Genomic DNA, 72,089 nt, shown 5'->3' with positions numbered 1-72,089 from the left:
TGATGTGGGAGTATACAGGATTCTCATAGATATTATGAATCTAGTCTCCCTACAGGGCCGGAATATGCAGTGGCTGACCCAATGCCACTGAGACAGTATTTGTCGTATCAGCAACTTGCTGTTGATGTAACCGCTCCTGTATGACCCAGCCTGATCTGTTTCCATATGGCTCCTCCATCAGATATGTCGGATTCTTTATTTCATTTAACCACCCAAGTAAAATTGCTGTGGTATAACACTATTATAATCTGCGTTAATGTAAGTCAGTTTAATGGCAATAATAACCCTTTATGCACATGACATGTACGTTAAGTCCTGGCAGCTATATTTTTAATTTGTAGTTTTACTGTGTCTCTTTAGATTACTTTAAGGGGCTCCGGAACGCCCTATACTTGCAATGTTAAAATAACGCTTATAAATTACATCTTTCCTCACAAAGTATTTGAGGTAGAAAGTTGAACTTTTGACAGATTATTTATTGGAATATGGGCTACAACTTAACACAGGGATTTTACAAAATTTTAGTTCAGTTATTAAAGATGATTTTTTTTCAATTGTAATGAAAATTCACAACATTTTATTGCAATTTTTTATTTATATATTCAAAAATATACAGTTTTTTGGAAATAGGCTGTGTTAAATTATGCAGAAGGTACTGTGTAACATTTACTGAAAGTTTGAAACAAATATGTTTGGAAGATCCTTAGAAAACATGTAATTAGTATGAGAAAATAAAAGTTTTGGGAACCGAGCGACAAAGATTGGATTAACTTTTTAGTGCATTCCAGGTCCATAGGATGGATTATCTTCATCCTCTGCAAACTCCTCCTCCAGCTTCCTCTTGTTCCTCCTCCTGTTTACTCTTGCTTGTATTTCTAGACTCTTTACAGCCCTGTCTGCAGCCCGAAGGCGTTCCTTGTCTAAAGCAAGCATCGCTCGTTGTTGTGTTCGTAGATTTTGCTACCATTTTCTTCAGTTGCAGTTACTGCAACACTGTTCCAAAAGGTGAACATGTATGAACACTTATCACATTTCAGTTGTATTTCACTAGCAAGTCCTACGTGCTTTATTATGGAGAATTCCAGACCAACTTCACTATAATGAATACATCTTACACAGTTTGAAAAAATTCCTTTGAGAACCGACATATCAAATATTTCATTCACATCCGATTCGCCCATAAAACATTCATAGTTTTCACTCATTGAATCAAGCTTCTTCTGTGAAGTATTTTCTTTCCCACTTTGACTGCTATGGGCAGGTGTACTTGAGAGGTTAGGTTCACTCACTTGGTTATCGTCTTTATTGTTTACAGTAATAACACATACCTTTGGCTTTCCAACATTTCTCCTTTTCTTAAAAGCCTTCAGAGGATTTCTAATAACTTTACTTTTACTCATTATTATACATCAACAAAACAGAGACTCAAGAAACAGAATTAATTACGAATATTTTCGAGATAACGACAGAGTAAATAAACATGAAACAATCGACAATCACACCAGCGATTATATTGAACCATCACAGGTTAGCCACAACACATACTTTATCTCACATCACTAAAATGTACCTGATGAACACGGACGTTAATAATAACACCATTTGACAGCAGTTTAACAGCGTCACAGTGGGTCACGCCCACGTAGAACACATTTCAAAAAATATTTAAAAATAGTTGTAGTCTTCGGGAATTGAATAAATTATATATCTATTAAAAGGTAATAGTCTGCAGATTCAGAAAACGCAAAAAAGTAAAAATTGAACTTTTCATGAATTTGAGCCTTTCCGGAGCCCCTTAATAAGTGTTTATCTGTCAACGGCAGCAAAGTGTCTGATATTTGTCATAGTCTAATGGTGTTAGTATTTTTTTGCACCACACAATAAGAGCACGTATCGATAGTGGCGGCTCTACAATTTTAATTTCTAACGGTCGTTGTTCGCCTGCAGGCAAATGATTCCGCTCGCCAATATCAATTTAGTTTTCCCCAATTCGATTAATTTTCTTTCATTTTTTATTCATTACTTATTAGATTTACTCGATTAATCTGTAGCAGTCTTCTGTAGCGCTACATTTCTAGTTTGGACTGGTTAACGTTCATCAAAGGCTACACGCAAAATAAATACCTTCAGAAGTTACATCCTAGTGCTTAAATTTTGTATTAGAAGTTAACATACTCCTCGTTGTCAGAAATGCATTTTGTGCTCTGGCCGATTTGCGTTTTATACCCTCCCTATTTCGTCCATCTTTAGTTACTTTGCTGCCGAAATAGCTAAACTCATTTACTGCTTCAAGCGTCTAATTTGCAAATCTAACTGTCCCACTGTAACTTGATTTAATTCGACTATGTTTCACTACGCTTGTGTTACTTTCGTTGATGATCAGTTTATAAACTCATTTCAAGGCATCATCCATCCAGCGCAACAGGTCTTGCAAGTTCTTTGTCGTCTCGGAAGGAATAACGATGTCACTGGCAAACTTCAAAGTCTTGTATCTTCTCTCTGAACTTTAATCTCATTCCCTAATTTCTGCTTACTGCCCTTTACTGCTTTTCGATGTAGAGATTATTATATAGAGGAGAGGCAACAACTTTATGGCATTCCCTTCTCAACACTGCTCCTCCATCACGTCTTTCGATTCATGTAAAGGCAGCCCGTTTTTGTCCAAGCAGTAAATAACAATTCTCTTCCTTTATTTTATCCCTCCCACCTCAAAAAGTTCATCCAAGTTAACACTGTCAAAACGGTTTCCCTAAATCTACAAATGATGTAAATGTAGTTTTGCCGTTTTTCTATGTTCAGGAGTTTGGGTCAATAAAGCTTCGCGTTTATCTATCTCTCTCCGAGACTGATCTAGCCCGAGGTCGGATTCAGCCATTTATTTAGTTATTCTGTGAATAGTCCGTTTCAGTACAGATGAGAATTTGGTCATGTATCTCAAATTTAATGACAATTACAATAAAGTGTGACCTTTTGTTTAACAAATCAGTTTTTAATTCGGTGCTAAAAATTTTCCCTAACTACTTCTTCCGAAATTGTGCACGACAGAGGGGCGGGAGGTGGGTATGAATGTGCTTTGAAAGTGTTACTCTTGTTATAGTACTGCTTATTTTATAATTTTTATTCCTCACCAGGTAGCAGTGACCAGTAGTTAGGTCCCCTTCTATGAACGAAAACAGTAGGAGCTCAAGGATAGCTATGTTGGGATGTTGTTGGCGCTTAATACCAACCACGCAGTGACAGCCTGAAAAGTTTAGTCAGAACGAGTTTTATAAATTTACATTTAGTACGAATTTACATATAATATATTTTCTTGATTTTATCGCGACTGAGCTTAATGTTTTAGACTCATAAAAGGAATGTACAGTGAAGATGTTTTCTTGCTTGGATTGATGGAGCTGGGGGATATTTTAGCTTCATTAGAGAACCTACTTTTAGGGTGTTACGTTGGTTTTTGTCGTTAGGATGGACGACACAGCAGGATCTTTTAGTCTCATTTTTGTCAGTTTTCTGGAGCAGCTGCCTGCAGTCACTGTCAACCGGCATGGAGCTAATCCTAGACGGCATGTCGGTGAATGATTTGTGCTGACAAATTACACATGCGGATGATTGCGAAGGCCACTAAAATAGATCGTGAAGCGTAAGTCACCTTCGCTAAAAATATAGTCGGAAGATGAACCGCAGGGTGAAATTGCACAGGTAATCGTCAAATTGTTTTTGCATGCAGACCAGGTAACATGCTGTAATTTTCGCGGCCATTTCTCAAGTCGCGACTGTCTCCGTTTCACCCATGCATCACTCATTTATTGCATTTCTAAATGTAAGATGAAATTCATTTTTTATATTTTTCTTTAAAGTATGTTTTAGGCCGTCCGGAGTGGCCGTGTGGTTCTAGGCGCTACAGTCTGGAACCGAGCGACCGCTACGGTCGCAGGTTCGAATCTTGCCTCGGGCATGGATGTGTGTGATGTCCTTAGGTTGGTTAGGTTTAATTAGTTCTAAGTTCTAGGCTACTGATGACCTCAGAAGTTAAGTCGCATAGTGCTCAGATCCATTTCAACCATTTTTTATGTTTTTGTTAATTAGCGCAAACCAGATCTGTGGCTCAGCAAGTACCTTCTAACCGCTCAGCAGCTATTTACCTAGCTGGGGTGTAGTACAGCAGTTGTTCACTCTAGAAAGACGGGCGCGAGAGGGTGTGCGCTGAGTCGTGCTTGGGTAGCTCAGTTGGCAGAGCACTTGCACGCGAATGGCAAAGTTTCCGAGTTCGAGTCTCGGTCCGGCACACCGTCTGCCAGGAATTTCATATCAGCGCACCCTCCGCTGCAGAGTGAAAATTTCATTCTGGAAACATCCCCCACGCTGTAGCAAAACGATTTCTCCGCAGTATCCATTCTTCCAGGAGTGCTAGTTCTACTAGTTTCGCCGGAGAGCTTCTGTTAAGTTTGGAAGGTAGGAGACGAGGTACTGGTGTAAGTACAGCTGTCAAGACGGGGTGAGAGTCATGCTTGGGTAGCTTAGATAATGGAGCACTTGGCCGCGAAAGGCAAAGGTCCCGAGTTGGAGTCTCGGTCCCCGCACACAGTTTTAATCTGCCAAAAAGTTTCAGTTGGACATATAGTTTTACTTAATACCTCGAAAAATCAAGACGCCATCATGAAGCTTAGTGGCTGTGTTCGTCCTTGTGTCGACTATCACCCTTTCTGGTGTTCCATTAAGTTTCGGGTGTGCAGCCGCAAGAAATCTCATTCTTCTTCTTATATTTCGGCTATATAACGTTCAGCCATCTTCAGAGTGAGCCACAAGACTGCCGTTCCAGTGCTCGCTTCGTCCCTTTATACTGTTGTACCGCGCGACTACTCATGCCGCCACAGATACAAATGCGCCAGACACGTTGGTCGGCGGCAGAGACGTGCATAATGCGCGAGCTGTATCTATGACTCCGCAGTTGATCTGTGTTGGCATATCGATATATCATTGTGAGCTGCACTGTGACGGCCTCTTTGCGAGTTTATTAGAGCAAGTGCCAGATTCCATGAGTTATCAAGACTGAAACCACTATCTTTGGTGCATTTGCATCTGTGGCAGCATGCGCAGTCGCGCGGTACAACAGTATAAAGGGACGAACAGCAGTCTTGTGGCTCACTCTGAAGATGGCTCAACGTTATACAGCCGAAATATTAGAAGAAGAAGGAGATTTCTTGCGGCTGCACACCCGAAACTTAATGGAACAGTCTTTCCGCCGCCAAAATCTGAAGATTCACCCTTTCAGGTGTCGCACGTACATGAACAACGGACGCTTGATAGAGGGCTTACTTCTAGAAGATGGCAGTTTGGCTGTTTATTGGACGTTACACCCGGTAAATAATCTCGTCATCGTTCTGGAAGTGGATTTTACGCGGAGTTTTCTACTTCAGAGCATGGAGGAAGAATTCATGGGAGCCGACTCCATAGAATACCTTGTGTGAAGCTCAGATTTATATTTCTAATAAGCACGACGTATGGAAGTCAACTAGGCAGAATGATATTGGGCGTTGTCGTGGAGTTCGAAGTCCATCTCGTACAATATCTGCGACGCTTCATCATGACAGCCGGCCTGAGAGCACCAGAGTTTCTTTTGGGGCTCCTGTTTTTTTCACACAGTGATGGTCTGTTACTCCATTTTTCGTCATCAGCACTTATTTGACCACACTGAAACATTTGCACCACCTCACCTGTGTGTCATATGATGGTTTAATGCTGCGTGCATTGTTGCCGTACACTTCTACCGCCTGAGAATTGATTGTTCCATTACTCTTCTGTTTCAAATGTCCACACCTTGTGGTCTAGTAGCTTGCATCGCTGCCCCTAAGTTAATGGGTCCCGAGTTGGATACCTGCCTAGGTCTGAGATTTCCTTCGATCTGTGATTGGGTCTTTGCGTTGTGCAAATCATTTCATATCATCGTCATCACGGAGATGCTCAACTTTCCGGAGTGGCGTCAGACATGATTCCTCTCCAGATAGGACCATCCGAAAAACAATACCATAGCATCAATTTTTTCTACTTCAAATGCTGAAAACGATCATCGTTTTGTCATTTCACTATAATAATGGGTTGCACCTTTTTATTTTGAACCTGCCGCGGGTATATAATGGTGTTTTCAACATGAGCCACGTCAGCAGAAATATGCGATGTCACAAACTAAAATTTATTTATCTTCTTTATTTTCTTAAAGTGATAATTAAAACAGCGATTATTCCTCAGTTACCTTTATTTTTTTGAGGTGATAATTTAAACTGCGATTACACCTCATATACTTTGAGGTATATAATTTTTATTTTTATTTTTTACGTAGCTCTGTTTCATCCATATTCGTTTAAGTCACATTCCTTGCTCTGTACCACACGCTGCACTCCACAGGCATGTGGCATATCCGTGTACACCATACTCCAAACTAGCTCATCGAAAACTTATCTGTTTGAGGTGCTTGCATTTTGGCCAACATCCAGCCCCTCAGTCAATATTGAGGTCTCTTCGTTCTTCGTAACTCTCCGTATCCGTTCCGAAATTTAGCTCAGATTAGGATGAGGGCGTTAACTACGGTATTTAATTGTACACTGTTTTCGGTAAATTCTCTTAATCTCGCCATACTGATGTGATACCAGGTCCAGAGGAACAAAGCGTGACTACACATTGCTATAGCAGTATATTAGTTCTGACCAATACGTCTTTCATGGAATATAGGTGTTCCAAAAGAGAGCCCATCCATTGTTGCCGAACTGTTGTGCGATGGTTTATAATGTCACCATCTAGCAGCAACATGCAGCTTACGTAGCATAACAAACACAGCGAAAATCTTTTCCCTTTTCTCACTTCACCTTTTCCCTTCCCTTGCCGAGTACAAAGAAACAAAGACCGACCGCTAGGAATCACATCATTCGTTCAGCTCTCGTCGTTGTTTTACAGTTTACGAGGATATCATTCCTCACAGAGGTTTTGTTTCACTCTAAGAAAAGAAACAGTTTCTCTAAACTTATTTTCTTTGCCTTAACATGCTATCGAAACTTCTAACACACACTTAGTCGCATTAAAAACGTTATGAAAATTTAAATGTGGAAAGGGAATTTTGTGTTTTGTGTTTAGCTAACAAGTGGAGTTCGTATAGTCATACAATCGTAAATATGTTACAGATTATTGAGTTAAAATGAATTCCAGTAAACCTATAACATGAAATGAATGTTGTAGAAGGTATCAATTTTTACTTGTACACTCAGCATATCAATTGCACTTCAAATCGCTGCTGCTCCCACGTTTCATGTGCGGGGACGCAGCACGACGTTGGATGACAAAGCAAGGGATCTTGCGCAGGACGGCGAGCTGTTTACCCTGCACCAGCCATGTGTCTGTGTCACGGATCAGCTTAACATGCAGGAGGCGGACGTACACGTGACAGGGACACACGGCACAACCCACAGTGGCGCTGAGGGCACGAGATCGGCAAATTCTCGTAGGTTACTGGCCTGCGTTCAGAGAACTTTGCGGCCACATCTTACTCTTGGTCTCCCTGTTTCAGTTACCATTTTGATTCTTAATGTCACTGGTTTTTTGCTTCAAACCATCACGCCCCAAAGATGCACTTACACCCGACGTCATCACTTACTTGTTCGACATATTCAAAGCTCCGTCCCGCCCATATAATTTTCAAAACTGTATTCTCTCTAGCTCTTCCGCACTTCATTCTTTGTGGTACATACTGCAAATTAGGCGCCTTTCTAATGCTTTCAAACCTGTTGTTCCCGCTAATGTCTAAAGGTTCTCCGAGCGACACCTAACAAGAAATTCCGAATATTTCAGACACATTGGTGATATTCTCGTCAGGTCTACAGCGGGATTATATGATCATCTTAACACAATATTTCCGCAGTCCATTTGATTGCCGTCTTCAAGAGATACTCACTTTCCTAATTCTCTCCGGAACTGATTCATACTGTGCTTTTTTCCTTTCTCATTCCCTACACGCAAGGGTTCAGAGGCCTGTTCGAGTACTACCATTCCACACCCGGAGCTTCCTCCACCAAACGGCAGGCGCAGTGTTTGGGAGCTAAACGGAATCGCAATCAAAAGCGTTTCAGACAGCACTTCGAGTCGCGATCTTTTTTTAGAACTAGTAGAAACACCAACAAATCTGAGACCTGAGGAACACAATTAACACTTCTCAGAAAATTGGAACAATTGTCCTAAAAACTAATCAGGGAATATGTATACGTGTACAATATTCACATGTATCCGAACACAGAAAACTGAATCCCAGTATACCATATCCTTTTGACGGAGAACAAAACGCATCTCCGTGGGAGATCGTCGCTGCTACCTCATAACAAAAAAATGGTTCAAATGGCTCTGAGCACTACGGGACTTAACTGCTGTGATCATCAGTCCCCTAGAACTCAGAACTACTTAAACCTAACTAACCTAAGGACATCATACACATCCATGCGCGAGGTAGGATTCGAACGTGCGACCGTAGCGGTCACGCGGTTCCAGACTGTCGCGCCTAGAGCCTCACGGCCACTGCGGCCGGCACCTCATATCACCAAGATATGATAAAGCACAAACAGGTGACTGCTGGCAGAAGAGATGTATTGCCGGCCAAGTGTAAAACCGTTTTTTAATGTCACATCAAACGGATTTCACATTTGTAGTGAGTTTCGGTGAGGTTTAGCAAACAATGTTAACACCTACACGTGGTGGCCTGGTGGACCGCTGATATATTGCGTCAACATTATTATCTTCCACTTTATCTTGTATCAGTCGATGAAAAATGTGCTATATCTTGACTGAATGTGCATGGGAGACAATAAAATATCTGAATAAGTTATAAATTCTATTTAATAAAAATACTTCCGTGTTTCAATATTTTCAACCGACCTTCGGATGAAACCAGGCATAGAACTGTATGAAAGATACAAGAACATTTTCTGTCTCTTACTGGTGTGCATCCATGTATGAGTAATTTATCTTCCTGAAAAATAGCGGTAAGTTCACAAAACGATGAGGGTCATGGCTGGCAATCATCCACACTTCTCTCCAAAGTAGGCCACAGAAGTTCATCAACATTGGGATCAGGTGACTGGTGGCAGGGCAGATGCGACAGTTCATCCTCGTGGTCTCAAAACCAGTCTTATATTATGTGAGCTTTGCGAACATAGACCGGGTTGGAATACAGCATCACCACTGGGGAACAAATACTGACCCATGGGATGAACCTGATCAGGCAGAACAGTCACATAAGACTTGACAGTAATGCGACCTTGTGGAGATGGGGCAGATGAAATACCACTATATGGCTGCCCAAATCATCAGCAAACGCCCCTCTCCCCGCCACCCCCCCCCCCACCCCCGCCTATGTTTCACTCTTTGGACGTAAACGTGGCATGAAGTTGGAAACGGTGTGAACATGCTCGCCGCGTCGACTGGCCAGGCAGTTTTGAGGCGCTATGTCACGGATTGCGCGGCCCTCCCGCCGGAGGTTCGAGTCCTCACTGGGGCTTGAATGTGTGTGTTGTTCTTGGCATAAGTTAGTTTAAGTTGTGTGTAAGTCTAGGGACTGATGACCTCTGCAGTTTGTTCCCTTAGTAATTCACACATATTTCAACATTTGAAACAAGATGCTCGCTCCTAGGCACTGGGCCACAGCAGTGTGGCTTTTGTCAGTCTCAGTCAAATCGGCGGCTTTCTGCATTTGCGCCATTTGTCGTCGCTAGAATGATACCCCATTGGTCTCATCTCCGGTCATATACTTTTCTTACAGCGTCACGTGCCCTCCGCGCCACCAGGCCGTATACAAATGGTTCAAATGGCTCTGAGCACTATGGGACTTAACGACTGAGGTCATTAGTCCCCTAGAACTTAGAACTACTTAAACCTAACTAACCTAAGGACATCACACACATCCATGTCCGAGGCAGGATTCGAACCAGCGACAGTAGCGGTCACGCGGTTCCAAACTGACGCGCTTAGAACTGCACGGCCACACCGGTCGGCTAGGCCGTATACAACTTCGTGATGGGCAGTGGATATAATGTTTTGGCTCATCAGAGTACATACAATAGTATAGAATCCAGTATGCAGACAAGTGATATTAAACGTTATCGGTTCTAATATCAGTATTAGAGAATATAACAAGACATCGATTCATGTTGTAGAGGGTGGAACTCGGTATAAAGGCCGTCAGTTATGTGCGGTGTTAGTGTGTGCGAACGGACCTTTACTGGAGACGGAAGACAGATACCGTTAGTAACAGTGCATGCTGTGTACATGAACCACGACTGTAACAATATCACGCGGAAACAGTTACCACGTGACGATAAAGCAACTATCAACACGTACAAGAAAATGACTCAGTAATCATCAAACTGCCAAGAAGTTGGTCAAGTGCAGTAATCTATAATTTCGTTGTCTTCTAAGGACGATATGGACAAAACGGAAAATAGCAGCAAAATAGAGACTGAGGAGTAGAAATATTTACTTCTGCGCAGATCAAGGGCCACAAACCGTTATTATTCTCACCTTTGTGCTCATTTAGAGTTGCTAGTAACTGCCAGACGTGTACGGTAAATCTTGCATCCAAGAAACGACTGCAAAAACCCGCTCAAACACTCAAACGTAAACAGGCTAGATCCTAGTTTGCTGGAAAACCTATCACATGGACTTCATCTATATTTTCTTGTAATTGTTGGAAATGAGTAATGCTTATTGGACATTGCGTTTTTTTTTAAGGTCACATAAGTTTGCAAAAGAAATAATTTGAATTGCAGAAGTCAACTTGTAGTCGCAGTTATGAAGAATAAAAAATTTAATTTGTGAAAAAAAGAAGGTAAATATCGTTTACGAACCTTTATTCGTTGCTGGATACTCAGACCTTCACGAAAACTATTAGTGTGTTTAGCAATACAGAGCATAGTGATTTCCCCGTGAATTAACAATACTGGGCGAATTTGCTACTATCTCGGTCCGAACGACGCGCAATTTTCGCCGTCAGCTTATACGTTCAAGACGTTTCCTAAGCGACCAGTTTGTTAGTCAGAAGATATCACGCTGCCACTGTTGTTCAACCTTATCATTCTGAAAGTGTCTCCGGAAAAGAAAATCTTACGGCGACTGTAAATATTGTAGCAGTTTTTCCGACTTTGCCTGTCGTTCTCTGAGAACCGAATAAGCAGAAACCTCCGGTCGCCAACTCATCCTGTACCTAACCCGTTCTCTCCTTACAGCATCCACGGAAAAAAGGCATTCATCTATAGTCAAATGTTTTCACAGGTCATTTGTATTAGACACGTAAAAATTTTCATAATGTATGCATCTAGGCAAAAAGTGCAAAAGAGAGTTTTTTAATGCAGTACTTGTCTTATCTTTGTCAATGGCAAAAGTCAAAGAGCAAGTTAATTAATTAATAATTTTTCTTGACGACGTAAGCGGCTCATTTTAGAGTGACGACAAATTGGCAGGACTGCTTGCAAAGTTAGGGAACTTGATAGGATATTGTATCATTTCCATGTATGTATGCTGTTGATGAGAAGTGTACTATAGCGTGTGTTTCTGTGTTGCATACCCTGTACTTGTTCGAAACCATAACGGGGACAGAGGGGCCAGCAGACTAATGCTGCATGGTTCACTTTAATAGATCACCTAAATGTCCAGGCTGCAGCCAAGCAAGAGCAAGTTTACCCCTATGCAATCTAATATTGTCCTTCTCTGTAGAGTCTTCCTATTTCTATTAGCTATAGATGTATATTTTAAAAAAAATCATGTTCCGATTTGTACTGATTTTATGTGTATATTTGGAAACTACGTGGGTCGGGCGAAGACTTTTTGTTTAGTAATCGATGGTTAGGACACGTGCCCAGTCGAGAATGGAACAGGACCAGAATACAATGAACAATATTCAGTCAGCTGAGGATGTCCCTTCCACTGATAGTTCAGTACCCGTAACGACCACAGAAAGGACTGAGGAGTTTTAACATTGAAGATCTTTAACCTAGTATACCCCAAGCGGTGCAGACGTTAACTGCAAATCAATAATCGATGTCTGCTAAAGGACAATCATAGCAACTGAACAGTCTGGGATAGCTTCCACACAAGAATGAATGGCGGCAGCACAAGTCAACATTTCTTCTATACTTCATACTGTAGCAGTAGGACAGGCAAGTCTCTCTGCTAAATGATCACTTTAAGCAGCAGGAGGCACTGGCTACTGAAGAAGCAAATATCAGGCTAACTATGCAAGAGTATATTGCTATGAATGAGTCATTACCAACCAAACAAGATTTAGAGAGGTTTTTAGATGCAAAGTGGATCATTTAAGCATTCAACAAAAGCATCTTGCTACGGAAATGAAACATTTTAAGCTGTCACAGGAGAAAGTTCCTGAGGAATACTCCAAAATCGAAACCGAAGCAAGAAATGTTATCACAACCGTAGATTATCTTGTGTCCAAATTGGTACTTGTTAAACCAGACTGTGATGCAGTTGTAGAACAGAGTGTGACACAATGTGTTAATGAACAACTGCAACAAGCTTTGCAATACGTTCAGCTTGCTAATGTACCAGAGTCAACAACGATCCAGATTGATAGTGATGTGATGAGCGAACAATTTGGTGAAGGATTCTCGAAGTGGAAAGACAATATAACCCAATCGGCTGAAGAATGTTCCAAGTCACTAAGGGAAATAAGAGCGAATAGTTCTGATACACATGTCACATTTTCCAGCGAACCGAAGCAAAATGTGATGAATTCGGAGTCATTGACGAGTAGGCCAATGCCTACGACAAGAAAGTGCGCATTTGGTATCTGACTCTATATATGGCAATATACCACCCAACATTTTATACACCCAAATGTTAATGGAGGAGAAGCACCTAAATAACGAAGAAAATAATGATTGAGAGCAAACATTTCTGAAGACACCCCGATATAGGATCTCATGGGAAGAAAAAATTCGTAATGCTTACATCAATATGAAAGACATAGTTCTTATGAGAAAGTAGAGACACGACGAGGAATTAAAGACATGACAATAATATAATGTTGGAGATTTGCTACTATTGAGATCTCATTCAAGCTCTTCACTTCTGGAGAAGACGACCAAGAATTGGCAAAGAATATACCACGGACCGTATGTGATTATAAAACTGCCACATCCAGATGCATATCTGTTGGCATATCCAAAGACATTTAAAAAAAAGGTGTGTACCCTCATAAAGATTTCTAAATGTTCTTTAAATATTTCTGTGTATCTATTTGTGTATGTCATGATTTGTGTAACTATATGATCTGTAAATAGTAGTTACTTAGGTCATGTAAATTGTTTCCTATGATATGTGTTGATAAAATGGCACCACTGTGAGCTGGTGTTCTAAAATGAGTGAACATTCAATTCAGATGTGGGGATATAACTGTGTGGTTTATTTATGGTTACTTACACCATGCTTGATTTTCTTGTCGGTTGTTAGTACTTGAGGGATAATCTGCATATTTTTTTCTTGATTCTGTAGGTTATGCCATTTTCTGCAAGTTTCTGATTTTGCTTCTTAGCGTTAAGTGAGTTTCGTGGACTCCTTCGTCTCAATAGGATATCCTATCCCTTTTCTTGTTCTTTTGTCCTTTATTAGTCTATTGTTCTAGTGTTTTTTGAACCTTCAGATCATTATTTTTTTTACGTGCCGCTCATGTTATGAACATAAATATATTAGATCACATTGTTGCTGCTTGACTGCAAAGGTAAAACTTGAAAATATAATTTTATTCATAACTGTACTGTAACATTGTGTGTTGTGCTTTGTCGCAATTACTGTGTCTCATACTAACTAGTGAGTGTTCTGTACAGTACCGGTATTCCTCGGTAGTGTGAGAAATAGAAACAGTGAACTTTGTTCCTGTGAGTTCTTTTAGAGCTGTGTTCTGTCTGACAATGAAACTTCAATAGAAGTGTTGTCGATGGCAGTGATGTTGTGGTTGTTGTGTTGTTGAACAACCTCGTGTTACTATGCACAGTGATCCATCCCGCTCAATCGCTAGTACACACGTGGCTGTTTGCATCAATCTTCTCTGAAGATTTCTAGTGTCATTTTTTAACATAACTTTGGATACTGTGGACAAAAAATTGAAAAGGGTTTTTTAGTGCAGTACCTGTTCTATCATTGTCAAAGACAAAAGTCAAGGAGCAAGTTAATTAATTAATAATTTTTCAGTACGATGTAGCGGTTCATTTTAACAAATAGTCTCCCAGATAGGTTTATTTGCGATTCGGTTAAATACATGCTAAAAACGTATGTAAGAGAGATGGAGGAATTTCGCCGACTATCTTTAATATGAAATTTTGATAATTATATTACGTGTGTAGCTAAGTTAGTCTCTGTTTTGCACGCAAATTATGCTTAGTACACGCTCATTATACATTACAATAAGTTAAACAGTGATCTTGTTGTAACCCATTTTTCATTGTTCAGAATATTACTCCGTATTAGTTATTTGAATGAACAGGCACAGTATTCGTATTTACATCTAATTTGCCAAGTGTTAGCCTGTGGGTAGGGTTCTATAACACAAAGAGCAAGACTAAAGTTTGCAAACCAGTTGTATTTTCTCTAAAGTCACATAAATCCACCTGTATGGGATATTGATTTTACTGTTATTGGATTGTCCATCAACTTCCCCAGGAGTGTAATACATTTCTGTAAACTCTTTACCACCTACAGATCACTTGCAAAGCACTGACTTGACTCCAGAAAACATACCCTTCAACTCGTAAAGAATCTGCTGGTAGCCGAAATGCTGGTTGACTACTTCATATACACTGAAACGCCACGGAAACTAGTGTAGGCCCACGTATTCAATACAGAGTTATGTAAACAGGCAGCCTGCCGGCACGGTAGCTCAGCGTGTTCGCTCAGAGGGTTAGCTACTCTCTGTAATAAAAAACTGAGTGAACGGATCAAGGAAGAACCTAAACGACTGACATCGGACGTCCGCCCCGTAAAAATTCTACGAACAATATAGAACAAATGAGATCAACCAAAAAAAAAACAAGTGGTCAGTATAACGGAATATCATACCTAACGACCCGGGTTCGATTCCCGACTGGCTCGGAGATTTTCTCCACGCAGGAATTGGGTGTTGTTTTGTCCTTATCATCATCATATCATCCCCATCGACATGCAAGTCGCCGAAGTGGCGTCAAATGTAGTGCCAGTACTGCCAGTGTCGTCGTAACTGCGTCTGCTTCACATCTCCTGTGCACCAAGCTACGTACAATTAAGTATTAACTGTTTTTTTCTTACTTGTCACTTCTTTTTCCGTGCGTTTTTGCTTTTAGGAAGCTCTACTTTTCGAGTACTGGTAATAGTGTTCCACAGATTTCGTGTTTGTTTTGAATACAGCCCAGAGAAAGTTAGTGCTTATTTTCATTGTTTCCAACAAGAAGTGCCTAGTAACCACAATTTAATTTTGCAGGAGAGCTTCTGTGAAGTTTGGAAAGTAGGAGATGAGGTACTGGCGGAAGTAAAACTGTGAGGACGGGGCGTGAGTAGTGCTTGGTTAGCTCAGATGGTAGAGCACTGGCCCGCAAAAGGCAGAGGTCCCGAGTTCGATTCTCGGTCCGGCACACAGCTGTAATCTGCCAGGGAGTTTCATATCAGCGCGCACTCCGCGGGAGAGTGAAAATCTCATTCTGGAAACACAATTTAGTCAGTTATCAGCGGCCTTTAGTGAATTAGCAGCTACAGTAAATTGTTGATTTCTTAGGATGGATAGGATGTGCAAGGACGCAGAAGGAGCTGGCCACTGTTCGCGAACAGCTGAACGTGCTGATGGCCGCGGTCAGCAGTCTTCAGGCTGCTGCCTCGAAATGTAGCGGCAGTGGGGAGTCTTGTGTGTCGCATTGTACACCCAAGGTGTTACATACTTCATACACGGTCCCCACTGTCGCGATATCTTCGCGGGTACCGGACGCGGTTGGGCCACCCTCTCCCCAGGGGGAGTGGCGGTTCAACGGCGTTCGCGTCGCACGAGGTGGAGGGTCAATGTGGAGGCTGGCCGTGTGGCGTCACCTGCTCTGTCTATGAGTGGACATGTGGCCGCTCCTTCAGCAAGTTCCGAGCAGGCACACGTGGGGAGGGGTTTATTAGTGGTTGGGAGCTCCAATGTTAGACGGGTTATGGAGACCCTTAGGGAAATAGCGAAAAGGTCGGGGAAGAAGGCCAGTGTTCACTCTGTCTGCTTGGCGTGCTGTCTCAACAGATGTGGATGAGGCCCTGCCGGCGGTGATAGAGAGCACTGGGTGCTCTAGGCTAATTTTTCCTCATGGCTCATGTCGGCACCAATGACTCCTGCCGTATGGGTTCAGAGGTCATCCACAGCTCATACAGGCAGTTGGCGCAGTTGGTGAAGGAGGAAAGCCTCGTTCACGGAGTGGAATCTGAGCTAACTATTCGTAGTGTCGTTCCCAGAACCGGTCACGGTCGTCTGGTTTGGAGCCGAGTGGAAGGCTTAAACCGGAGGCTCAGACGATTCTGCGGAGATCTGTGGTGCAAATTTCTCGACCTCCGCTATCGGCTGCAGAAATGTAGGGTCCCCCTGAGTAGGTCAGGCGTGTGGTAATAGTAAACTGCAGGAGCGTCTATAGAAAGGTCCCAGAACTGCTCTCATTAATAAACGGTCACAATGCGCACGTAGTACTAGGGACGAAAAGTTGTCTGAAACCAGATGTGAACAGTAATGAAATTCTGAACTCAGATTGGAATGTATTCCGCAGAGACAGGCTGGACAGGGAAGCGGGAGGCGTGTTTATAGCGATAAAAAGTGCAATAGTATCGAAGGAAATTGAAGGAGATCCGAAATGAGAAATAATTTGGGTGAAGGTCACGGTTAAAGCAGGCTCAAACATGGTAATTGGATGTCTCTATAAGTCCTCTGGCTCATCTCTAACGTCGATCAGTCGTAGAATTTTGGAACACGTATTATTTTCGAGTAGGTATCAGCATAGGTTTCGAAAAAGACGATCGTGTGAAACCCAGCTCACGCTATTCGTCCACGAGACTCAGAGGGCCATAGACACGGGTTCCCAGGTAGATGCCGTGTTTCTTGACTTCCGCAAGGCGTTTGATACAGTTCCCCATAGTCGTTTAATGAACAAAGTAAGAGCATATGGACTATCCGACAAATTGTGTGACTGGATTGAACAGTTCGTAGATAACAGAACGCAGCATGTCATTCTCAATGGAGAGAAGTCTTCCGAAGTAAGAGTGATTTCAGGTGTGCCGCAGAGGTGTGTCGTAGGACAGTTGCTATTCACGATATACATAAATGACCTTGTGGATAACATCGGAAGTTCACTGAGGCTTCTTGTGGATGATGCTGTAGGATACCGAGAGGTTGTAACAATGGACAATAGTACTGAAATGCAGGAGGATCTGCAACGAATTAACGCATGGTGCAGGGAATGGCAATTGAATCTCAATTAAGACAAGTGCAATGTGCTGCGAATACATAGAAAGAGAGATTTAGCTACAATACAGCAGGTCAGCAACTGGAAGCAGTTAATTCCATAAATTATTTGGGAGTAGCCATTAGGAGTGATTTAAAATGAAATGATCAAATAAAATCATTCGTCTGTAAAGCAGAAGCCAGACTGAGTTTCATTGGAAGAATCCTAAGGAAATGCAGTCCGAAAACAAACGAAGTAGGTTACAATACACTTGTTTGCCCACTGTTTGAATGCTGCTCATCGGTATGGGATCCGTACCAGATAAGGTTGATAGAAGAGAGAGAGAAAAGATCCAACGGAGAGCAGCGCGCTTCGTTACAGGATCATTTAGTAATCGCGAAAGCGTTACCGAGATGATAGATAAACTCCAGTGGAAGACTCTGCAAGAGAGACGCTCGGTAGCTCGGTATGGACTTTTGTTGAGGTTTCCAGATCATACCTTCACCAAGGAGTCAAGCAGTATATTGCTCCCTCCTACGTATTTCTCGCGAAGAGACCATGATAAAATCAGAGAGATTAGAGACCACACAGAGGCATACCGACAATATTTCTTTCCTCGAACAGTACGAGAAGGGAGAACCGACAGAGGTACTCAAGCCACACACCGTGTGGTGGCTTGGGGAGTATGGATATAGATGTAGATGTAGATCTCGAAAGACTTGCACCAGGCAAACGGTCTACCAGTCGGGAGGCCCTAGCCACACGGCATTTCCATATCAGGAATCCGGTAAAATCTCAAATCTCCGACGTCGCTGCGGCCGGAAAGATGTCATGCAAGAACAGGACCAACGACGACTGAAGAGAATCGTTCAACATTACATAAGTGCAACCCTTCCACAAATTGCTGCAGATTTTAATGCTCGAACATCAGCTTGTATCAGCGTGCGAACCATTAAACGAAACACCATCGATATGGGCTTTTGGAGCCAAAGGCCCACTAGTGTACCCTTGATGTCTGCACGAAACAAAGTTTTACTCCTCGCCTGGGCCAGCCAACACTGACATTGGACTGTTGATGACTGGAAACATGTTGCCTAGAGGGACGAGTCTCGTTTCAAATTGTATCGAGCTGATGGACGTGTACAGGTATGGAGACCAGCTCATGAATCCATGGGCTCTGCATGTCAGCAGGGGACTGTTCAAGCTGGTGGAGGCTCTGTAATGGTGTGTGGCGTGTGCAGCTGGAGTGATGTGGGACCTCTGATATGGCTACATACGACTCTGACAGGTGACACGTACTTAAGCATCCTGTCTGACCACCAGCATCCATTCATGTCCATTGTGTATTCCGACGGACTTCTCCAATTCCAGCAGGACAATACCACACCCGGCACGTCCAGAATTGCTCCAGAGTAGCTCCAGAAACACTCTTCTGAGTTTAAACGCTTCCGCTGGCCACCGAACTTTCCAGACATGAACGTTATTGAGCATATCTGGGATGCCTTGCAACGTTCTTTTCAGAAGAGATCTCCATCCCCTCGTATTCTTACGGGTTTATGTACAGCCCTGCAGGACTCACTGTGTCAATTCCCTCCGGCACTACTTCAGACATTAGTCGAGTCCATGCCACGTCGTGTAGAGGCACTTCTGCATGCTCGTAGGGGCCCTACATGATATTGGGCAGGTGTACCAGTTTCTCTGGCTCTTCACTGTAACACTAGACAAAACGCTTAGTATTTGATTGATTGATTCTAAAACATTTTATTAAGAGCGTTAAACATAATAACCTCAAGAAAACTTGTGAGTTAGCTGAACTTGACTCATCGAGCTGCTTTTGCCAGTTGTCAAGTTTGTGCTGGAATGTGCCAAACTGGTAGATTACTGCGACATTTTTATTACTTCTTCAAAGGAGCTCTTCTGCTGCTTATTTTTCACTATCGTTTAAACAGTCAAGCTGGAGGAGTGGATGCTTTGAATGTTTGTCACCTGAAAGATCTGCGTTCATTTCAGATTTCTGTTTTATATTGAGAGCAAGAACAGTTGACAAGTGATTCATCCAGTTCTGCGTAAGCAAGGTCTCACTCCAAGGCAGACAAGGAACAAGACAGTTATTAATAACATAGTCAAATCTCACTTCACTGTTTTGTAATAAGCTGATTTGTGACTTAAATACAACAGCGCCACAAAGAATTCTGTTTATGATTTTAATTGCCTACAAATATCGTCATCTTCTGTAGTACCACACATAGCGTCACTTATTTAATTCCACGCAGGAAGCATGAAGAACTCCATTCCTATTACTGAAACAATAGAAATCATGGAACAAAATCTCTCGTCCCACAGCAACCTCACTACAGAGGACGTAATAGAAATACCAAGTACGCTCAGATTAGTAACTGGACAAAACTACTTTGAGATTGTGGATGAACATTACCTGCAAAGTGATGGACTGCCGATGGGATCCCCAATATCAGGAACTTAATCAACATCTTTATCAGTCACGTAGAAAATCTGGCATCTGAAAAGATAGCTGCAATAATATAAGAAAGTAGCTAATGTTCATTTAACTTTTTCGGAATATCAACAGCCACAGACATGACAATACATTCCACCAGTGATGATCCCCACAATCAGAAGATTGCAGCTATAAGACACACCTTTTACAGGATACAAGCATTCCACCCAACTAGAAAAACTATTAAAAAGAAATGAGCATAATCGTACAAATAGCTTGGAATAAAAAGAGTATGACACACGTGTAGTACACACAACCTGTACAACATTTCCAGCATACAGGAAACCTTACAAGCTGAAAACCTATGAACACCCACAGCATGCATACTCAATGACAACATCAGACATGGTTCACTATGACTTACAAGCATAAATTACTATACAAACTGGCAAATATGTTAAAGAAACAGGGCTTCCAAACAGCATATAAAACTGTGCAAATCCTCTAATCAATCATAAGCTAACCAACAATCAAGAGCGACAAATTCCAGGGATCAGGAATAAACAAAACTTGAATGTTAAAGTTGTGATGCAGTATACGTAGGCATGTCGTGCAGGAACTTTGAAACATGGTATAGAGAACACATCACGTGATGGAATTATGAAACATTGCATGCTACATTTTCTGAGTAATTAAAAAACCACCATTACTATCCTTCCAACATGATACAATATATGAAAATTATCGGGATGAACAACCATTGCGCAATACCTTGTACTAATGGAGGAAAACTACTACACACAGAAACCCATCGCTGATAATAAATATGTGATAAATGGCCTAACACATATCAAAACAGACGCTTCTTTTAACTTAATAAAAGAAATGGTAAGATAAAATCGTTCCACTTGTACATGCAGCTATATTGAAACAAATACATATACTCTTCTCTTCTGTTCCCTACACATACACACACACACACACACACACACACACACACACACACACACAGACACACAAGCACACACACATAAGCAGATCACAGATATCAACAAAGATACATTTAATTGTTGGCAGTAATTTTCGATCTTTGGCAATATCATTCCACATTTGGCAACAATCAAGACAATATATTACCCAAAATGTAAGCCTTATAGTATAAACAAAAATATTTACATATTCCAGGCCTCTGAAGATACCTTGCAAACAATAAAGGCGTAATGTGTATGGTTCAAAATTTCGTTTTATTCAGTTGTAATTAAATGGACCAAAAGTAAAAGCAGTCATCATTCCATAATGTTAACTCTCCGTGTTCGATCACTTACGTTGTCTGATAAGTGACTGTAAATATTTCAGACAGGTTCACTCACTCTAAAAGGCAAAAATGCACATCATAAAGAACCTCAAATAAGGTAATTTTTCCAAGAACATAGCACATTCAAGTGCTAGAACCAACGTACAGCGTATGTGGATACAAACAGCTGGTGGCTTGAGGTAGGGTCCTTAGACGGCAGTCTCCAGGCTGGAACACAGGCGTAGACTGCCTAAAAATAGCTGTAGGGCCTCATAAGTACAATCCCGTTGAAAGAATCCATTGCAAACAGTCTGCGACCACATGACAGAGCAGTAGCCACATCTCCTACTAGTGATGAGTTATGTGGCTGCTGCCTATCGGCAAGTCAAGTGCCGTGGGTCACAGTGTTGTGATTCACAGTTGCAGTTGGCAACAAGTTGTGGTTCTTGTTCTTATTCTGAACCAACGTTGTTTTGTCTCACAGTACCATTCCTGGTAAGAGCCCACGTATCGTCAACATTTTGCTCTGTCCTGCTGTTATGGTGGGCTATATGCCCAGACATAGCATCCCTTTCCCTTACTTACCTTTGCCCCACTCCCAAAAGAGGTCGTGAACCATCCTGATGTCGCAGAGGTTAGTGTCGTCGCCAGTGTCCAATGGGAGCGGGGACCCTAGGCCGTCACAATTCACATCCATGGAAACGGGGGCATCGGCTGCAGAAGTTGTGCCATTTAGCAAGCAAGTGTCAAGGGAAACACTGATGAGGTTGTTGCAGCTGCTCCCAAAGGAGGTCACCCTTAGACTCCAGGTGGTGAAAAATCTGGAACGGAAATGGTGCAGAAGTCTCCTGCCAAGGTGCACTGAGGCCAGCATAAGTGCATCTGCTATGGGTTTTTGCGGCATTGGGATTGGTCTGGCAGCTGGACCGCATCGATGGCTCTCCCAAGGAGGCAGATGGCACAGGCCAAAATCCATTGATGGATAACGAAAGAGAACACCATCGCTCCGTCGTCATCCTTGACTTTATAGCGAATAGTGTTAAGCTCGGGAAATGAGGATCACGAGTTTAAGGTTTTACAATGGAGAACTAGCTTTCTACGCAGGACTCGCCCAATCCTGTGGCATTTTAAGGTTTCTGACTTGAACAGGGCCGCACGGTGCCAAATAACAAGCTATGAACACGGAATGGTAGTGGAAAGTAGGCGGTTGTGAAATTACATCTCGGATACCGTTGGTCAATTCAATATTCCGCTATCTATATCGTCAAGAGTATGCCGGAAATACCAAATTCCAGACATTACTTTTTACTACAGACACCGCACCGGCCGACGGCCTTCACTTAACGACCGAGAGCAGCGGTGTTAGCGTAGAATCTTACGTGAATTCTTTTCTGTAAGTAAATTGTATCGTTTGGGAGCCAAATTAAGACGATAACTCCCTCTGGAGAGCGCCCAGAGACCAAAATCAAGTTAACCAAGTCGTCCTGTGTGCCAATGGCACTGTGGCTCGTGACGATGGATATCCCGTCTACGTTAAGTGCAAGTCGTCCCGTGTGCCATCAGCCTTAGGCTTCATTGTGGCATTAGCGCTGAATGAGTACATTCATTAGAATAAATATTGCAAACTTTTTCTTGATAAATTTTCATACTCATAGTGTGAGTGTTCCTACTGGTATGCGGAACGCAGTCTAAGGAACTGTAATTTTGATGCAATAAAAGAATCTATGCTGTGAACTTACTTATAAATTGAGATATTTATCGGTCCCTCTGAATGAAGTACTTAAGAAATATTAAAAGCAATCCAACCATGGTTGATTAAAATAGGTACGGAAATTTTGTGATCTTATTGGAAAAGTTAAATTTTTATAGTTGTCATTGAGAATATTTAATATTTTGCAGATATACTGTGACCACGCGGGATTGCTATTCTGTCATTCTGCGCAACGTATTAGTCTGAGATGTATTCTTTACCCAGTGGCTCCTGCAAGATGCAATTTCCTTCACCACACTACTACAGAAGTCAGACAGACACTCCTAACGTTCTAAAGAGAAATGCCTGAAAAACTTTCAGCAATTAATATCTTCTGGAGTCGTCCGCTGTAAGGAAATGACACAAAAACTGACAAAATTTCTTACGTAACTAGTGGGATCCTTGGGTACTGGAGTAGGGCCAGTTAGTGTAAGAAAAACATGAAACTAACGAAAATTATTATTTATTCTGCTAAAATTCTGATAAATTACAATTGAACTTTTAGTTATGAACTTAACACGTTATTTCCTGGTTCATTTCAGAATGTGAAGTTTCCTCTCAAGGATAGGACTCGCTAATGAAATTTCTATACAAAGTTTAAGATTGTTATTGACTTGGCAGAATGGCTGGGAGCCGCGCCTAATCAACTTCAATAATAATCCGTCAGAATGTTGCTAGGTATGATCAAGGCTGTCACGTGTGAAACTCAGTGAAGTGTACTGTTGTGGAGAAAATATGGGGCTCGCAAGAGCTGTAGAGCACAATACCGTAAGCTGCAATGACTGCTTTCTGCGCCGCTCGCTGCTGACAAATAAGATAACTCTCGTTCTATCTGGATTGACCTTCGCCAATCAAACTCTCCCTACGCCTTGATGAAGTCAAGCACTCCTATCCGCCCCTAGTCTAACTATTGGCGTGGTACACCAGTCAGATAACCAGTCCACTGCGATGCCACTCAGTACTCGCTCTCAGGCGTTTAACTGTAACTCTGTCCGTTCACACTACACAATAAGTGTGGCGGCCAACACAGTGAACAACGCTTCATCGCAAGGACTCAATATAGAGTCGCACTTCGATTCGCTCTCGACAGAGGTGCTCTCCCAGTGAAGTGCTGAGGAGCGACTTGTTCCTCGCTCTTTGAGTACACATACGAGCGCGCACACACTCGGTATGTGTTCTCGCTCCAAGGGCGAAATCGGAACTGCCCCTCTCCATGCCAGACATGAAGGGGTATATATTTCGGTCTCTTCCATTACTCCTTCATCTCAAGGCGTCTGCCAGTCAGCATTGCTCTTCTAAAATGGAAGAATGAAGTTTCGTTTAAGGCAACCAATCCGGAAATCTGTAGTATCGGCGTTTGGCGTTTGCTGTCTCTTTGTGAAAATCTCTGAAACTGCAAGCTATGTGTACAGAATGCGTAGGCTGGCCGCTCCCACTCAATGTAGCGGAATCGGCTTTTAAGCCGAACACGGGGGCGTCCTTTCACTCGGGCAAATGCTGTCTACACTACGGGCGGTCACCAGCCGACGTACATGGGTTGGGACCGGCCTCCTGGCGTGCGGTTGCCTCTCTCGAACTGAAGGCTCCTGTGACCGTCTTGTCTGGAATGTACGTTTCTACGCCAGCCTCAAGTATTTCAACCATGTTGCGCACTTGCGATTTATTAGTTATTTGCATATTGTTTACATGAATCCATACAACATTGACTTTATCTTATCGAGTTTGGGTTCGAATGAAGCGTCTTGATGTGCGGAATATGATTGTGAGGTCGGAATATGTAAGCAATGAAGGTTAGGAGACCACGACGTCTTACAATACGTACAATGAGGTGACAAAAGTCTTGGGATAGCCATATGCACATATTCAGATAGTATTGGGTACACTAAGTATAAAACGGCAGACCATTGACAGAGCTGCCATTTGTACTCAGCTGATTCACGTGTAAAGATTCATGACGTGATTATGGCCATACGACGGGAATTAACAAGCTATTAACGCGGAATGGCCACAGGAAGTAGACGCATGTGACATTCTATTTCGGGAATCAGTGGGGAATTCCACATTCCGCGATCCGCATTGTCAAGAGAATGCCAAGAATACCAAATTTCAGACATTACTTCTCACCACGGACACCGCAGCAGCCCACGGCCTTCGCCTAACGACTGGGAACAGCGCTGTTAGCATGGAGTTGTCAGTGCTAAGAGACAAGCAACACTGCTTGAAATAACCGCAGAAGTCAATGTGAGCAGTACGACGAACGCATACGTTACGACAGTTCTGCGAAATTTGGCGTTAATGAGCTATGGCAGCAGTCGACTGACGTGAGTGCCTTTCCTAACAGCACGACATCGCCTGCAACGCCTTTCCAGGTTTTGTGACCATATCGGTTGGACACTGGGGGACGTGAAAGCCGTTGCCTGGTCAGATGATTCCCAATTTCAGTTGGTAAGAACTGACGCTAGGATTCGAGTGCGCCGGAGACCCGACAAAGTCATTGACCTAGGTTGTCAATATGAATCTGTGCAAGCTGGTAGTGGCTCCATAATGCTGTGGGCTATGTTTATATGGAATGGACTGGTCCTAGGGTCCAACTGAACCGATCACTGACTGGAAATGATTTTTTTCGGCCAAGAATCAGTGAACTTTCAAGGTTCGTCTCAGTGCGAGTCCCAAGTCGCCTTTGACGAATCAACCATTACTGAATAATGGTGAACTTCGCTTTCAATTACTCTGTGAAGAACTGCACAACCTTATTGCTTTCCATTGTCAATCCAGCCTTTGCTGAGTAGTGATTTCTACATTATCCCAGGTTGCTAATAAGGAACCATAGTGTCAGGATTTTCTATGTGTCCTATGTTAAATGCAGTTCTAGAGTACACTTTCTCTTTGTGAATACAAGTTTTTCATGAAGGTATTTAATTCTTTAATCTTTGCCGCGATGTGCATACCGGCATGTCTTCCCTCCTCATGTGGCCGTTAATTTTACGTACCCTGTAAGAGCGTGATAGTAGGACATATTTGATAATGTGTAAGCCGCGATCGTTTTACTATAAATTCATTCCTTCGATTTCCATTGCGCGTTTTTTCTTGAGATATAAAGTACTGCTAAAACTTCGCTTAAGGGGAGAAGTTGATGAAATTGACCAAAAATGTCAACTTTCGATTCATTTTTTATTTCTTACTACGACTCATGGCCTCCCTGCCATGACAACATTTTGAGGCAGAAGTAAAGCTGTGAGGACTGGGCGTGAGTCTTGCTTCGGTAGCTCAGATGGTAGAGCACTTGCCCGCGCAAGGCAAAGGTCCCGAGTTCGAGTATCGGTCGGGCACACAGTTTTAATCTGCCAGCATGTTTCATATCAGAGCACTCTCCCCTGCAGAGTGAAAATCTCATTCTGTGAACGATTCTGTGTATTACTTTCAACCAAACGTGTGTGGGATACATCTAGAAGGCCGTGATACATACTCTTGGGTTTATAGACCATCTTTGACCGACCCTGAACTTCCCGAAAAGTGTGTTCATGGCGAAACCCAAAATCAAAATCAGTCTCAAAATCCACTAATATGGAAACGATGCCCTAAAAACACATTTGCATCTCCAACAGCTGTCAGAATTGCAACTTACGATGAAATTATTGTATTTAACGACGGATACGTCGGGAGGAGAAGGCATAAGAAAGAATGGGCTTCAAGATAGGAAATTTTACTCTGGACATCCTGAGAAAAATAGATTTACAGCCCGTCTCTGCACCTGAACACTCAGTTGAAGACCTGGTAAAGGAAAGAAGACAGGCAACAAGAAACCAAAAGACAAGCCTTGAAGGAAAACACAACCCAGATTACAAATGTTTTGTCTTCTGAAGAAGTGACATAAGGGAAAAAAGTTAAGTTAAACTTTAAATTGCGTTTCCTCAAAAGATTGTTTTTAAGGTTTATGTACCTTTTCCTCAGATTCTATTAATGCTAGAATTATGAAATTTTGCACACATATTTCTGTAATCCTAATGAACGTTGTCTCGAGAGCAAATATTGAAATTCCAGTTGCAAGCTGAGATATGGTGCAAAGTGCTTGGAATTTTGCATGAATTTATAATTGTACATGTGGAATTATAATTAAAATACTATGAAAATTCTCCTATTTAACCTATTCCAGCAACCTCATGAGAGAAGCTTACAACATATAAAGAGATGAAACACGCGTGAAACTTTTGTAGAAATCTCTTGAATACTTTCTGAAGAAAAGAAACATACATTATTTTTGAAAATAAAACTTCAAACTTCATTTTAAAAAAGTTGAATGTATATAATCAAAGGATTTTATATGTGAATGTGTTACTTTCATGTAAAGCGTGGTACAAAATTCGATTGCCATATCTCCAAAACTGTGGATAGGGTGTATTTTTGAAATAATATGTGTTTTTCATCAACGTCCCCCGTTAATTTTTTTGGGACCTCACTCAATTTGTCCCTCAGGGGGTCCACTATATTTGCTCGATAAGTGAATCCAGGAAGAACGCACCCTGTCGTAGAGTGAAATTTCGACCCACCAATGAATTAACTGCCGATTTTTAAATAGTCAATATATAATGGGTGGCTTTTATCAGACAACACCTGACACTACATTTTAATCACCAGGATGCGTTACATACTATGACACATTTAATTTGTTAATTTCTCATACAGGATTCTTACAGTTTCAGTGTTGCATAGATTATCAGCGCTGCTGTTTCCTACAGTCGTCACATGGACTGAGTAGCCAAATTTTGGTGTTTGTGCTAGTTTTTACAGAGAAATTTGATGTGAGTTTTAGTTCTTTGTGAGAGAATTTGTAACTTGTTTTGTGATGAAATTTTATTTATGTGTGCAGACTAAGCCAGTTTGTAGAATAACTTAATGAAAATTCAGGTAAGGATAAGTGATTTGCATCAGTGATTACGTTGTGTAAAACGATATTTAAGATCAATTTTGTATCAGATGGAACGATGCCTGTTTTAGGATAATGTCTTTGTAACACTAGACAATTGATGGGGTTCATATCCAATCCGGTGTGCAGAATGTAATCTGACTTTACACTAATCATTGCGTTATCAGGCATATCCGTGAATTCAGGAATTTGCAGACCGTGTGATCACTTATAATGAGCCCATGAGTGCGAGGTCGCATGTGGTCAGTGATGTTTATGGCATCCGACGCCCCGCATATTATCTACAATGCATACACGCTATTGGCTGCTAACCACAAAAGGGAGTAGAGCTGTAAATACCCAATAGAGAGCACAGCATGAGGCTACGGAGCATAGTTGAACGTCTTAGTCGACGAGTAACTCACAACAGTGCTAGTAATGTTGATGTCGAGCCATGTAGTTCATCATCCTTGAAGAACGAGGAGATAAACATACTTATCCCAACCTCCTGTAAGGAGTCTGTTTTCAGCTCTGACCAATCGGGATATGAAGGGGAAATGCACATGAAAGGAACCACGGAAACTAGAGGTAGTAGGAGAGTTATATCAATATCGTCTAACATCAATGACTAAACACATTCGTAAGCAATTTTGCCTACTGTTAATGTGGATGGTAAATTGGCAAGAACGATATTTATTGTCCTGCCCAAAGTTGTAGGTGTCCTGCCCCTACGATTCTTTCTCGTGTGCGTGATCTTGTAACGTCAGTAGGGAATCTTTACGTATCAGCAAGCGAGACTGGGAAGATTGGCGTAAGAGATATACAAGTATGGTATGAGCACTACTTTTAGCCAATAGCTGCTCAAAATAACTTGTTCCTGCTTGATTCCTGGTCTGTGTATAAAAATCATACTCACTTAGAGCAATCTAGTTGTCCTGAAAAGTGTGTGGCATTGCACCTCATACCACTGAAACCACTGGACATTTTTTCCGTGGCTGTAAAACATAAAGCACAATCTGTAGCCACACCTTAAAGGATACCGAGTTTCGCCATAAAATCCATTACAGACATTTTCGCATCGGTTGCATGACATCACATTCCTTCAGTTCTCATCATCCAGTTACACCAATGTGATTCTATATACATTCCATAGGAGTGGATACCTAGCTGAATGTCCTGCACGGTTTGTAACTAGTAAGGAGTTCGCCTTCAATCTTATTGCTGTGAACCTTTGTGATCGCTATAGAGCGCCAATTTTCATTCGGCCTTGATGGTAGAAGATAATGGCTTGTTTTGAACACTTCTTCAATGTCGACGATGTCCGTTTTGTTAAGTGCAACGCATACAATCAATAGAAGGTTGATCTCTGCGCCTCCCGGACACTCATTTTTTGTCGCCATCCTGATACCCATGGCGAGTCATTAGCAGCTGATTTTCTGCGTGTCATAATTATTGACACCACACTTCCGAATAAGCCTTACTAAAGATTGAACTTGCGACATTTCACTCTTGAGGTTCCTTGTTAGACAGTGACTGCCAAGAATGTGCGTAGCTAGTCTTCTGTTGTAGGAAGTAGGCGAGAAAGTAATGCAAAATTCGTTTAGGACACTCACTCACTAATAACGAGCATAGTATGTAAAATTCAGTGTCTGTTCTCTATCTAAGTATGGATTCTTTTAGAGTGCAGAAGTTATTTCGTAAGTATTAAATTTTCCTTGGTATGCAGTCAAAAGAGAACAATGGCCAGACCGAGAACACAGTTTAGGCGAATGAAGGTTAATGACTCATCGCTTAGCTTTTCATCTTATTTTGCGATATTGAGTGAAGAGTTTCCAGTTGCAGTAGAGGGCAATGTACACTTGGTCCTGAGCTACCTATTTTGTAAATATTGCTACTGGCTGATGCAACAATGCAGGTTGAGTTAGGCAGATAACTTTGTTGACACCATCTTCTCTAAAGTATCGTGGCTCAGATACCTATTTCTGAGAACCGTGAAGACCTCATTTACGAACGTTTTGGGAAGGAAAGGATTGCGATTAATTTAATACCGTCAAGTATGTTGCGTATATGCATGGTGGTGAACAGTTATATTTGAAGAGAGAGACGGACCTGTTAAATGGCACTTAAGAGCAGTTGGCTTAGGTACAAGGAATGACATATGTAGTGGGTAGCACACGACACCTGATAACGTCAGTTTACTTGTTCTCTCCCGTACATGCGGGGGCAACAGCGTTAATGGAGAACTGCCCGCGCACGTGAGTCCGGAACGAGTGCCAACTATCCAAATGGCCGACTTGGATGCCCTTCAGGCCCTATTTTAACGAATGAATGCTGCGAGTCGAGAACAAGCACAGCATTTCAACAAAGACAGTCATGAGTTGAGTAAGCGCAGCTTGTGGAAAAAGGTAAGATGCTTAAAGAGTGGTTGGAGGCTGAGTGTTTCAAGATTTACGAGTGCTCGATGAAGCAGCGGGAAGAGTATGGAGGAAGCGTGTACCAGAATGGTTTCGCCAATACACAATTTTTCTCCAGACGGTTACGATTCTCTTTTATCTATTTTTATAGACGCATTTCTGGAGATAATTGCCTCATCTGCGTTTTCCTCTGTAAAATGGGAATCATTCCCAGAAACGTGCCATGTAATGAATGAATAAAACAAAATAGTGGTCTGTAGCAGAAAAAGTATCTATAAACATACCCGTTGTTTCCACAATCGCAGGCTTTCACAAATAATTTCTAATGGATCTAATCAGATCGTGTATCAGAAATTAGAAGTTATAAAAAGATCGTAACAATACAATAAGAAAAAAGAAGACTTATCAGAAGGTTAGAAATATGAAGATGACGCAGTCTTATCATGTGAGGGCCGAGCAGCCGACTTCACTTGCCACGAAAGAGAGTACTGAGTTAAAAAATGAAGACGAATTTCGCAAAGCAGGGAAAGTGAAGTACGAGAAAATTTAGTGACCAAAGAAGACAGAGCTTATGCAGTACTTTCATGAGTTTGTCAAGGAGAATCAGTTTTTCCATCGGCCATACAGCGAACAAAACCTTATCAACATTTGTCTTGCCAAGTTGCCCGATCGCATAAGACGTGACATCATCATTGCCAAGAGAACTGAGCATACAGGGTGTTACAAAAAGGTACGGGCAAACTTTCAGGAAACATTCCTCACACACAAATAAAGAAAGGATGTTATGTGGACATGTGTCCGGAAACGATTAATTTCCATGTTAGAGCTCACTTTAGTTTCGTCAGTATGTACTGTACTTCCTTGATTCACAGCCAGTTGGCCCGATTGAAGGAAGGTAATGTTGACTTCGTTGCTTGTGTTGACATGCGACTCATTGCTCTACAGTACTAGCATCAAGCACATCAGTACGTAGCATCAATAGGTTAGTGTTCATCACGAACGTGGTTTTGCAGTCAGTGCAATGTTTACAAATGCGGAGTTGGCAGATGCCCATATGATGTATGGATTAGCACGGGGCAACAGCCGTGGCGCGGTAATTTTGTATCGAGACAGATTTCCCGAACGAAGGTGTCCCGACAGGAACACGTTCGAAGCAATTGATCGGCGTCTTAGGGAGCACGGAACATTCCAGTCTATGACTCGCGACTGGGGAAGATCTAGAACGATGAGGACACCAGAAATGGACGAGGCAATTCTTCGTGCAGTTGACGATAACCTTAATGTCAGCGTCAGAGAAGTACGTCACTGTATGGAGTGTGCTACGTGTGAACCAGTTGTTTCCGTACCATGTACAGCGTGTCGAGGCACTATCAGCAGCTGATTGGCCTCCACGGGTACACTTGTGCGAATGGTTCATCCAACAATGTGTCAATCCTCATTTCAGTGCAAATGTTCTCTTTACGGATGAGGCTTCAGTCCAACGTGATCAAATTGTAAATTTTCACAATCATCATGTGTGGGCTGACGAGAATCCGCACGCAATTGTGCAATCACGTCATCAACACAGATTTTCTGTGAACGTTTGCGCAGGCATTGTTGGTGATGTCTTGATTGGGCCCCATGTTCTTACACCTACGCTCAATGGAGCACGTTATCATGATTTCATACGGGATACCGTACCTGTGCTGCTAGAACATGTGCTTTTACAAGTACGACACAACATGTGGTTAATGCACGATGGAGCTCCTGCACGTTTCAGTCGAAGTTTTCGTACGCCTCTCAACAACAGATTTGGTGACCGATGGATTGGTTGAGGCGGACCAATTCCATGGCTTCCACTCTCTCCTGACTTCAACCCTCTTCACTTTCATTTATGGGGGCATTTGAAAGCTCTTGTCTAGGCAACGCCGGTACCAAATGTAGAGACTCTTCGTGCTCGTATTGTGGACGGCTGTGATACAATACGCCATTCTCCAGGGCTGCATCAGCACATCAGGGATTCCATGCGACGGAGGGTGGATGCATGTATCCTCGCTAACGGAGGACATTTTGAACATTTTCTGTAACATAGTGTTTCCACATTTTCATACGTCTTTACAATTCGACTCATAGATGAGGAAAGAGGACTTTTTGTCGAGAAAAAAAAAATGAAGGTGAAGGGGTTCTTTGTTTTTCCGTTATACCTTCCTACAACTTACATGAATCTTTGAAAATAAATCTGTCTGAAAATTATTACAATATTTACAGAAATGAGAAAAGGTCATACATAAATCATAAAAATACGAATATTGAAACTGTTCTTCTGCAACAGTTACTGTTGTGACTTGGCAAGACAGCCAAGCCACTATGAGATAGCCGAAAGGCACGCGTTTAAGCTCACGCAGGATGGCGTGAGGTCTGGAACAGGCAAGGTCTTTATAGTAGCAAAAATAGTACGTAGCTTCTGGAATACTTAACTTTAATCCATAATTGGTGAACATCGGTCTGACGGTACATGCATCACAAGATAAATAGCAATTGATAATGGCGCCTTGCTAGGCCGTAGCAAATGACGTAGCTGAAGGCTATGCTAACTATCGTCTCGGCAAATGAGAGCGTAATTTGTCAGTGAACCATCGCTAGCAAAGTCGGCTGTACAACTGGGCGAGTGCTAGGAAGTCTCTCTAGACCTGCCGTGTGGCGGCGCTCGGTCTGCAATCACTGATAGTGGCGACACGCGGGTCCGACTTATACTACCGGACCGCGCCCGATTTAAAAGCTACCACCTAGCAAGTGTGGTGTCTGGCGGTGACACCACATACCTCCCCCGCAAATCGGCGTACGGTTGTGTTATAAGGCTTCCGCCCGCCTTGGGGAGGATCCCATGTTGACGTATGCGACGAGGTGGGGAGCATAACAACAGGAGAGGCTGTGCCACCCACACCCTGCCATTCGGTCCGAGAGGAGCTAGGAAACGCCTGAAAACCTAGTCCAGGGTGCTCGCCAACATGCGATGTATACGCCCGTAAAGAGACAGGAGGGGCCGAAGGGTCGACCTCCATCGGGTCGGGACGCCCGACGGGCGAAGACGTCCTATGGTCCGGAGCGGGCAAGAAGCCCATGGCGGAGGACAACGGGTCACGGGAAGCGATCGGCGCCGCTTGACCCAGGGAGGCGCCCGGTGGTTGCAGCGACGCGTCCAATCCGGGCGTCGCCGGCGGGAGAACAGGCGGCGGCGGCGCGTCGCAATGGGGCAAAATGGAAGGCAGCATCGGTAACACCTGGGGCTGAGGCGAGCCAGTAGATGGGTCCCCAGGGCGCTGACCGGACGGCACCGTCGCTGAAAGCAGACGGGGAGTGGCAGAACCCGTGCGACGACAGAGGCGCAGCTGATGGATATGCCGACGCACCTGCGCCCAACGCCCTGCGAGCCAACGCCGTGAACCTCGATAGTTGCTATAATAGACAACGTCGCCTGGAGCAAAAGCAGGTGGCTGCCGCTGCACAGGAACCTGATGCGGCGGATGTAGCAAAGACATCAAGGTTCGATGGGGGCGACCGTGTAGCAACTCAGCCGACGAGCGACCATCACGGGGCTGAGAGCGATACGAGGACAAAAAGATCAATAACGCGTCCTCCCTAGAATGCGACTCTCTCAGCTTCAACATCTGTGACTTGAAAGTCCTGACCAATTGTTCAGCGGCACCGTTTGACTGTGGTGAAAAAGGCGCGGATGTCAGATGTTGAATACCATTGGCCTTGCAGAATGACTGAAATTCTGCGGACATGAATTGTGTCGGAAAAAATAGTCTGTGGAAAACCTTCAATGCAAAAGATAGCGGATAACGCTTGGATGGTGGCAGATGACGTCGTGGAAGACATCCGGACTACAAAAGGGAAATTACTAAATGAATCTACCACAACCAACCATCGAGCATTCCAGAATGGACCAGCAAAATCGATGTGTAAGCGTTCCAAGGGGAATTAGCTTTGGGCCAAGCAAAGAATTTCCGCAGTGGTGCGGATTGTTGTTCGGCACACGCCATGCAAGAAGAGCACATATTCGTAATCACCGCATCGATTCCGAACCAAGTACAGTGCTGACGAGCAAGTTGTTTCGTTCTCACTATACCCCAATATCCTTGGTGGAGAAGCCGGAAGACAAAGGACTGTAACGAACGTGGGACCATGACCCTGGACTGATCATTATTAGAACGCAACAGCAAAACATCACGTCGCACACAAAGTCTCAATTTTCCGGTTCTCAAAATTACTAAGGGTGATGCCCAGAGAGAAGCCTGGACACGTTCAATCACACCTTGTGATTCCAAATCGTGTAATGTTCTTGCGACCTCATCATGCAATGCGTGGGGAACATTGTGCGCTCTGAAAAATTTTGGTTTTGCGTTTACTTTCAGTTCCAAATGTGCTATATAGTTCTTCGCACAAACAAGGCCCGGTGCAAAAATGTCTGCAAACTCTTCACATAGACGAGAAACACTGTCTGAAGGCACAGTCTGGTTCACTGATAGGACCTGATTGACTATAGACAAGTTAAACAACTGAAATAAATCTAAACCAAACAAGTCCACTGCAGAAGAAGAACGAAGGACGTACAATGACACAAGTTGTGTTTGTCCTTTGTATGTTGCAAGAAGGCTGCACTGTCCTAACACAGGGATTGCTTGTCCTGAATAACTACTTAACATTTGCGGCACGCAACGGAGGGGTGCCCAGCTGTTTGTACGTGTCTTGATTGGTCAAGGAAACTGCAGCTCCGGTATCGAGCTGGAATGGTATCACGTCGTCATTAATGTCCAAGTCTACAAAAAGTTTATTGTCCTGCTGACGACAAGAGCGACTGCCTCGTGCAACATGAACCGACGCTGGTACAGAATCACTTGCGACTTGACGGGATTTCTGCGATGTCGACGCACACCATTTGTGGGACGAACACAGTCACCGTTAGAGAGAGTGGCACTGGGCGGAGTGGAATGAACTACATAAATTTCCATGGGCGAAAGTTCACGAGCCTGAGTGTTCTTGGTTCGATTCCGATTCCGGCGTGAAGCAAAGGGCCTGGAATGGTTGTGAGTGTCCGTTCTGAGCTTTCTCTGGTAAACACTCTGAACATGTTTTTTTTATTATAGAAAAAGCAAATAGCCTGGCGTGACGGGCAATTCTCACGCGAATGTCAAGTAGCACACCGCGGGCATGATTTTAGCACTGCAATTGCTTGCTTGCACGGCACACGTGGCGGAGAGCTTGGCGGCAGCTGCACGGATGGGTGCAAGGGCTGTTTACTGTTCTGCATAACTCGCCCGGCGGGCCGGTTAATGTGACACACGGCTGGTGAAGTTTCAAATGATTCCTGAGCAAAGTCAAGTGTGTCCTGCCGATCCAATATGTCTATCACTTATTGAAGGGAGGGATTGACTAGTTTCAAAATCTGTTCCTGTATACGAACATCAGAAACGTTCTGTGCAATTGCATCACGGACCATAGTATCTGAATAAGGGAGGCCACATTGACACTCAAAAGCACAATCCCTAGTAAGGCCTTGCAAAGTTGCAACCCACTCCCGAATAGTTTGACCGGCCGTACATTTTGTACGAAAGAACGTATACCGTTTTGCAACTACACTCCTGGAAATGGAAAAAAGAACACATTGACACCGGTGTGTCAGACCCACCATACTTGCTCCAGACACTGCGAGAGGGCTGTACAAGCAATGATCACACGCACGGCACAGCGGACACACCAGGAACCGCGGTGTTGGCCATCGAATGGCGCTAGCTGCGCAGCATTTGTGCACCGCCGCCGTCAGTGTCAGCAAGTTTGCCGTGGCATACGGAGCTCCATCGCTGTCTTTAACACTGGTAGCATGCCGCGACAGCGTGGACGTGAACCGTATGTGCAGTTGACGGACTTTGAGCGAGGGCGTATAGTGGGCATGCGGGAGGCCGGGTGGACGTACCGCCGAATTACGCAACACGTGGGGCGTGAGGTCTCCACAGTACATCGATGTTGTCGCCAGTGGTCGGCGGAAGGTGCACGTGCCCGTCGACCTGGGACCGGACCGCAGCGACGCACGGATGCACGCCAAGACCGTAGGATCCCACGCAGTGCCGTAGGGGACCGCACCGCCACTTCCCAGCAAATTAGGGACACGGTTGCTCCTGGGGTATCGGCGAGGACCATTCGCAACCGTCTCCATGAAGCTGGGCTACGGGCCCGCACACCGTTAGGCCGTCTTCAGCTCACGCCCCAACATCGTGCAGCCTGCCTCCAGTGGTGTCGCGACAGGCGTGAATGGAGGGACGTATGGAGACGTGTCGTCTTCAGCGACGAGAGTCGCTTCTGCCTTGATGCCAATGATGGTCGTATGCGTGTTTGGCGCCGTGCAGGTGGGCGCCACAATCAGGACTGCATACGACCGAGGCACACAGGGCCAACACTCGGCATCATGGTGTGGGGAGCGATCTCCTACACTGGCCGTACACCACTGGTGATAGTCGAGGGGACACTGAATAGTGTACGGTACATCCAAACCGTCATCGAACCCATCGTTCTACCATTCCTAGACCGGCAAGGGAACTTGCTGTTCCAACGGGACAATGCACGTCCGCATGTATCCCTTGCCACCCAACGTGCTCTAGAAGGTGTAAGTCAACTACCCTGGCCAGCAAGATCTCCGGATCTGTCCCCCATTGAGCATGTTTGGGACTGGATGAAGCGTCGTCTCACGCGGTCTGCACGTCCAGCACGAACGCTGGTCCAACTGAGGCGCCAGGTGGAAATGGCATGGCAAGCCGTTCCACAGGACTGTATCCAGCATCTCTACGATCGTCTCCATGGGAGAATAGCAGCCTGCATTGCTGCGAAAGGTGGATATACACTGTAGTAGTGCCGACATTGTGCATGCTCTGTTGCCTGTGTCTACGTGCCTGTGGTTCTGTCAGTGTGATCATGTGATGTATCTGACCCCAGGAACGTGTCAATAAAGTTTCCCCTTCCTGGGACAATGAATTCACGGTGTTCTTATTTCAATTTCCAGGTGTGTACATTGACTGATTCTTTGAAATATGCATCTAATGCAGACAAAATTTCGTCGTAGGACAGAGTTGCTACGTTGCGTCGGGGAAATAATTTCACTATCACACGGTACGTTTTGACGCCTACGGCGGAAAGGAGAAAAGGCTGCCGCTCATTACCTTGAAACATGTATGTTTTCATTACCAGCGATGGCGAGGCATCACAGAATCTCTGACCAGAGAGTTATTTATCGTTGCTAGTCTGCGCTTGACCGCGCGAGACGACAGTTGCGTGTAACGAGTCGGCAGGAACAGCAGTTGCGTGTGGCGAGTTGGCAGGAACAGTTGTACTCAGTCTGCGGGAGTAGTCAGTCGACAGTAGAAGCGAGTGGACAGTTGTACCGAGCAGGCGTCGGCATGCGTCGACGGCGTGTTCTTCTTGCGACTCTGGTCACGATTGTGGTGAACAATGAGTATTGTTGTAGAAGGTAATGAAGCAGCATTACGCACATATAATAATGTATGTTAATTGTAATTAATTTGTTCAAAAAATGCCCCAATGACAATTTTTTATAAAGTAACTTTTTAAAGAAAAACATTCATTTCAATTGAAAGAATATTTCCCATGCATTTCCTCCAAGAATCAATAAAAAATATGTAGGCTAGCATTGCACAAAGCTGTGTCGATAGATAAGAGCAGATATAGTTGCAGTTTATTGAGGTAAGAATTTTGCTTTTGTTATTCAGAATACAGGGCCGAAGGTCAGCGCTGCTGTCCTTATAGAATTTTTCAGGTTTAATTATTTCTGTTGAGATGTTACATACAGTTGATGGTTCATTATTTGATTAATATTATTGTGGGTTTATGATCAATTATTATTCTTTATTTTTGTGGGGAGTTTACATTTGGCTCATTTTTTTATTATCATTGACTTTTATTATTGCGGAGAGGTTACGCTTGGGTTCATTTTCATCATTTTTCATTTAACAAATTTTCCTACGGGATGGTTACAACCTTGAATTCTGTAGGCGGCGAGATGGAATCCAAATTGGCGTGAACACTCCGTCCAGTTTTCCAGTGCAGCATCAAAAGGACGAAAAGGTGTTGCAACTGCGTGTTGTGGCTGCGTGAGCGGTGGAGCGGCGGCTGCCACATAGTTTTGCAGTGCACGTTGACCCAGGACGAGCTGTCCGAGGGCATCCACTAAGGCCTGCGTCTGCTGATTCTGCAAGCGATAAAATTCGGACAGTACATCTGGAGATTGTGGCGAAGCCATTACACAAGTAAATCAGGGCAGTATATCCCATCCTCGTCGCCAAACTGTTGTGACTTGGCAAGACAGCCAAGCCACTATGAGATAGCCGAAAGGCACGCGTTTAAGCTCATGCAGGATGGCGTGAGGTCTGGAACAGGCAAGGTCTTTATAGTAGCAAAAATAGTACGTAGCTTCTGGAATACTTAACTTTAATCCATAATTGGTGAACATCGGTCTGATGGTACATGCATCACAAGATAAATAGCAATTGATAATGGCGCCTTGCTAGGCCGTAGCAAATGACGTAGATGAAGGCTATGCTAACTATAGTCACGGCAAATGAGAGCGTAATTTGTCAGTGAACCATCGCTAGCAAAGTCGGCTGTACAACTGGGCGAGTGCTAGGAAGTCTCTCTAGACCTGCCGTGTGGCGGCGCTCGGTCTGCAATCACTGATAGTGGCGACACGCGGGTCCGACTTATACTACCGGACCGCGCCCGATTTAAAGGCTACCACCTAGCAAGTGTGGTGTCTGGCGGTGACACCACAGTTACGAACAACGCTAAATAAAAGATCTATCACAACATCGACCCCGTAGAAATAAAAAGAAATAATTGTTTTGAAAAGCGATGCATTAACGTGTAGGAAGCATGCACGGTGTATCTAGGATCATTTATTAATGAAAATGGGGCTCTTCATTAAAATTCATATGAAATTCTCCTGTTACTGCTCTGGATGTTGTGATATCCACAAAATATATGAATTTTCCAAGGCAAAATTTTTTTAAAGTGATCGTTAAGGTTTAGCGCGCGCTTAACTACCTAGAAAGCGCAGCCCGTACCGTTCCGCAGGAGGGACATTCTCTTGTAATGGAAGGTGTGCATTCGAGCGATAGGGTCAGGGGAACTCTGTCCACGAGCTTACCTGGGGCAACGACTACGCAGGCCACGAGAGACCACACAAGGACAGGCGGCTCTGGAGCGCCCTCGCCATCAGGTCAGGTAAGCCCGGCAGACACTGTGCGCAGCGGCACCGAAGCTATGCCGCTAGCCGTATAGTAAGCTTCGTCCTTATATACTCTGGTTGAATTTCAGAATACTGTGTTAAAGAAGTCCGACCGCAGTACACTACACTACACACTTGCTAAACCGGTTATTCCTCGCACTTATGAGTGTCGGATTAGCGGAAGTGCCGGATTGTTGAGAGTGTCTAAAATTTAGTATAAACGCTTTATCAAATCAAAAGATACATTAATTGTTAGAGAAAACTTAGTGGTTGAGTGCGTACATGCATATTAGCCCTCAGTTGTTAACACGTGAAGTATTGGCGTGTACAGTAACATCCGTCTGGGAGACTAAGATGACCAAATTTTTCAGAGAATTTCCACTGTAGAGAATATCAAAAATCAATAGCAATCTAAAAGCTTAACGAAAATTTAATAATAATATTTTTATATATAGTAAGATTGTATCTGTTCTTTCGGACATGTCCGAAGAAACAGATACCATCTTAGTATATATATAGCTAAGGCTCACCGGCTACTTTATCATCTTCTTCTTCTGTGCGAATGCACAAACAGTGCCCGAACTCTTACGGGAATCGGCAAAGCGCCGCGAGTAATGAGTCTAATGGGCAGGGGCACTATGAATGTAGTGCGGGACAATGCGATGAGAATGTGGATTTCGCGGGAGGCGTGCCATAGATAAATCCCTGCAGTCGCGCTATCATCTGTGTCCTCGGTGGCTCCCTCGCGGGCAGCCGTGCGGTGTGGACGTACGGAGCGGCTGGTCGTGTTCACTTCGTCGCTGCCGGCGGCGGTCGCTGTGCATGGTGAGTGCGCGCTTACAGCGTTAACACTAACGACAGTAATGAATACTGGAACGCAATCATGAATCAACCAGAACGGAAAGACACTTTTAAATTGACATTTGACCCGAAATTTGCTAGACCAAAATGCTTTGAGGTAGAATTATTTGTTCGAGATGTTATGAAATTAACGCTTGACGATTTAATTGGCATACACTTATCGATCGTTAGTAGTACCGTCTACTTGAAATTGGTGACGTCTGAAAGATGCGACAAATTGTTGAGTCTTGTGGTGGATCTCTTAAGTTCAAACATTCAGACGGAAACGTTGGCGACGTACAAATAACGCAGGCAGGCCTGGGGTTCCGAACCATTATAATATTTGAATTGCCTTTCGAAGTAACTGCCGAGCAGATTAACGCCAAACTACGGGAATATGGTTCGGTAGTAAGCAACGTTGCTGAGAAATGGTCAGGTCAACATATATTCCCAGTATTAAACGGTGTGCGGCAAGTGAAAATCGAGTTGCTGAAGCATATTCCATCTTACATCATTATAAGTGGATACAGGGCCATAGTAATTTATGACGGGCAACCACGGACATGCTCGGGATGTGGATCTACAGCACACGTCCGTTCACAGTGTATTCAAAGGCGCGTAGCGCAGATCCCGACTGGCGACCGTGAGCAGCCTGGCCCAAGTTCTACGTTGCCGATCACCTACGTAGCCGCCGCCCGTGTAAACACCGCTCCAGAGCTCAGCGTCGATTTCACCCTAGATGCGTACACGGACCACAAAGAGGAGAACATACCAATGGAGACGAGTAATGTACCGGAAACCAGCGAAGCTTCCTTACAGGAAGTTAAGGAGGGAAATAAGGAGACGCAGGGTGGCAGCGAGGTCAATGTTGTCTCCGGACAGCCGCAAGCGGCGGAAGTTTTTCCCATGGTCGAAGACTGTGCCACTCAAGAGATCACTGCTCAAAACTCCAAGTGCCCTTCCCCGAAAAAGGAGAAGAAACGATGAACCGCGCAACAGGTTGCTGACACAAAAGCGCAACCGCTGTGCGAGAAGGCCAATCAGGTGCGTCAGAAGCTGAACGAGGTGACGTCTCAGGTTTCGACTGCAACTCCCCAGACGTCCAAAAAGTCCCGTACTGACGACTCAGAGGCTGATTTCGACAACAGACCCTCCCCACCACAGACGAAGATGATGTCAGTAGATACAGAAGGTACAGGTGGCCACCTGCCAGATAGCAGTGCAGATCCGCGTGAAGCTCACCACTGGCCGGACGACGTCGAAGAATGCTCTCTCGACAACGATATGACCGAAGTACAGGGATAACACCGAGAAAGAGTGTCAGCAGTCCGGGAAACGGAATCGCAAGGGCAACGGAAGACTGAAACTGCTGTTAAGGCGGTGGATGCCGACCCCGACTTCTTTTAATTAATACCCCTCCGTCATCACTAAGGGAGCAGCTCAACGCCACGCATACCTCTGCCATCATGCCACCTTTACAGGCATACCGTGTTGCCACGGTCAACATCAACAAGATCAGGAGCGTGTCAAACCTGAAGAATCTTACGGACTTCTTATATGCAGCTGATATCGACATTGCGCTGTTGCGAGAGGTCGCCGATATTGATATGGAACGTATCACAGGTTACAATGCGTTAATCAAGCCGGGACTTGGCAGTGAACTCGGAACCGCACTTTTGACCAATGGAGGCATCACCGTAGCCAATGTCGACAGACTGCCAAACAGCAGAGGTATCGCGGGGACGATCCACAACACCAGATTGATAAATGTTTACGCCCCTTCTGTAACGGGAAAAAAGCGTCAGGGATCGGAGTTTTTTAAGGAGGAGATCGTGCCACTTTTTACAACCCGCACAGGCAAGTAATATTTGCAGGTGATTTCAACTGTGTACTAAAACCAAAAGACCAAACGCCAAATTTTAACACTTCCACAGAACTTCTGGACTTGTTAAGAGACTTAAACCCACTCGACACGTGGGAACTTTAACACGGCGACACGCCAGGTTTTACTCACGTCACCAGCCATTCTGCCAGCCGCATTGACAGAATTTATGCAACTGCCAATTTACGGCACAATATTTTGCAAGTGGAGAGATGGCCACTTATATTCTCTGACCATGTAGCATATATGTGTACCATAAATATGGAAAAACAGGGTACGTATAGAGCAAGAGGCCCGTGGAAACTGAATATTACCCATTTATCAGATCCAAGGTGCCACGCCGTCTTCCAACACACATGGGCTGATTGTGAAAGGAAATTTCCACTGTACAATTCGGCTTTCTGGTGGTGGATAAAATGTGCAAAGCCAGCTCTAATAAAAGCGATGAAATGTTACTCTCGCGAGAAATGCGCGTGGCAGAGGACTACAATAGAATTCTATTTTCAGTGCCTACGCGACCTTTATAAAGACGATAATACAGTAGTGGACAATCACCTGCAGATCAAAAGAATCAAGGCGACACTCCTAACACTGACGCGAAAACGATCTGAAGGCTGTAAAGTGAGAACACGTCTGCAAAATGCAGTGCGGGAGAAGACAACATCCATGTACCACGTTATACAAGAACAAAAAAGACGAAACAGGAAAATACTGACGGAGCTAAAAACTGCAGACGGTCGCCTTCTCAATACACAAACTGTTATTCAAGAAGAAATTTATAAACATTTTACAGCGTTACTAGCTGAAAAACCAATAGATGTGGCAGCGCAGGCAGTCCTTACGGAAAGGGCGTGGGGGAGACTTGGTCCGGAACAAGCGGAAGAACTCGCCACAGACATAATCGAGGATGATGTAACAGACGCCATTCTCCGAAGCCCAATAAGTAAATCGCCTGGTCCTGACGGATTACCCGCCGAGTTTTATCGCACGTTTAGGCAACAGTTAACTAGTAAGTTGACTCTGGTCTGTAATGACATTATGAACATTCGAAATGACAGCCTGAATGATTTTTGTAAAGGGTTAGTGGTGCTAGTTCCAAAAACTCCAGGAGGCAAAACTGTTGAGAATCTCCGGCCTTTAACTTTACTTAACCCTGACTATAAAATTTTCACACGTGTTATTATGCAACGATTAAATTCGGTCATTACCAGCGTTACCGGCGACTACCAAACGTGTGTCGGAACCAATAGAAATATTTTCCATATTTTAACTGCATATAGAGATCTGATAGCGATTGCCGAAGCCTGTGACATCGCAAGTGTTCTCGTGTCCCTCGACTTTGAAAAGGCCTTTGACAGTGTGATACACTCCTATCTCGTACGAACCATGGACGCCGCGCATTTTCCTCAGAATCTCACTGATACTGTTAAAACCCTCCTGATGAATGGTAAGTCGTAAATCAATGTAAATGGACGCTTAAGCAGGCCGATCAGTGTCGCAAGTTCGGTACGACATGGATGCCCAATGTCGATGGCATTGTTTGGCATAGCACTGGGACCATTCTTGTACTCCCTGACGCAAGACCTTCCAGGACTGCTCATTCACGGTCAGATTATTTGCCAGGCATACGCAGATGACGTTAGTTTTGTAGTAACGAAAGACGAGGACTTAGAGAAAGCTTTCCACATTGTAACAACGTATGAAGCTGCATCGGGGGAAAAACTCAACCGTCACAAGTCAGGCTTAATGCACATTGGACGCGGATTAGAACTCGGTGCTGCTGAAAGAATAAGAAGCTTGGAAAATATCACCTGCCTCGGGATTGAATAAACACGCAATATCCGCCGCATGGCTGCCTTGAACTATAGAAAACTTCTGGCAAAAATGCACGCTGGCATACCGCAACATAGCCTGCGTACTCTTAATTCCATTCAAAGAGTGGCTTTAGTTAATACCTACATAATTTCGAAAGTAAATTACGTTGCCCAAGTACTGCCATTATCAAAGACTATGGCACAACAGATGTTAGCAGCGCTTGGCCACTTTGTTACCAGGGTCAGATATTTAAAGTAAAGTATGAAACCCTCACCCTCCAAGTTTGGAAGGGAGGCCTCAATTTGACAGATGTCTACCTCAAAGCAAAAGCCTTGTATGTTAGTCAATCATACAAACAGTGGCACAGATCACCTAACACACGGCTCACATTTTGAATGAAATAGTGCCTCCCAATCTGGACCCATCTGTAGATGTAAAACACATTCTGAACTCGCTCTGTCACTTAAGGTATTTCATCCTAGAACTTAGCTACATACAAAGAAGAATTCCAGAGCAGACCGACAAAAAGTCAAAGCAATTTACGCCACATTGACGGAAAGTAAACCACACAATATAGTGGAGGAGAAATGTAAAGGTTATAACTGGAAACAAGTCTGGGAGAACATTCACGACCCACATCTTTCATCTACAGTGCGCTCAACTTGGTACATGGCAGTCAATAGGAAATTCCCGACCAATTCGAGGTTACACAAGATTCACCTGACTGAAACACCGATTTGTATCAGATGTAACTTAGTCGACACAGACGAGCATAGATTTACTTGCGACGCTGTACACTCAACCATGACAAAGTTCCCTATCCCAATACAAAACGACGTGCAGTCAATTAGCTAAAGGGCCAGACTGTATACTACATCCTATCCGAGAAAGAGAAGAGTAAGGAAGATTATTGGATACATTTAACGATGGAACACCAGACACTGATTCGAACGACGAAATATAGATATATAATATAGAGAAAACTATGCTTGTTTTTTATTAAGAACGTTGACATAGAGTCACTATATTGCAAGAATCTTTACTTTATCACTTTTTTTAATCTCTTTACTAGTTTTTTTAATATGATTTGCCATACTAATGGGGAGACATTTTTATTCTTTAATTTACTTTATGTTACAAAACCAAAAAGGTTCCGTGGTAGGATGTCATGGAGACTTTGGTGGCCGGCGCTTCGGAGTTAAGAGAAGCTGAAACAGAAATAACACTTGAGAGGTGGACGAAAAAACGAATGTTCGACAACGGAATACATTAGCAACAGCTATTCACCGAGAAGACAAACTCTGAAGACACCAGTCTGCTGAAATTCCACGCGTACACCTACGGAGAGTCAGGGGTACCAATCAAGAAGTTTTTTCATTTCCTTCTAATGAGGAGACACTTAGTTCATTATAATTACAGCTACTGAAGATAGCCGATGAAAGCAATTTTGGCGAGTGCAAGTGACGGGCTATAAGGGGAGGATGGAGGCCCGGAAAAAAAATAGATGGATAGAGCGTCTTCCATATAAGCAGGAGATACCGGGTTCGAGTCCCGACCGAGGCACACATTTTCATCTGTCCTCGTTGACGTATGTCAACACCTGTAAGCAGCGAAGGGTGTTCATTTCATTGTAATAACATTTTTATTGTCCTTCAATCACATTTTGCAATACAAAGCGAAAAAATTTTAACATTAAATACTAGTTTTCACATGAAATAATTTATAAACTATATTATTCCTTTGCAGAATTCACAAAATTTAATATTACTGTGTCAAATGAAATAGTTTGTAAACTTCACATGTGTTTTCTCAAGTATCTTGATATACGTGCAAAGAAAGGAAAAAAAATCACAAACTTTCTACACACGTTTTACATATTTTCATGGAGCACTGTAAGCAATTGGGTTTATCACATTTCACACACTTGTATGCCATCATTCTGTTCAATGTGTAGGGGCAATAAAGACAGTTTTTCTCTTTCATAGCTTGTCGCTTATTTTTGTTCTTGTTGGATTCCCAATCTTTGCTTTTCGCCTAAAATACCTGAAATAATTATCCTGAAGTCATCCGGTAAGTTTGGAATCTGGAGCCTTCTCTGCATATAACATCTGATTTAATTTCATCCCTATGCTCTTCATGAACTCAGTTCTTGACACCCTACCTTTATGAAGATACGTAACATAGGCATTTGCGCAGCCCTACAGACATTAGAAAGTAAAATACTACCAGTGGTCATCTCATCTCCTTGTTCTCCGGTTAGTTGAGTAGTTGCTGCACTTCATGTCTGGAATGTCTACGCCAGTTTTTGTGGCATTACAGAAACCGATAATTGTTACTACTTTCATCAGTATACGCAGTGTGGTGCATGGAAGAAAGCGCTAAAACTGACTCACAGATTTTTGGAATAAAATACATTAGTGTAAGATCCTTAGTTAGACCATAAGTACTGGAGCACATTTCTTTCTTTGGGGTGAGAAGAAACTCCTTTTGGGACTTCTCTTTCGTTGGATTCTACAGTTCCAACATATGTCAACCAGTTTTTCAGGAGCTTCTTACACAATTCAATGGAAGAGACCCAACTGTATGCTGTGATATTCCTCTTTGTCCCGTACATGATTTTGGAAAGACGAATCACAGACTGTGTTGACTTTAGAAACTTTTTCTCTTCCTGAGATAGTGTTGCTCCATCACTATCTATCCCCACATAAATGTAAGCATTATACAGATAAGAAGAATGTGTATCTGTGAGGCAAATGACTCTTATGCCATATTTAGCAGGTTTCATGGGCGTACATATTTTGAATCGGCATCTGCCTCTAAACGGGATTAGACTCTCATCAACACATGCATGAGCTCCAATCGAATATACGTTCTGACAATTAGAAATAAAAATGTTCGAAATATTGGTCACATCTGCTGCAGGACCATCTCTTTTCCTTTGTTCGTGAGTAGAGGCTTCATCAAATCCAAGAGCCCATTAAAACTTTACGTCGTTGCACGATAAATGGGACGTCCAGTACAGTCATTTACGAAACGTGACGCCAAGTTTTCATGTTCACACTTGAAACTGAAACGTACAACCGTCAAACCAATCACTGACTCAATTTCAGTTTTGTCTTTATCTTTATATTTGGAAGATGAAGGATTTTGTAATTTATTCCTTATCACTTGTAGTTTTGAGTTGGTATGTGCTACTGTCTCGTCCAACATCTCAGTGTTAATAAATAAAAACCGTATATCTTCTAGGTCTGGATCCTTACCTAACTGATTGGCAGGGCGTAACCACGATGACATCTAATTTTTATTACATTTTTGTTTCGTGTCTTAGTACCGCAATCGGTCGCTCTGGAACTCCAACTGAAACAGTTCATCTTGCCACGGTAATTTGTGGCAGTTTCGGTGTTATCATTTTCCCTATTCTGAAGAGAGTTCTTGGACGTGCACCGAATATCATTCCCATCTACTTCAGAATCACTGTCGTGGTTAGAATCTGATACGTGATCTTGCTCAGGAACGTAAGAACTGTCTGAATGATAACCATCATCGCTTTTTTCAAACTGCTCTAAAGCCATCTGCACCATTCGTTTGCTTCTTTGTGCCACACAAAGTACCCCTCCACCAGTAGCCATCTACAAGTAGTGAGATATCTGAAAAGTAAGGAGTACGACATGAAAAAATCTTACTCACTTAGAGTAATATCCGTCTGTCAGAAGGAGTAAAAATCTTACCTCCACACTAACATCCGCCAGTGAGACTAACACCCGCCAGTGAGACGAAGTGACTGATGTTTGTGCACGAGTAAAATAGTACTATCGTGGAAATGAAACAATGACGTCCACACAGTAGCAAGTTCAACTCACGAATGAAGCATAGCTGAAATATCAGATCCGAGTAAAAATTCACAGCTGTCAACAATACGTTGAGACCCTTTATATACGTCAATGAGACAGATGTTACCAACTAAAGGTTATTATCGCTCGACATTTACTATGAAACATGTCCCAAAATTTTAGTTATCAACATGATGATACGTGATGGTGGTATGCTTTGTCGCACAACGGCTTTACAAGCATTTCATAGGTCCTGCCATGTTTCTGATTGTTGAATATTGTACTCCAGGAAGACGTCTCCAGCTTGAGCACCAGCAGTTTGAGATATCCTCATGTTTTCTCCTCCTATGTCCTCTTCTTCAGCAGTTTCATCGTAACGTTCCTGTGAGTTTATGATTACCTCTTTTCTGCCGAAGTTTGGTCATAAATACTTGCTCGTCCAACACTGTTGCCAACAACAACGATTTTTTGCGAAGAACGTCAGATCAATTTATATGTAATTTCGAGTTTCTGCTTGAGGTCTAGCATAACGTGGTTCTTTTTATAAACCGTGATAATGATCCGTAAGGAAAGCCATAGTTTCGAAGTGTACAGGAATGCTGAACATTATAATTAACTAACAACGTTGTTCAGACGAAATTTTATTATTGTAGGCATCATTCAAGGTTGAACAACTAGAAGCTGGAAATATGCCGGATTACTCAGACTCAGGACTATTGAAGGCCGTATTAGCGAGAGTTTAGTGTATGTACACTGATCAGCCAGAACATTATGACCACCGACGATGTTCCGATGTAATGCCGTCCACCTGATAGCAACGTCACCTGGAGAGAAATCACTGCTAGTCTGACACACGCAAGGTAAATGTACCAGCAATGAGCATGCTATCCGTGTGTGGAACGGGGAAGGCGCACGATATATCTGAGTTTGACCGAAGACAAGTCGTGATGGGCCATGGGTCCGGCACGAACATCTCGGAAAGTGCACGACTTGTCGAGTGTTCGAGGAAATCTGTGGTGAGTGCTCTTAACACATGGACAAACCAAGGTGAAAAAACATCCAGACGTTGTGGAATGGGGAGGCCACCCTTAATTACAGATGTTGGACGTCGTAGGCTGGTCAGACTGGTGAAGGAGGACAGGCGGCGAACTATGGTGGATCTGATATCAAACTTTAATGATGGGCAGAGTACAAGTGTCTGAGCACACAGAGCACCGAAACTACTAACAATGGATCTCCGATGCTGACGGCCCACGTATGTTCCAATGTTAAAACCACGACGTCGGCAACTACGACTGAAATGGGCCTGTGACTATCGGCACAACGTTGGCTCAGTGGCAGAGCGTTGCATGGTCCTATGAATCCCAATACCTTCTTCATCCTGCCGAAGGGAGGGCACGAATCTGTAGTCTTCCAGGGGACAAGCTCCTTGACACCTGCACCGCAGGCGGCGGCACCACTATGCCTGGGGCATATGCACGTGGGCATGGGTCCAGCAGAGCTCATGTAAGGCACCATGACGACCAAGGAGTATCATACACTGGTTATAGGCCACGTACACCGCTTCATGACGATCATGTTTCCCGACGCCAGTGGCATTTTCTAGCAAGATAACGCGTCATGTCACAAGGCCAAGAGTTGTTCGAAGAACAAAATGGCGAGTTCCAATTGCTGTGCTAGGCCCCCAACTCGCCAGATCTGAACGCGATCGAACACATCTTGAATTCGATTGAACGCGGCGTCCAGCTCATCGCCACCCTCCCTGGCCTTTAAGGGAATAAGTGACTTGCGTATGCAGATATGATGCCAACTCACTCCAGCAGCCTTCGAAGGCCCCTCTGCTTCCACGCCATGAAGCGTCGCCTGTGTTGTCCGTACCAAAAGTGGACATACCTGCTCTCAGGTAGGTGGTCATAATGCTGTGACTGATATTGTAATTATTTCTCTCTCTCTCTCTCTCTCTCTCTCTCTCTCTCTCAGAGTAGTTTTGAGCAGCATGTAGTTGCAGTGGGTTCTTAGTTATCCTGTTGTGTCAAATATTTTCATGACCAGTCCACTTTGTGTATGGTCTGTGTGTCAGGCAATTTGTACGGTCATTTGGATACATTTTACAACTTTTTAGTATACTAGGTAGTTTATGTGCTAAGCGGTCTGTCTTACATAGACTTTGTATGTGTTAAGGCGTGACAGACATTTAGAGTTTTCATTTGTTTTGAAGTATCATTTAGTTTACGTGCTCTGTTTGGAATATATTTCCCATATGTTAACATTTCCTATGTGTCAATGAGGCTGACGTTTGGTGTTCATCGTTATGGCACTTGCTATATGTGTATTCATAATCACGAATCCAGTTAACAACAACAGAGTGTACAATAATGTATCTTCTATGACTGGAGTCGTTCAGGGATGAAGTGCATTCTTCTACATACTCTACGCAACTTCTTCTTCAAGTGTCTCGTCTGTTTTGATAAATAAGTAGTGCTAAGTCGCCACATTTGTGTCCTCATATACCTGTAATGTACGGGGTGATCAAAAAGTCAGTATAAATTTGAAAACTGAATAAATCACGAAATAATGTAGATAGAGAAATTTAATGTTAGAGTTCGTTTCTCACCGTGAAGAATTTTTTGTAATCTGAGTGTACACCATACACTAGCAAAGACGTAGCACATGACGCGAGGAATACCAGTTTGTAATATATAATTGTTGGCAAAATTTATCAGGAAAGTGGAAGTTGGTTCACAGGTTCGTGGCGGTTCTTTTGGTGTGTTGCTGCCGGCCGGTGTGGCCGAGCGGTTCTACGTGTTTCAGCCTGGTACCGCGTGACCGCTACCGTCGCAGGTTGAAATCCTGTCGCAGGTTGAAATCCTGCCTCGGCATGGATGTGTGTCATGACCTTAGGTTAGTTAGGTTTAAGTAGTTCGAAGTTTTAGGGGATTGATGACCTGAGATGTTAAGTACTATAGTGCTCAGAGCCATCTGGCGTGTTGCTACGCACTTTACTGTAAGTGCTTACGAGCGCGCAGCATGTTGCAGGCTCAAATTAAGTCCCAAACTTGTTTTGTAATTGAAATAAATGATTGTAACTCCATCATAAGTTGCATTGGGAAGTATGGTTCTTTTATTGATTCTGGGTGGTGACTAGTTTTGGATACCTGTGTCATAAGTGAGACAATACAGGTGATAACCAATGTACAAAAACTGCCCATGCAATGATGATCGAAGCGGCAATGTGGCCGACTCGGTGAGAATACATTTACTTTTCTTGAGTCTGCCATAGTGCTGCATTTATCATCACTGCAGGGGCAGTTTCTGTGCATAGGTTATCGCCTGTATTGTCACACTTACGATGCCGATGGTTTGACAATGGACACAGGTGTCTGCAACTACTCACTATTAACAGGCAAAGAAAATATCACAATACAACTGATGACACACCTACAACCATTTATTTCTATTGTTGTAAGTACATTTATCAATCATCATTTTTGTATGAGATCCTAGTATTGTAATTGCGTTGACATCCTGAATATGGTAATTGGGAAGGTTATGAGTAGCACGGTTTGAGGCTTAGAAAACGGAGTGTCAAACGAACTAAGTAGAGCACATGTGAAATTTCAATCACTTTGGATTTAATATAGATGTGAAAGCAGTGGAGGCACGTCCAACATTTTTTGTTTGCGTGGCATGAGTGTTATCGAATAAATCATCTCAGAAAATAGCTTTCTAGCTTCATCTAGGATCGTTTTGACGTGAATTATTCGTCAAAATCGGGAAACCCAACGGCTATAGCTCAGCCGGTTAAGAGATCAAATACTGTTCTCCCGCGAGACTCCAACTAGGAAACAACGCAGCCGTAGCTTTGCAGCAATACTATGTTTCCACAGACCTTCTTATGATGCCTCAGATGGATAATTTGCAATGAATTAGACGATATTATTCCTAGCTTGCCCGCGGAGTGGAGTAGAAACACGTCATAACTGAAATTTGTTCAGAATGTGTCACTGAAATATCGCGAAAATATTACATTAATTTAGCAGGATGTGTCTCTGTCACGTCAGGCGGCGACAATCACAGGGTTCCCAGGCATATTCTGCAAATGTTAGCAAGTCCCAATCACTCTCGTAGCAGGAAGGAATCAGTGTCCACAGCCGACGTGTTCCTTAAGCGGCCTAGCAATCCAGGTGTAAAGGTTGTAATTCGAAGATGCAGCCGCCAAACTGACCGCCGCATCAAATGCTACTGGTGCAAGCAAATTTGTATAACCCAACTGAAGCACTATAAATCAAGAGCGGGGTTAAATTAGCGGGCTGCTCTCATCGTCATAGTTGTAATAATTTTGTTTTAGTCGATAGGTTATCAGGAGATTATCGAGAAGTATTTGGCAGCAAATCCTGAAATAAAATAAAATTTGAAATCCTATTCTAGAATGGCGTTTACACATAGCGATCCGCAGAAACATCTGGGGTACGAATGACGCAGTATTGATGGGCAGATTGTGCTGGAACGTGTGGAGACTATCCGCGTGCTGCTGTTTCATTAATGTAACCTATCAAGGACTCCTGATGAACCACGTTTCACTGTAACTCAATTTCTTTCTCTGAAGAAATTGCTCAACTGCTTATGAACAGCATCAACATCTTTGTATCCCACATTCAACACAGCCATATCATATTGTACTTGATCATAACAATGCACTCTATGCTTACACTTTTCCGTGGATGATTTAATGCTTACTGTCAGACCGTCGCCTTATTTTGGAAACGATAAACAAACGTAAGAGACTATCACCACCATACACCTCACACACATCTTCCATCAACCACAGGTCTTTGCCTCTAACAGCACTGCTGTACAAAACTTAACCAACTCCTCCACTATGAATATTAGAGAAGTTCGAACAAAAGTCTAACCTTTAATAGCCGTATAGAAATGTATGCACGTCAGCTCCTAGCTCGTTTAACGTACTGAAGCTGTCGCAGCTCGTTTTGTGGGAAGATAAATCACTTTTCAATTGCGAATATAATCTGACAACGAACAATTCCTCCCCCACCGATATATTTCCATTGGTTTGTAGATGAAATGTTACAAAATTACTCGGTAGCCCTAAAAAAATCAACTGAGGCCTCTCACAGAATAACCTGTCATGTGAAGCATGCTTGTCAGGGGATTTATGAGTTGTTTTCAGTATCGTGAGACGAGTAACTATTGGGCCACAATTCTGGGATTTTGACCAAAATGTGAGAAGCAGGTGTACTCAATATCACAACTGTTCCACACTTCGTTACAAATGTTTCATATTGCCAGTGTCATCAACACTTTCTGTCATTTTCAGTTAATTCAATGGAGCTAACAGGTGAAACAACAAAAAGCAAATCTAGTTTATTCAACACCGAACCTCTGTAATTTCTCGTATTTGTAACTCTCATATTATTGAGTCTACTGTTGTGTAACATGCTCCTATATGAAATGCTTTGTCGTCACTCTGATAGATCACCGGAAATGACTTTTCTCACTGTGTATTCTCTTTTTTACTCGGTATAATTAAGTGAACTGGGAAGGTGAAGATGAATATTTCACGTGGCGAGCATCCAATGCTTTCGTCCATTCAGGAAATACTGAAAATAACCGACATAAGAGTTTCTATCAGCGAATAAGTAGCAATAGAGAAATAATGTTATAGGAATAATTATTATAGAAGTGTGGCGCATTCCATCGTTCAGTCGATGATTATCAAAAGATGTCTGCTCAGTCCATACAAATCCAGCAGTGCGAACTCAAGAGATTGTCTTAAAATTGTGTTACTATAAGCCATTTAGGTCCTTTTCAGTTGTACGAGAGAAGAGGGAAGACGACTGATTTCACATGGAACACTTTTCCAGCTACACTGGGCGCTACGGCAGCAGCTGAATTCGCATCAGCAGGTGAGCGCAGTATCACACAGTTGCTGTGGCGCCGATGCTGGGAACATCCACACAATGCCGCAGAAGCAGCTATGGTAGAGACAATAAAAGATTCCTCACAAAGTGAAACATGTGCGAAATTATTGTACATTACAAATAAAATGATCATTCAGTCGGAAAATTAAATGTTCTCACTACAATTAATGCATAAAAACATTTTAGAATACGCCATCACAATTACAAAATAATATCCATTTAATATGGTGGAATTATTCATCTGAAATCATGAAAGTAACTCAATGATGACACATTACCAAACAATTTTGTGATGTTTCCAAGCCTCAGCCTCTATTTAGCTTTTTGAGACAATGCAACCGTCAGATGTAGGATGCCCATTTTAGAAAAGACATTTGAGACTGTAATCCACCAGTTGACTCAATTTATTTGCCCTTTGGGCAATATCGCTAATTTTCAAAAATTAGTTTCCTCATATGTGTAATAAGACCGTAACGTCTACCCAGCCTCAGTGATTATTTGTGACGGTTCTAATCCACGTAAAAATGAACATGAATCAAAGTGAAACACCTTTCATCCATATAACTATTGGTCACTAAAATTCAGAACATTGAAAGATATAATATAATGAACTATCCCTCAAGAAGGCGCGATGGGTTGTACAGTACCCCACAGTTATTTTCTTGCTACTGGCAACACGGCAACACTGCTTTTTGTCAGAGGTTACTGGCACAGTAGGTAGTCTTCTTTTGATGTCTCGGCTACCGACTCTCACTTTCTGTGCACCTGTAATGCCGCGAATCTGTTGGCAAAACGGTACTGATATGCTAAGTACCTCGCGCGTCTGGTCCTGTAAGTAAATACATATTTGGTGTGTACGTGGAAACGAGAGATGATATTTATACCTGACCAATAATTTGGGAACCTAATTAGTTTGACAATTATTCAAAGATACGATGCCAGAAGAAATAGCGAATATTCTGCAGCAGTTGTCGGATATGTCAAATGGGCCAGATCAAGAACGGCGCAGCAGTGGAAGTGGGGAATCGGACAAGGATGTGGAAGTAATTCCCATGAAGTGAGCATAGCAGTGATTCAGAACAAGATGTACTGTCTGTTACTTCAAGTGACAGTAGTTATTCGAGCGAAAATGGAAATGTAGAGTTTTTTATTGGCAGAGATAACGTTACAAAGTGTAGAAAAACTCAATACTTCAACCAGAGTAAAGTTACAGATAAGAATAAAGTGAAAGTGTTTCCTAGTCCTAGAAGCTGTGCAGATGGCCTGAGTAAGAAAATTTATGCTTTTCACAACAAAAAAAAAATTGACAGCGGTATGGTGGACAATACTGTCACTCATACGAATCTATGTATACAGATGGAAAGTGAATCGTCAGAGTAGTCTCGTGATAGAGATGCAAAGGAGACACCACGAACTGAAATACTTGGTTTACTGGGATGTTTATATCTGATTGGAAAAAGGAAAGGACATCACACAAAAGCGCTCCAGCTATGGAACTCGGACGGTACAGGAACGCAAGTTCTAAGGGCGTGTATAAGTTACAACAGATTTTTGTTTTTAGTCAGATGTATACGATTTAATGACAAGGACATACGTGTTGAAAAAAAGAAAGACAGATTAGCTGCCATACGTTCTTTCTTGCAGCCGTTTGTTCTCAATTGCAGGAAGTTGTAGAACATCGGACCTTGCGTGACTATTTATGAAAAATTGGAGGCTTTCCACTGGCGCTAAAGTTTCTACGGTATATTCCTCATAACCCCACAAAACATGGAATCAACATCTTTGCTGTGTCACACTCGAAAACATGTCTGACAAGTAACTTGGAAGTATACAGTGGAAAACAAGTAGAATGGCCTATGTCAGACCTTAATCAACCCAAGCGACATAGTTATGCTACTGATTCCAGACATCGAAGGTAGCCGTAAGGTTGTGTTGCGTTGTTTTGGGGGAGGAGACCAGAGAGCGAGGTCATCGGTCACATCAGATTACGACAGGACGGGGAAGGTAGTCGGCCGTGCCCTTTCGAAGGAACCATCCCGGCATTTGCCTGGAGCAATTTAGGAAAATCACTGAAAACCTAAATCAGGATGGCCAGACGCGGGCGCGACCGCTAGGGTCGCAGGTTCGAATCCTGCCTCGGGCATGGATGTGTCTCATGTCCTTAGGTTGGTTAGGTTTAAGTAGTTCTAAGTTCCGGGGGACTGATGACCTTAGAAGTTAAGTCCCATAGTGCTCAGAGCCATTTGAGCCATTTTTGAACCGTCGTCCTCAGGAATAAGAGTCCAGTGTGCTAACCACATGTTTGATAGCTGGTACACCAGTTACCCTTTGGCGACGTCTCTCCTAGAGAAGCCGCTCACTTGTATTGGCACACTGAAGAGGGACAAAAGAAAAATTCCTGCTCAATTTCAGGAAAATAAAAAAAATTGAGTCTTCAATTTTTGGATTTAAAAAAGACGTCTCTCTCACATCATATGTACCAAGTAAAAGCAAATCAGTGATATTGCTGTCAACAATGCTTGAACTACGAGAACGTGACGATAAAACAAACCAGCCTGACATAATAATGTACCACAACATGAGATAAGGGCAAGTTGACAGCATGAATCAATTATGTATTGTGTACAATGTCTCACACATAACGAGGCGATTGCCAATGTGTGTCCTTTACGCTCTCTTGATGCAGCAGGAATCAATGCACTGATGTTCTATTTCTGAAACCCAAAGAACTCACATTAAGCAAGAAGACTTTCTTGCAGAATTAAGCTACATTGAATAATCTCCATCTGACTAATAGATCCAAAATAATTCTTCTTCCCGGTGACACTTCGGCATTCTTCATTAAATATTGAGAACCCTTGGAAAAGAGTGACATATGTCCATCAGCTGCTCAAGAATCAGCAAACAAGATACACGCAAGGTGTGTAATCTGCGGCTGAGCAAATGACGCATAGATAACCAATATAAGTTATAAATGCAAAAAGTTTGTTTGTAAGAAACATGTGACAGTTGCTTACACTTGCAACAACTGTAACAACTAAGTCCTTGTTTCAGCTGTGGCTTATGTTGAAGAAGCTTAAATTGCAGGGGACGTGTACAAAACTGAAAAATAAGCAAGGGAACCTCAGTTGAAACACTTTGTATCAACGTCTCATGAAATATTTAAATTTTATCCTAAAAAATTAAAATAATCACGTTAAAAATAGGTTCAAACTGCTCCGTAACAGTATTCACAAAATAAACATCATTTTTCCGAAATCTGATACTGTATTAGGTAAATTATGTGTTGGTGTACAAAACAGCACGCGCACTTGATAGACTAGTGAAAATGTGGTGCGCCTGTTCGAGCGCTATTCATCCCAGTAACGACTGGTCAGGAGAATTCGGAACTGTGAAAGTAGTATTGAATGAACCGATTATTTTGTCAGTCGTGTGATGTGGAACCTGAAAAGTTACACTTACTTCACTTGATAGCAGAAGATACGATTTGTTTCGGAATAATACACAGATTTAACATATTTCCACGAAAAGGAATTCTGTTGTCGTTTTAATCGCATTCACAGCACAATAATTGAAACATAAATTCGTGAACCCCCCACCATGAACCATGGACCTTGCCGTTGGTGGGGAGGCTTGCGTGCCTCAGCGATACAGATAGCCGTACCGTAGGTGCAACCACAACGGAGGGGTATCTGTTGAGAGGCCAGACAAACGTGTGGTTCCTGAAGAGGGGCAGCAGCCTTTTCAGTAGTTGCAAGGGCAACAGTCTGGAAGATTGACTGATCTGGCCTTGTAACAATAACCAAAACGGCCTTGCTGTGCTGGTACTGCGAACGGCTGAAAGCAAGGGGAAACTACAGCCGTAATTTTTCCCGAGGGCATGCAGCTTTACTGTATGATTACATGATGATGGCGTCCTCTTGGGTAAAATATTCCGGAGGTAAAATAGTCCCCCATTCGGATCTCCGGGCGGGGACTACTCAAGAGGATATCGTTATCAGGAGAAAGAAAACTGGCGTTCTACGGATCGGAGCGTGGAATGTCGGATCCCTTAATCGGGCAGGTAGGTTAGAAAATTTAAAAAGGGAAATGGATAGGTTGAAGTTAGATATAGTGAGAATTAGTGAAGTTCGGTGGGAGGAGGAACAGGACTTCTGGTCAGGTGACTACAGGGTTATAAACACAAAATCAAATAGGGGTAATGCAGGAGTAGGTTTAATAATGAATAGGAAAATAGGAATGCGGGTAAGCTACTACAAACAGCATAGTGAACGCATTATTGTGGCCAAGATAGACACGAAGCCCACGCCTACTACAGTAGTACAAGTTTATATGCCAACTAGCTCTGCAGATGACGAAGAAATTGAAGAAATGTATGATGAAATAAAAGAAATTATTCAGATTGTGAAGGGAGACGAAAATTTAATAGTCATGGGTGACTGGAATTCGAGTGTAGAAAAAGGGAGAGAAGGAAACATAGTAGGTGAATATGGATTGGGGGACAGAAATGAAAGAGGAAGCCGCCTGGTAGAATTTTGCACAGAGCACAACATAATCATAACTAACACTTGGTTTAAGAATCATGAAAGAAGGTTGTATACATGGAAGAACCCTGGAGATACTAAAAGGTATCAGATAGATTATATAATGGTAAGACAGAGATTTAGGAACCAGGTTTAAAATTGTAAGACATTTCCAGGGGCAGATGTGGACTCTGATCACAATCTATTGGTTATGACCTGCAGATTAAAACTGAAGAAACTGCAAAAAGGTGGGAATTTAAGGAGATGGGACCTGGATAAACTAAAAGAACCAGAGGTTGTACAGAGATTCAGGGAGAGCATAAGGGAGCACTTGAGAGGAATGGGGGAAATAAATACAGTAGAAGAAGAATGGGTAGCTTTGAGGGATGAAGTAGTGAAGGCAGCAGAGGATCAAGTAGGTAAAAAGACGAGGGCTAGTAGAAATCCTTGGGTAACAGAAGAAATATTGAATTTAATTGATGAAAGGAGAAAATATAAAAATGCAGTAAGTGAAACAGGCAAAAAGGAATACAAACGTCTCAAAAATGAGATCGACAGGAAGTGCAAAATGGCTAAGCAGGGATGGCTAGAGGACAAATGTAAGGATGTAGAGGCCTATCTCACTAGGGGTAAGATAGATACCGCCTACAGGAAAATTAAAGAGACCTTTGGAGATAAGAGAACAACTTGTATGAATATCAAGAGCTCAGATGGAAACCCAGTTCTAAGCAAAGAAGGGAAAGCAGAAAGGTGGAAGGAGTATATAGAGGGTCTATACAAGGGCGATGTACTTGAGGACAATATTATGGAAATGGAAGAGGATGTAGATGAAGATGAAATGGGAGATATGATACTGCGTGAAGAGTTTGACAGAGCACTGAAAGACCTGAGTCGAAACAAGGCCCACGGATTAGACAATATTCCATTGGAACTACTGACGGCCGTGGGAGAGCCAGTCCTGACAAAACTCTACCATCTGGTGAGCAAGATGTATGAAACAGGCGAAATACCCTCAGACTTCAAGAAGAATATAATAATTCCAATCCCAAAGAAAGCAGGTGTTGATAGATGTGAAAATTACCGAACTATCAGCGTAATAAGTCACAGCTGCAAAATACTAACACGAATTCTTTACAGACGAATGGAAAAACTAGTAGAAGCCAACCTCGGGGAAGATCAGTTTGGATTCCGTAGAAACACTGGAACACGTGAGGCAATACTGACCTTACGACTTATCTTAGAAGAAAGATTAAGGAAAGGCAAACCTACGTTTCTAGCATTTGTAGACTTAGAGAAAGCTTTTGACAATGTTGACTGGAATACTCTCTTTCAAATTCTAAAGGTGGCAGGGGTAAAATACAGGGAGAGAAAGGCTATTTACAATTTGTACAGAAACCAGATGGCAGTTATAAGAGTCGAGGGACATGAAAGGGAAGCAGTGGTTGGGAAGGGAGTAAGGCAGGGTTGTAGCCTCTCCCCGATGTTGTTCAATCTGTATATTGAGCAAGCAGTAAAGGAAACAAAAGAAAAATTCGGAGTAGGTATTAAAATTCATGGAGAAGAAATAAAAACTTTGAGGTTCGCCGATGACATTGTAATTCTGTCAGAGACAGCAAAGGACTTGCAAGAGCAGTTGAATGGAATGGACAGTGTCTTGAAAGGAGGATATAAGATGAACATCAACAAAAGCAAAACAAGGATAATGGAATGTATTCTAATTAAGTCGGGTGATGCTGAGGGAATTAGATTAGGAAATGAGGCACTTAAAGTAGTAAAGGAGTTTTGCTATTTGGGGAGCAAAATAACTGATGATGGTCGAAGTAGAGAGGATATAAAATGTAGGCTGGCAATGGCAAGGAAAGCGTTTCTGAAGAAGAGAAATTTGTTAACATCGAGTATAGATTTAAGTGTCAGGAAGTCATTTCTGAAAGTATTCGTATGGAGTGTAGCCATGTATGGAAGTGAAACATGGACGATAAATAGTTTGGACAAGAAGAGAATAGAAGCTTTCGAAATTTGGTGCTACAGAAGAATGCTGAAGATTAGATGGGTAGATCACATAACTAATGAGGAAGTATTGAATAGGATTGGGGAGAAGAGAAGTTTGTGACACAACTTGACCAGAAGAAGGGATCGGTTGGTAGGACATGTTCTGAGGCATCAAGGGATCACCAATTTAGTATTGGAGGGCAGCGTGGAGGGTAAAAATCGTAGAGGGAGACCAAGAGATGAATACACTAAGCAGATTCAGAAGGATGTAGGTTGCAGTAGGTACTGGGAGATGAAAAAGCTTGCACAGGATAGAGTAGCATGGAGAGCTGCATCAAACCAGTCTCAGGACTGAAGACCACAACATCAACAACAAATTCGTGAAATCGGCTTATTCAATCTGATGGTAACTTGAAATTCAGCTTGTGTCATTCATCATGGGGAATTATTATGTATGACCTAAATGACGTAAATATATCATTATTTGAATGGAAAACCACACTTTTGAGGGAAAACTTGTCTCTAAGTAGGTTGTGTTGACTAGTGTAATTTACACGAATTATTTATTTAAAACCTAACAGCAGCTAAGATTTATTGGTGTGCACTACTATACAAAACACTGTGAAACTTTCTCAACATTAATGGACAGCATCTTCGACGACACTAGTGATCTTGACTTCTGGCTTCCAAGAGAGACTTAGAGGCAACGGCGATTTACGGATTTCTTTTTCTAGGAGTTCCACAAAAGGTGATCTACAAAGGTCCAAACGACTAACATAAAAAGGCTATAAATTAATAACGAATTACTTGCTATACAGAAATACGCTTAACTTACTGTGAATTTTTGTATGAAAAATCAGTTATTCTCTCATGAGGAGCAGACACTCTGTCAACCCCGGTCTCCTGCTTATTAGGCAGCCCAATACACCGTGCGGACACTGTGTCCACCACAAGCGCAAGGACTACCCTTGCACGTCTCCTGTCATATCCAAATTCTCAAATTATACCACACCCTACTGATGCTGTACGCCTGTTTATTATCCTCATTACTCGTGGCATCTCGCCAATATTCGTAGAACTTCGAGCTTGGTATCCACCTGCACTTAGTTATATATATTTGGTGTCTGTTCTTTCAGACATGTTGAAAAGAGAAGACACCATTTTTGATCTTGCAGCCACTATGAATCAGGACACACAAGAATAAAAGACATTAGCGGCAAGTGGTTAATACATTAATGTATGTAAATTAAATGACTGTGGTCAACACAACCGCATGGACTACTCTAGCATGCCACCAGTCAGACACAAGTTCTCTGTTCATACCACACCCTATTGAGGTAGCGCCCCTGCTCATTAGCCTCTTTACTGGTGGTATCTCATTGATTCCCACAACAGCTCCATCTTGGTGTGCATCTGCAGTGGAGGGATTATTGACTGTCATCATCTTAATTATGTATGTGTGGTGTCTGTTCTTTCAGACATGTCTGAATTAAATACATTAGTTGCCAGTGAGAACTTATTTATATCAATGTCGCAAGCTGAAAATTCGTACAGCATCGGGACTCCAACCCAGGTATCTTGCTTACTAGGCATAAGTACTGTCCACTACACCATCCAGACAGAGTGGTTAACACAAGTCCACGGACTACCCTAGCACGCCTTCCGCCCGACCCTAATTCTCAACTTTGTGGCAACTCTTTTGATTAGTAAACTGTTGGAAACATTATCGAGTTACTCCGCTCTTGATAATGGTTACATTTTTAGTTCTTCTGTGACATGTTTGCAATAAATACACAATGCAATTGTCGTGAGCGCCAGTTGACACTGGGCGTGTTGAGTTTATGTCAGTCAGTAAAGCCTTTAAGGCGACAAAGACGCCATCATCAAAAGACGCCATCATCAATGTCTCACTGAGTTTGAACGAAGTCATGTAATAGGGCCAGGGGAAGCTGGATTTTCCTTCTTCGATACTGCAGAAAGACTTCACAGGCACGTGACCACTGTACATGATTGGTGGCAACGATGATCACAAGAATAAACGGTCGCAAGAACACCGCGTTCCGGACGACCAGTTCACGCTACTGATAGGGGAGACCATAGTCTCCGGCATGTGGCTCTGGTTTATTGTACTTAATCCGCACCAGCAATTTTAGCAGTTTAATACTATCAATGGTTCGGTACTCTTAAGATGGAAACAGATTTCCATACTTGTTAATAGTTGCAATTTTCGGTTTCTTCCGAGAGAATTTTTGTTTTATTGTGACTGCACAACTTTATGTGTGGAAATGTCGTACAATAGTTTGTAATCAAAGTTTAGTACTACCACCTCCACATTTTCATACTTCCGTGACAGCCCTACAAATGTACTTACGAAGGTGTCAGGACTGTGAAGCGCCACAGCTTAGAGGTTACAAGAGTTTAATATCTTAATAATTCATGATGATTTAGGCATCCCCGTGTTAGGAATACTTAGTGTCATATTAAATTCCTCGCAAAGTTATCATTATGTACTGCAATTTATTTGTATTATACAGTGGCTACTTAATACCGTATATTGATTAAGTAATTATACGCAATAGATACGTATATAATAGATATACATAAGCGAAGTTTGTCATAAACAATACATTACATGAAATACAGGGTGAACATTAATAAAACCGACTAACAGCAGGGACGAATTCCTGACTGGAAATGTAGGAAAAATGATCCTATGTACGTGTGCCTGGAAATGCATCGTTGCCACGGTAGATGGCGCTGACGAATGACATTTCCTCTGACCACGTGCCGTGTGCTCACTGTGTATTGCTGGCTGTATGATTGACGCAGCATACGGTAAGCAGCAGAATGGTCCAGTACTAATGTCGGGACCTAGCCGGCATAGTGTTTGTGTATATCCAAGCAGATGAAATATGTCGAGAGGTGCACGTAAAATGGCTCTGAGCACTATGGGACTTAACATCTGAGGTCATCAGTCCCCTAGAACTTAGAACTACTTAAACCTAAGGACATCACACACATCCATGCCCGAGGCAGGATTCGAACCTGCGACCGTAGCGGTCGCGCGGTTACAGACTGTAGCGCCTAGAATCGCTAGGCCACTCCGGCTGGAGAGGCGCACGGCTGTATGAAAACAAATACCCCCACAGACACCAACCACATCACACAACATTTCAAGCCCTTTCTGACCATGAGTCCTTTGAGACAGGTGAACGTGCAGGGAGGCGGCGGACTGTGTATTCACCAGGTTTGGAGAACCGGGTTCTACAGGATATTGTAATGAACGTTAGTACAAGCTCCACGCAAACATGGTGTGTCTTTCAGGACAACCGCTGCTGTCCCCATCATCTTCATCCCCAACGAGGTCGCTTTCAACATGTTTTGTGACGTGCAGCTCTGTACTGTCATTCGGGACGTTTTTATGTCGTTTCACGAGTACGGTCCATTTGCAAACACATGTTCAAACGATCTTTTCTCATCCATTTGCAGTTACCAATCCGTCCTTGTAGTTTGTCGCTTTTATCAATGCACAGGTTGTTTTTCGATCCCACGGCTGTAGAGTCTATTAATTTCTTTTTATGGAAATAACATAAGGGAACATACCTCGTCACCTGTAAATCTACTCGATAGTTACACTGAATGAAGCAGCTGACAATGTACAGGCATTAATGCGCTTTGGTACACAGACACCCACTGATTTCCTTTACTTTGAATTAGCGCAACTTCTTGTTCTGTAGTGTTGTGGTTAATATCCTCGTTTGGCCATCACAGTTCCCATAAAAGGACCGCCGGCAATTTTGACTGATCTGGTGGATTGGTCCTAACGTAGTAGATGAAAGTACTGTAACAAGCATCCAAAGACCCCATTCATTTTTGTCAAAGCCGCACAGGGTAGCCGCGCGGTCTAGGGGGCTCTTGCCAAGGTTCGATCGGTTGCCCCCGTCGGGGGTTCGAGTCCTCCCTCGGACATGGGTGTGTGTGTTGTCCACAGCGTAAGTTACTCTAAGTGGTGTGTAAGCCTAGGGGCGATGATTTCAGCAGTTTATTCCCATAGGAACTTACCATACATTTCCATTTCTGTCAATATAAAGTAAACGACTCCAGAATATCGGAATTTGAAATCCACGTCAATCCTACAACGGTGTTTACTTTGCACTTACATCTTCAGGTCAAAAAAGACTCAGTTTTTCTGTTTAGGTATACTTTTACACATTTGTGCACTGGAATCATAAATTAAATAATAATTTACATACATTAATATATTAACCACTACAAACTGCGTAATAGAATAGTACAACAAAACAATGATCTAGTATTATAATTACGTGTGTGTTGACTGTACTATATTATGGCTAACTTTTTCTGACAGTTTTTACGTGTTTATGTAAGATTTTCCTGGTAAGTGAATTTTTTTTCACCTAACGCATTGTATTTTATCAGTTGATATCTGCCTGACTTCTTACTTCTAAGATCATTTTCTTCCAACGTTGAAGGTGCAGATTCAAACGCTGTTCTTATCTCTACAGCTTCTTTTGCAGTGCTTTCTCTTGGACGATGTCTTCGTGTCTTCATGTTAGCTGCTCGCCGAGAGTTGCTTGGAATAATCTTCTTCCCTGTAGGATGTTTGCTTTCCATTTGGGGTCAGTAACCCGCTACAGCACATAAAAACTACATGTAGGTCTGTTGATGATATCTGAAACACTACAATAGGCCATCTGTCTGTCTTCCTATTTACTGTATAATTCGCCACCATATTGTCTAGCCTGTTCACAGGTTCTTTGATAGCGTTGTAGTCTATAGTGATTTGAGGTTCTTTCTTGCTACAATAACTGATATTTGCGTCGTTATGCAGAGTGCGTTGCGCAGTAACATATTTGCCTTTCTTTGAGATGTGGGATAAAAGCGTTTATCCTTTGTGAAAGCAAATGTTCATGTGTAAATAGGAATCTCCCTGGTCTGCAATAGTTTTGGTGGGATGAAAGGTTTGTTTCTTCACACAGTTCAGATCACTGTGATATTTGTCTTCAACAGAATTTGACCTTGCTCGTAGGATGTGAAAACGTTGCCGCGGGTAATGTTATGCCCTTTGAGGTCTTAAGACACGTTAGTTATAAAACTTAGACCTTGGTCCTTTTCAGGGGCACTACTTCGTCGTTTCCCAGTATGTGGCTTAGTTTTCCATACTTACATACCCAAACTTGATGCTGTACTTTGATAGTTTACCTACCACATGCTGGTGGATAGAGCAGTTTCCCCTGAATGCCACAAGTTCTTCGCCTACTGTAACAAGCATACTGGGGTACTTTAATTTAGGTAACATCTCTACCCAAATCTTTTTGAGATGGAAAGTTACATTGTTCACGTTTTTCCTATTATTTTCCCATGGTCATCAAATCGAATAACCCATGAATCTTTTTGAATGTTTCTAGTGATATTGTGGCCGGACGACCTTTGTGTTCATCCCACTAACTTTTAGCAAACTCATTACATGACCTATAAACTCCTGCTAAAAACAACTGACGTATGTAAACATCTAGGTCAAGAATATCTAACTTTTTCTACTTCTTTCCATATAAAAGCATTCCTTCAGCATTAGAATGGGTGAGGGACCGATGGCCTTTGTAGTCTGTTCCTTTCAACCCCCACAAACCAACCCAGTATGGGTGAATATAATGTTTTTAGCCGATGAACGAAGGAAGAATTTCAAAGGAGAGTATTTATTTCTAATACAAGATGTGGTATACCTTATTTGTCCTGGAGTCAGGTGAACCATATTACATGCCGCAAGCCGTCGACGTTGAGGATAGGGATCTGCTTTTCACATCATTACTGCACTGCTGACCATTTTCTGTTCTGGGTTATCAACTGCGCCTTCTATTGAAGATGAAGAGCTGCCATGCGAAACATGAACTTCATTCTCCGAAACAACTTCATCACTATCAACATGCTGATCAGAACGTCTACTATTTCATCATCTTGCAAAAAGGCCAATGTCTTGGGGAGAAAAATCGGACAAAATATATGATTTTTAAAGGTAGAAATCTAGTGACCTGAGTAAAAGGCATTCACTTTACAAACTGATTTCATTGCAGAAATAAACAATGACTGACACTCCTCCTTCCCTCCTTTTAACAGAATTAGATATAACATCATCGAAAACAGCAATATGTTCACTACTTTATAGACACCTACATACGTTTAATGTTGGTAAATTGAATATTGTCAGAATTTGCTTTAAAAAAAAAGATTTAAAAACACAGGGTCCAAAACGCCCCGAACAACTTGAGAAATACTGTTTCTGTGGATATCAACCTAAAGCTCCACAAACATTGTTTTTTCTGCCAGAATATACTTCACTACTGGTCAACAGACTCAGTTAAGGCAACTTGTTAAAATCAAACATTTTCAGAATTATAGACCATCAAAAAACCTAGATGGTCAAAATAGACACGTTCAGATTCATGTTAGCCAACTATCAAATGAGGTGAAGTCTGTGTAGAGTAGGGTATGTCAGAAGCAGATGCCGTGTCAACTGAAACGTCTGTATGTTTCTATGTCTTAAGCGAAAAGCTACAAATGAAAAAAAGAAAAATGTTATTGCCTTAGAAATCGATAGCTTCGAGAAATAATTTAGTGCTGCGCAGTCACCTGTTCCACATTTTCCTTTCACGCCGCTCCAAGTTTTACAAGTTGCCGTACAATTAGTTTACTAATTTCGTTCTAATGTTTACAGTCCTTTATGATTATTAAATGACAATTTTTTTCTGTTTATAGTAGCGTGAGGTTACTATGATGTATGTAGAAACGCAAAAGCATTGAAATGGTAGGACAGGAGCAACTGATGTTCGTATTTTCTGAGCAGTTGTGTGTCAACTGATTGGACTTGGTTGTATTCCGCGTACTCGTCGAATAGGGGTTGCCTAGAAAACCTGCCTTCTCGGATCGCTAGACAACAATTCAAGCAAATCGTATTAAATAGTTTTTATTAATGAAAATAAATGACAATACTTCACTTGGAGAAATACAGATGTGTCGCAGGTAAAGGTCGACAGACAAAATAAGAGATCCCTTCATTATATACAAGTCCTAATACAGTGGATGTTTCTGTCCAGGTCGCTGGTCTTGACGCTTCTCGTAGAACTCGCAGAACTGGTTGCGGCCAGTCGGGTGCAGCACTTTCATCTCTTCGTCTAGAGGGTCTTGCTGTTGCGTTGTCGTCCTAGAGAGGTGTAGGTCCATGTTGAATTGGCTGACGTCTTCTTCACAGCCCAGTCTGCTCTGACGTTCCAGCCTAGTGTGCCGGAGCTGGCCTTTACGCCGGAAGAGACTTAATACATAAACTTAGCATTTTAATGTACCTGATGCCTTGAGATTTCATTCCAAATTATTATATTAGTAGTAGGTTGCAAGATGCGGTAGTATGTTCACCACAGTCAGCTGGTTGCAGCTATGAATCTGTACAATCGATTTCCAATATTTATAAGTGCCGGTATTTACGTATGGGAACCATAAACAATAATCTGGCCTCAGTTTGCCTCTTATTTCCGAAATTACAACATTCATGTCTTTACGTCTGGATGCACTGCTAATGAAATTAATAGCCATAGTTCCCAGAATGTGAAAAATTACATTTTCATTGCACGTAGTTTGAGCTGTTCATTTGACATCGATCGACGCGGTGAGATATTTTAATAGTAATGAACTAGTGAAGCACACTTAAGTTAATGGCGTCGCAGCTATATTGTGTTTGTGTCCTATCTGAACAAATATTTTAGTTTTAGTTTCCCCATCCCAGTGCCTGAGGGAGCCTGTGAGTGGAAAATGCCTCGCAGCAAGACCGAAAGTTGTAGACGTCGGTAGCTTCTGGTGAGGCACTTGGTGACTTGTAACAGTCCGCACTACAAAGTGAACCGTTTAGCAGATTTAATGATAAAAATTTATTGCAATCGCGACTTATGTTACTTAAAAAAAAAAGAAATAAAATGGTTAGAACGTCGTAATAGGAGTTCTAGCAGCTGCAGTATTACGCTATCAAATAAAAATCAGCTTCAGTATGGTCTTTAAGCATGACTCACTCGATTTATTCGTTCTTACTTTGGTTACGAACAACACCAGTCACTAAAAAGTGACAATTGAAGTGTCGTTGACTATGACTGCAGAAAGCCATTTCAGAGTAGAAATGGAACTACTATGAAGTTCCAAATGAAAGTAAAAGTAATAAAAACTTTTTTGACTGATATCACATTCCAAATAAAAAAGAATGGAAAGTCATAACTCTTAAGGAATGTTTGCCCTACCTCTTACTCAAAACACAGAGGTTTGAGAGATGTTTATAGCTTGTTTTCACGTTGTATGTCCGAGGCTTCGTTTTCATTGCTCCTATAGCAACTATGTGCAGTCATTGTCAACGACACTTCAATTGTCACTTTTTAGTGACTGGTGTTGTTCATAACCAAAGTAAGAACGAATAAATCGACAAGCGCGTTGTTGTGCAAATTATTGTTTATGGGGCACTGGAATTCCACACAATGCGTATCTACATCGAAAAACCGTTAGACATAAATGTCAGGGACAAAATTAAATGATATAGATACACTCAGACATGTGGAAAATTACAGAATTTTTATGAAGAAAGCCATTTAAGGAAATCCTGATAATGTTATACAAATAAACAAGTGTAGAAACTTTCCTGAACGGAAGCGAAATGAGGACGCTTGTAAAGAAAAAAAAGCATGTAGAGGGCAGCACTTGGGAAACACATCTCTTCGAGGTGGTAAGTCGCGTTCTAGGACATGTAACATACACGCATTGCTTTCGAAACAGTAAATGAGTAAAAGACTAAATTTAATGGCCATCTGAACAATATACTGCCGAGCCGACTTCTTTGTTTCGTTGATATACCGCTCAATTTCTCTAAATGACATGGAAGGGTCTTGAAAGCATCTGTGCTGGAACACGGTGTTCGGCTTAACATTTAAGAGATAGTGTTCATGACGATAAAACACATGAATAGTCAACATCGCTGGAATATAAATTCAGTACTTGCTGGTCATCCTAGTTTCTTGTACCGTAGTTGTAAGACCATAATATATTTATCAGATGGGGAATGAAGGACTCGTGTTTCGCAAAAGATAAGTATATTACCTTTACCAGGACTTATAGAGATTTATGTGACCGACAATCGAATAATGTACTAACGTAAGACCTATGTGGAACAAGAACATAGAGAAGTATTTGTGGTGAGGGGCTTTACAGTATGATACATTGATACATGTTATGAACATTTAGCGTTTAATAAGTGCCTGATGCGAACGCGTAACACTATGTTCGTAAAAGGTTTTGAAGTTAACAACATGAGTTGTTTCAACATAAATGAACAACCTATTTTTATACATTAATGAGTAAAATGCTAACATGCTGGAGAGAATGTTGACCTTCACTTGGAATAAAAGCGTACAGCAAACCACCTAGCGTACCACTGATCAACTATACATCATGTGAGTATTGTACGTTTCTTAGGCCAGTTCGTCTGGAGGCCACGCCTGTTTTCCATCTCTGCGTGATAAAAATTGCGTAGGGACCAAAAAATTCGTAAATTGTAATTCACACCACTCACCTAAAATTTAAAATGACGATATGGTCTATGGTATTCACCAGAGAAAAATGATAAATGACCGTCTTGAAGTCTTGGGTTGTGGTCCTTATGAAATAATTCATATTTAAGTACTTTACAGGTCGTATGCAGTACGTATATGGCGGAAACCACAGTGGTACCGGGCATGATGTCAACCTGAGAAATACTAATCGCCGTTACTGGCACATGTTGCCAATTCGGCGAAGATCAAACGCTGTACCATTATGTCAAACACGCTCTCATTAGGCGACAAGTGGGGCTAATCTGAGGAACATCGGATGGAGGGTGTTTGGTAACGCGCCAGAAGCTTGCCCGGGCATACTCGTCTTTAAGAAGAAAACGAATTTGATTTAAGAACAGAAACCGAAAGGGGCGGACAGATGTTTTAGACGCGTTTTGTCATAAGCCAATATGCTTAGAGGTATAACGAGCCAACATCCACGCAAGTCAGCAGAGTCCCAATGCTGTGTGATACGACAGTTGAGAGACAGTAGGGGGACACAAGATGCTGGCCTGTGATTATTCCGGCAGGCTGGGGGTTCTGCAAGACGACATATACAAAATGTATGACGAATGTCAGCTTGCTCTAAATGTTGAAAAATCTAAGTTAATGCAGGCGAGTAGAGAAAACTATCCCATAATGTCTATTAGACATCTAAGCCTAAAATTCAAAGCGATATAAAATAGAACGAGCACGTAAAGGAGATAATACAGAAGGTAAATGGTTGACATAGGTTTGTGGCTACCGATTGGTTCGTTAAACACGCGAGTATAACAGAGATGCTTCGTTATATCAAATGCGAATCCCTAGAGGGAAGCTGCCATTCGACGTTCTCTCCCCATAACACTAATGAGAACATTTAAATCCGTCGTTTCAAGCTGACTGCAAAGCGAAGCTGCAGCCGCCAATGTGCGTTACGCGTATGGAGCACGAAGATATGAGAAGTTGGGGACATTTGTTCATTCCTTGTTCTGTTTGCGAGTGGAACACGAAAGGAAATGACTAGTAGTGGTTCAACGTAACCTCCGCTATGTGGCACACATTGGCTTGCGGAGTACATGTGTATGTATGTAAAGTACGAACACACAATTTTGAATATACTGAAATAAGGACTTACATTGCTATTGTCACGAAACAGATATTCTACGAAGTAATAGTGTTTCAATTACTTTTTATAAGTCTTCATTCGTGCATGCTAAGTGCCCGAAAGCACTGCATTTGCTACACTTAGCAATGAAATTAAATTGTCTTCATGTGCTTTAGAGAGCGTAAATTACGGTACATAAATAGGACACTTGGTAAGACATCTGGCACTGACTTCCATGGTAGTAGAGGGAGCTGTAGACGGCAAAAACTTTAGAAGGAGACAGAGATTGGAATACATCCAGTAGATAACTGAGGACGTAGGTTGCAAGTGCTGCTCTGATATAAAGAGGTTGGCACAGGAGACAAATTCGAGGTGGGCCGCATCAAAACAGTCAGAAGACTGATGACTCAAAAAAACTGTCATTTCTCGCCACCGGATGAAGTCAGTAATATTTTAGGATTATTCTGAAATTACTATAGTGTTAAAATGACAATAGACAGCTTCGTACTAGTCACCGCTACTCGCACCTAACAGAACACAAGGATGTGACAAGGAGAGAAAGATTCGGCATACATTTCTTTTTATACTCCTGGAAATTGAAATAAGAACACCGTGAATTCATTGTCCCAGGAAGGGGAAACTTTATTGACACATTCCTGGGGTCAGATACATCACATGATCACACTGACAGATCCACAGGCACATAGACACAGGCAACAGAGCATGCACAATGTCGGCACTAGTACAGTGTATATCCACCTTTCGCAGCAATGCAGGCTGCTATTCTCCCATGGAGACGATCGTAGAGATGCTGGATGTAGTCCTGTGGAACGTCTTCCCATGCCATTTCCACCTGGCGCCTCAGTTGGACCAGCGTTCGTGCTGGACGTGCAGACCGCGTGAGACGACGCTTCATCCAGTCCCAAACATGCTCAATGGGGGACAGATCCGGAGATCTTGCTGGCCAGGGTAGTTGACTTACACCTTCTAGAGCACG

Source organism: Schistocerca americana, chromosome 7, assembly GCF_021461395.2.
Source record: "Schistocerca americana isolate TAMUIC-IGC-003095 chromosome 7, iqSchAmer2.1, whole genome shotgun sequence".
Classification (NCBI taxonomy): Eukaryota; Metazoa; Arthropoda; class Insecta; order Orthoptera; family Acrididae; genus Schistocerca; species Schistocerca americana.
This window is presented reverse-complemented; position numbering follows the sequence as displayed.